The 55,229-nt window shown below is 39.6% G+C and overlaps 3 protein-coding genes and 1 long non-coding RNA gene across 5 annotated transcripts; 2 read left to right on the top strand and 2 right to left on the bottom strand.

The window, feature by feature from the left end:
* Window positions 1-4,930: 4,930 nt before the first annotated feature.
* LOC117814475 (zinc finger MYM-type protein 1-like) lies at window positions 4,931-7,101 on the top strand (the record flags this gene model as incomplete). The annotated part of the gene is made up of 1 exon (XM_034685830.1): window positions 4,931-7,101. A coding segment is annotated over exon 1 (2,130 nt), but the record flags the coding sequence as incomplete, so codon positions are not given.
* A 32-nt stretch (window positions 7,102-7,133) lies between these two features.
* Window positions 7,134-29,885, top strand: LOC117823219. Its single transcript, XR_004633341.1, has 5 exons — window positions 7,134-7,397; window positions 20,699-20,793; window positions 21,341-21,479; window positions 26,307-26,435; window positions 28,765-29,885. It is a non-coding gene; the product is annotated as an uncharacterized LOC117823219 (long non-coding RNA).
* Window positions 20,557-22,077, bottom strand: il19l (interleukin 19 like). The gene is made up of 5 exons (XM_034698312.1): window positions 21,910-22,077; window positions 21,626-21,688; window positions 21,306-21,458; window positions 21,148-21,210; window positions 20,557-20,767 (listed from the first exon to the last, which is right to left on the bottom strand). The coding sequence occupies exons 1-5, from the start codon at window positions 22,063-22,065 to the stop codon at window positions 20,672-20,674; spliced, it is 531 nt and encodes a 176-aa protein (XP_034554203.1). The 5' UTR covers window positions 22,066-22,077; the 3' UTR covers window positions 20,557-20,671.
* Window positions 25,779-51,917, bottom strand: prelp (proline/arginine-rich end leucine-rich repeat protein). 2 transcript variants are annotated; one of them, XM_034698293.1, is made up of 7 exons: window positions 51,842-51,917; window positions 31,065-31,500; window positions 30,592-30,777; window positions 29,075-29,232; window positions 28,743-28,939; window positions 26,557-26,632; window positions 25,779-26,418 (listed from the first exon to the last, which is right to left on the bottom strand). In XM_034698293.1, the coding sequence occupies exons 1-7, from the start codon at window positions 51,901-51,903 to the stop codon at window positions 26,328-26,330; spliced, it is 1,206 nt and encodes a 401-aa protein (XP_034554184.1). In that variant the 5' UTR covers window positions 51,904-51,917; the 3' UTR covers window positions 25,779-26,327. The 2 variants fall into 2 exon arrangements, with proteins under 2 accessions (XP_034554184.1, XP_034554191.1); XM_034698300.1 differs by lacking the exon at window positions 51,842-51,917 and adding an exon at window positions 36,484-36,572.
* Window positions 51,918-55,229: the final 3,312 nt, after the last annotated feature.

Here is a 55,229-nt window from a genome sequence, read left to right on the forward strand (position 1 = left end):
ATGAAGAATCTTGGAGTTTTATCTTTGTCTGGTCATTTAGACTATTGCTTGATCAGGGCAGGGCAAATGTGACCAGTACCCTTGTTGACTTGTCACTTACTTAACCTCATAAATCTGATTTACTGTACATCTGTGCTAGATCTTTTACAGAAACTGAGACATTTGACTTGTGAATGTAAATGTGAACTTGAATGATTAATACAAATAATCAGACTTTCATAGAAACCTTATCATTTCTACAGCGCTCTAGGCAACACTAGTTGAATGTTTCACTGTAACCTGAAACTAAAGTAGCCCTGTCCTTTTGCTGGCCAAGCATCTTTCAGCGAGAGATGAAACTTCAAACTTTCCTTTGTACAAACTGTACAGTGTGACCCGGACATTGTCAGTTATGCAAGATCAAAAGATCTTGAGCTTCCCAGTGACTGATGATTGTATGCTTCAAAAAAAGTACAGCCCTTCTAAACTGTTTTTGCTCATGTTTGGGCGCAAGTGCGTAAGTAAGTACCTGCACGCATATTGCAGTTCACATATGTGCCGTGATGGTGTTAACCGCATTTATGTAAGCAGTGCTCTTTGTGACAGCTCATACTTTCCCATGCTGTTCAAACATCTGGGTGCTGGATTAGTGAAAGTTGAAAAATGATCAGATTCTTGATGCCATTTACATAATGAATCATAGTTTCATCGATTTTTGGGTTGTTTGACATCAGTGTGGACCTACTTCTGCTCAAATGTGAAGCTAACCAAAACCGATGTGTGAAGAAATGGAAAGATGAGTTTTATTCCTGTATGGGTAATATAGTGACTGCAAACCTACATCTTTAATAACACAACTGATGAAAATGATAGTCATGACTACACCTTTGACTGATGTCAACAGGTGTCGTCAGCAAAACCTGAACCATGTTGGATCTGCAGAGACCCCTCTGTAGATATCAGCATAAAAAGCCCATTTTTAATTGTAGGAATTCTAGGTGCTCCAAGGATAATGCACTTGACATGCTAAAAGGCTGGCATCCACCTGTCAAGTTCAAAAGAAGGTGCCATGTCCTAAATTATTGTGATGGCTCCACAATCTCAAGCTGTATAAGCACCACGTCTAGCTAAGTCGGGTGAGTAAAAGATGTCTGTAGCAGCAGAGAAGTAGCTAAGAATGCATCATGCAAGAGAGAAAGACAGCAAGTAGATTTAAGGCATAATTTGTGGTCCATTATTACATGCATACTGTTAAATTATGATCATATGTTGAATATGTTGTCTCTCTAGTTAAGTTCAATCTAATTTGAACTCTAATGTGTCTCAATTATCACTGAAAGTGTCCTTAGAGTATGAATATCCAGCCCATAGCTACACACTTTATACATGCAGAGCATTGAATTTAACGCATTCCAGTTTAGTTAAATACAATGAATTTTATTTTATCCTCCTAATACAAACAGGTAATAGCATTTCCCAAATGAGCATCGCAGTATTCGCTTTGATGCTGATGATACCTTCTTGTATTTCAGAATCTGTGAAAAAAAAAGACCTTCTTCCATTTACAATCTGCTGCTGAAGACTCACAGCTCTATGCCTCTGATTTAAAGCATGGCCATATAAAAATAGTGTCTTTGATTATAAAAATGTATCATCACAGAAACTAAAAAGGTATTTGGTAAGATTTCCATTAATCCATCAAAACTCATTGTGAAGCATTGCCTTAAGATAGAAACATAATGAATTCTTACACATACAGGACTATTTACACAACCTTTGCAAGACCTCACAGCCTAAGTTGCAAAGAAATTAAAACTCAAGTGTCAGGAGTTCTAAACTGGTGATGAAGCAGTCTCCATTCAGTGTTAATGTCTTCTTGTAACCCATCAAACCTAACCAAACCCTTAACTAGAAGAGGATTTCCATGAAGAGCTTATAGCACACAGGCAGAATAGACCTTATGTCAGATATCCAAGCAAAGTTTCACATGCAGTTCAAAAAGGAACCGGGTGATAACTTATCTTCAGAGAACGCTTCGCATGCGTGTATGGCACCGGAACACTGAGAAGATAGGTCACTCTGTTTAGTCAGAAGGTAGTGTTTCCTTACAAAATGAAAGTTCAGCATAGCTGTTGTAACATCCTAAGTTGAGTTTAATATGAACAAAGGTGACAGTAGATAACAGACTATCTTTACTTTACTAAGTCCCTCATTGAGCTTCCCACAAAGTGGTACACTACACCACACTATAGAACTTTTCTTTACAAGGCCACAAAGTGTTTTACTGAAGAACAGCAATAAAAAAAATAACAGAAATATACTGAAATATTCTCAACAGTAAATGTGTGAGTAGGATCAACTGTCTATAACTGCTTGAAACCGTGAGGTACTCAATGTTATGACCCCAAAAGTGGCAAGAGGATGAAGAAGAGTAACACATAAATTAAAGCCAGCTGCTGCAGTAAGGCTGGGAGCACCTGTTGGGAGCACAGAGAGAAAAAGAAACACCTCAAAACTATGGCATGTAACACTCATATCAATGAGGAAATTATTGGCTCTTTAGCATCCCCTGCTGTCCAATGTATAAGTTGTTTTTTTTTTACAGTCAGCTGTAATTTAAAGCTTGTGTGATGAGTTTTTAGCTGGCATTCATGCAGATGCCTCTATGTGATAAGCAGACGTTAAAATAAAAACACATTTATAATTTAGGGTCAACCTGTAAATGCAGTTATTAGTTCTGAATCCATCTTCTTCCAAGCATTGATCTTGGAGGATTGTTCTGCTTTATAGGTCTTTGAAGGGGGCAATAATACTGGCATCCCATTGTAATCCCAGCCTCTGTTGATGCTGACAGAAGTGCTGATGTGGTTGAGGAAGAGTTGCTGCACATTCTCCCAATGTTGAATCCCAACTCTGGTTCACCTGACAGAGGCACAAAGACATAAGGGTGCAGTTAGAATCATGATCACAGTGATGACTAATGCCATGTATTGTCGGTACAAAATAACCACCTATTAAAACTGTATTCTAATTCTCAACTCAACTCAACTTTAATTATAAAGCACCTTTCATACATAAAAACATGCAGCACAAAGTGCTTCACAGAATAACAGAGACAGAAAACAACAGCAATGGTAGAATTATAAAAGGCAGGATTATAAATAAAATACATAAAAATAAAAGAAAATCAATACAGTAAAATTAATCAAATAAGTAAGAGTGGAAAGAAAGGTTAAAAATAAGGTAGAGTTAACAAGATAAGAATACAAGAAATAAATAGATAAATAAATACTTAATTTTTATAAATAAGATAAATAAATGTTAAAACAAAGATTTAAATAATATTGATTCAAATAATAATAAACATAATAAAAAGTAATGCAGTCCAGGGCTAAAATAAACCACTCCAAATTAAAAGCTAGATTTAAAAGGTAAGTCTTAAGTGAGCTCGCCGTTTTAATGTCCAGAGGCAGAGAGTTCCACAGCTTAGGGGCGTAAAAACAGAAAGCTCTCATTTAAAAGTCAACATCAAAGGAACATTTAAAAGTCCTTTTCATGTAATGAAAATGTGTAATGCAAAGCCCTCAAGTATCAGCAAGAACACTGGCAGGCACACGTCAGAGTGAATAATCTTAAAAAGCACATGCTATGTTTCAGCCAGAGAGTGATACTTGAAGGCTCTGTTCACCCACGTATCAAGAGCTTATGGTTTAAGTTGATTCCTACAGGAAATGTAGTTTCTACGTAAGAGGAACTGTAGAAACACGCAATAGGCCTTCTCTTCTCCTTTTGCCAGAACTTGATGATGCCTTACCGAACACTGCTGAGGTCTGCATACAACTGACTAATGCAATACTGTGTTCTGTCCTGTGAGTCACCACTGTCAGCTTCCCTTTCTTTTTCCTCATGTTATAACGTAAAGGAAATGTTATGATGTTTTTTTGGAGGCCTAACTATCAGGACATTTTCATGGTTTGGGTGTGATAGATGCATGGCCGTGGGAAGTAGTGGTGCTGAGGGTGCTGCAGCACCCACTGTTGGAAAAGGCATCACACAATTGTTTCTGGATGCATAAATAAGTTGAAACAAATACATTAATCAACACAATAAATCAGTTTTTATTCATTGTATTATTTTCTGAAAATGTAATGCCTGAGGAAGATTTGAGAAATAATTATAGCAATTTTAAATAATTATTCATTTTAAAATAACCCGATGCCTGGGCCCTGTGTATGTGTGTGTCTGCTTAAAGACTAAATGTATTTGGATGAGTTCTTTTTCAATGTGCTTTACTGCCTTTTGGGCCTGTTTTACCAGGTTTGGCTTGCATGCACTTTGCTGTACAACGGTGTGTGGAAGTTGCAATTTGTGAATTTATAATGAAAAGTTCTCTTGAAAGCTTGTATTCAAACCAGATAGATAAAAATAAAATGTATGTGCGCTACAGCCTGTAAAAAGAAAAAATAATTGCACCCCTTTCTACAGCACCCCCAACTTAAAGCCACTTCCCCGGCTCTGGATAGATGTTATCCTAAGTTTTCACATAATGGCAGCTCATATAGATACCTCTAAAGCATGACCACTTGTGTTTTTGTACAGTTGTGCTCATAAGTTTACATACCCTGGCAGGCCCGTCGCTATGGGCGGGCCATAGGGGGCCAGGCCCGCCCCCCGAAATGCTTGTGCCCCCCCACTTGAGGCACAGATCTCTTAAAAAAAAAAAAAAAAAAAATTATTCTATATCATCATAGTAGCTAATTTTGTGTTGAGAAACAGTAATGTTGCTTCTTTATCATTAAAACAATAAAAATGTAAATAAAAAATTGTGTGATTTTGTTTGATTGATCGGAATCCACACTACAGCCTATCACGGCGTTACTGAAAACGTGACGTAGCCTACGTGACGTAGCCGCTAAACATTTACCGCGCATTTTTGAAATTGAAGCTTGAGTTTTCGCCGGCTTACTATTTCATCTCTGGTTAATCATCAAAATGGATATTCGTAAGTGGTTGAAAAGCCCACCTGATGTTGTCGTTGGAGAAGGAGACCCTGGACGACAGTATGAGCCTCAGCCCGTTGCTAGTAGCTCCGTGGAGCCCGACCCTGGGCCTGGCAGGACCTGCAGCGGCCACGGAACGGAGGCTAACAAGTCAGGTGCAACCGCGACTGGGGCCATATTTGGGCCACAACTGCCTGTTGGATCAGTGGGTGTGAGTGACCTCGGCACGGACAAACCCAAACAGGTTGTGTTGAAGAAATATCCAGTCAAAATGTTTGGTTCAAAAAAACGATCATTTTCCTCTAGCTGGTATTTGAACAGGGACTGGCTTGAGTACTCGGTGGAGAAGGACACCGCATTTTGTTATGCCTGCAGGAAATTCAAATCTGTATCATCGGACGCGACCTTCTCCATTAAGGGATTTAATGATTGGAAACATGCAATTGAAACAGGCAAGGGCTTAAATAAGCATGCAGCTTCAAAAGAACATTTAGCCTGTGAGGCAATGTGGAGAGATTCAGAGAAACGTAGAGAGACAGGGAAAGAGATTTCCACTCTCTTAAATTCAGAGCAACTGGCTCGCAACAGATACTACATGTCAGCTGTAATTGATATGCTGGAGTTTTTAGTGGTGAATCAATTGCCGTTACGTGGAGATAATGCTGGTTTTGCCAGTGTGCTGGACGATGATAGCTCCATGGGGCTGTTCTTGTCTCTCTTCGAGTACACCATGCGCAAAGATCCAGAACTGACGAGGATTATAAAAACAATCCCACAGAATGCACGCTATACCAGTCCACAGATACAAAACGAGATTATCGAAATGATGAGCAAACTTGTGACAGAGGAGATAGTGAGACAAATCGGCGATAGCTGGTATTCAATTAAAGTGGATAGCACACGGGATCCTTTAGGCCAAGAAAATATATCTGTAGTTGTGCGTTTTGTTGACGAAAGCTATGGTGTGTGTGAGCGCCTCTTGGTAATGGCCACATCTGAGAAAGGTAATGCAGAGGCTTTGACAGGTGTCATCATTGATGAGCTCACCAGCGCCGGACTCAGCACGGACAAAATCCTGAGTCAGGTTTATGATGGCGCATCACTCATGTCTGGCAGGCATGGTGGTGTGCAGAAATTGCTCCAAAACAAGCTGAATCGTAAAATACCATATATTCACTGCTTTAATCACCAACTTCATCTGGTTGTGATTCATGCCATGTCCAGTGAAGCAGCTGTCGAGGATTTTTTTGGAGTATGCAACATGCTGTACAACTTCATCAGGAAGCCAACCGTGGCTATTCTTTACAAAGGCGAGACCCTAAAACGTCTCTTGGACCAGAGATGGACTGGCCACTTGGCAACGGTCAAAGTTGTGGTGAAGAGTTTTCATGACATAGCCACATTACTGACCGCGGTGGAAAACACGCGAGGCCTTGGAGCGGAGGTGCGCGTCGAGGCTACGGGGCTGCTTCGTGCCATTACGCAGCGCAGTTTTCTTTTCATTGCGCACCTTACTATGAAACTATTGTCACTTTTCGAGCCGCCTAACAGACTACTACAAGCCGAAAATATGGACTTGTTCACTGCGGTGACACTTGTGAACAGCGCTTCTGACTGCGTGAAGAAACTGCGCACAGAAAACGGGTTTTCTGCACTGTGGGATCTCTGCGCTCCTCCAGCCACGGCCACCGAGGCTGTGCCGGTGACCGACCCCATTGCAAGCAAGAGAAGACGCACAATTAACAAGAACCTCCACGGATTTGCAGTTGAGGAAACAGTTGGTCAGTCACAAAGTGACATAGACGAGAACACTGAGTTCAAGAGACTATTTTACAGTGTTATAGATGCTGTGCAGGGAGAGATGGATGCGCGTTTTGGAGAGCGCAGTAGCGAGCTCATTGGCGCACTGGCTGCTTTGAACCCAGAGGCCGAGGATCATTTCCTGGACCGATCAAAGATAACCCCTCTCCTGGTTTTAGCTGGAACTAATGTGTCTGAATCTGAATATACTGTGGCTCGTGAGTTCCTGGTGAAGGAAATGACTGACACCGTGGTTCCCCCCGAAGATGGAAAATGGACAATAGCCAACATCCTCAGCACATTCAACGGTGCACTCCAGGCTATGCCGACTGTTTTCATAGCCTACACCCTTGCCCTGACTTTAGGAGCTTCCACAGCAATGTGTGAAAACTCATTTTCCACGCTGAAAAGCGTCTTCTCGGAGCATCGGCGCAGTATGCTGCACAGACGCAAGGCCCAGCTGATTCAGCTTGCTTTTGAAAAGGACCTCACTCACAAGTTTAAGTCCGAGTGGAAGGACACATTGATGAGGAGGTTCAGCTCGGAGAAACGCCGCCTCCCGCTGTACTGACAGGAGGGACTGGAGAGAGGACAGCGCCGCCTCCTCTCAAAGTACCGGTAGGTTCAAAGTCTCTGTGCGTGTGTATGTGCGTGTGTGTGTGTGTGTGTGTGTGTGTGTGTGTGTGTGTGTGTGTGTGTGTGTGTGTGTGTGTGTGTGTGTGTGTGTCTAGTGGCAATGCATATCCCTCTGTTGACTGCTTTAAAATGCAATGTTTGAGAGATGCTTCTGGTGTTACATCTAATATGTTGTATAGTCAAGTGTTTTATGGATATTCATAACATTGCTTCTATGTACTGTATTGCTTTAAATGATGAGGACTGATGTCGTAGGCTATACCTGCATGGTCATATTGCTGTTGGTTATGTTTAACCTGATGATTACGTGCTGCGCGAATAGAGTATAGGATTATTAAAAATATACGTTCTGTAGGCTAATAATAATTGTGCCCTCCCATGCATTTCATATGCCCCCCTTAAGACTGAGGTCTGGCGACGGGTCTGTACCCTGGCAGAATGTATGGTTTCTTAGGTAGTTTCTGTTGTCTTTATGATATGAAAAAAGTAAACACAATTGTTTGATAAAAATTTTGCTTCACCCAACCACTAACCATTAGTGAAAAAAAAGTTTTTCTCTTATCATTCATATTCTCTGAACAATGGCCAAAAAAATCCCAAATTCTGCCAGGGTATGTAAACTTATGAGCACAACTGTATATCTGATGAGAAACTGACCCGTACATGTGTAAGAGAAGCAACAATTCAACACAACAACCAGAACACAATTCAAATGGCCTTATATAACCTTTGAAATGATCAACTGTATATATATAATGATTATTTTCTAATACTGTTCATTCCTATCTTTTGTTAAAAAAATAAATAAAATAAATTTAAATTGCTTTCAGTTGCTAAATCAACAAAGTGAGTGAGGTGAGTCTGAGTTGCTTAATGACAAAACTGCTCACAAAGTTCGTATTGATTCAGGAAGACTTCTGCATATTTTTGAGCCCACAAGAAAAACCACCAATCCTAAAAAAAGATGCCACTTACAGTAAGGCTTCGGTGTGCAGGCAGCATGGAAGAGAGACAACAGAACCAGGACAATCAGGAGAAGAGACGCTTGAGGAGCCATAGCAGCCAAAATGATCTGAAGGCAGAGAAGAGTAGAGTGCTGGCCCCCGGGAGTGAAGATGCTGCTGGTTCAGTGGATGTGAGAGACTCAATGACCCCTGAGAGGAGAGATGTTCTTGGTTGGATCTGAATGAAGAGTTGGATAAAAGAAAGTACACATGTGGTGTCCTTATTTATACAGCCAAATTAGAACACATACCTGAGGGAGGAGACTGGAAGAGAGATGGTTAAACATCGTGGGCTGCCCCTTCAGTGAAATAGTCATTGTTAGAGGTTATCCTCTCTCACTCTTGAGGGAAAATTTGATTTTATTTTCTATCTTAACGTTTTTATTAGTTTATATTGTGCATATGTTTATATCAACCAATGATAGCAACAACAAAACAACATGCTTTTGAATAGTCTTTCTTCTATTAATGTGTTGGGAGAAGCGAACTCCCTCTGTTGGCGGGGCGGAGCCGTGTCTGCGGCCAGCGCTGTTGGATCTGTGCCGAGAAGGAACTTCAGGATGCTGTTTATGGCGTGAGTCACTCTAACAGGGAGGGGAGGAAAGGACCGAGCTGTTTACATATGGAGATAATATTGTGTCTTTAATATGCAATCAAAAATAATGGATTTGAGAACAAAAAACAATTTTGCAAACAAAATTATGATTTGAAAAATATGAAATAATGCTATGAATAAAGGAAATATATTTGTGATTAAAAATGTATCTTTATAAATCCACTCTTTTTTTGTTACAAACAAAATTATTATTCTCACGAACCACAGATTTGTTTGCGTTTCCAGTTTTTGCGTTTGCGTTTCCAGTTTTTGCGTTTGCGTTTCCAGTTTTTGCATTTGCGTTTCTACATAACTGTCATGGGCGGGACCTCCCCTGAGAGATGCAAGAAGCCTCCTGATTGGTCAGTCTCACTCAGAGAGACGGTGTGACAACTTCCGCCCCAACAAGCTGTTGCCGCGAAGGGAGACATATCAACATCGAGAAACAGGTACGTTTTGCGTAACATACCTGTCTATTTTCTGTCTTATTGGTGCTATTAAGGTTACACTTGTCGTTCGTTCTTCCAGTGTTTTTTTCCCCTAACCGTTTTAGACGGCGGTATCAGACATTAACACCTAACACGCTGTGTGCTCGTCATAAGTGACTGACTTTATTACCGCCCGGCTTTAGTGACAGTTATCCCAATTTCATAGTTATCGGCCTGTTTATAAATAAATAAACGAACTTTTTCATTAGATATACTATCAGAACAAATCAGGAGGCGTGTGTGTGGATTGTTGAGGGGTCATTCCTCCTTTAAGTTAAGTAAAAAGAAACTAAAAGCATAAAAGGGGCCATATTTTCACTGATCTTCAACCCTTAGGGTTTGATCCTGTTTTATTTATCACTGTCGCTGGTACCAGAAAGCAGCATCAGGAAGCAGTTTACTGAGGTAACTGTTATTATGAGCCGGGCGGTAATAAAGTCAGTCACTTATGACGAGCACACAGCGTGTTAGGTGTTAATGTCTGATACCGCCGTCTAAAACGGTTAGGGGAAAAAAACACTGGAAGAACGAACGACAAGTGTAACCTTAATAGCACCAATAAGACAGAAAATAGACAGATATGTTACGCAAAACGTACCTGTTTCTCGATCCAGCTGTGTTGTATTTACTTACAGACAGGCGCTGTGTTCTGCTTCAGACACAAGATTCGCCACACATTTACAAACATATTAACAGAAGTTCTTGGGTCTCATCTCACATCTACTGCAGCAACAATGGTCGGATCAGTGAGCAGTGCATCACAGCTACCCACGAAAGTCATTAAATATGTAAAAATAAAGTATTTTCAAACTTAAACAGAGTTGGATTCGTTCCCACGAGAGCAATATGTGATTATGTCAAGAGACCGCTACATAAGCTCGTGAGCCACGAAGCTCACTTTGATTCAGTGATTCTGACAGGTATCCATCAACTACGTCATCATCCAGGTCACAGCCAGGGAACATGTTAGTCTGTGTTCACCTGAAACAACTGGTTTCCTTGAGTTCATATCAGGAAATACTGGACCATGTTTAGCGAAAGTTTCCTCCAAACTACGGCCTCATTAACCTCTGAACTGCAGCACACTACTACACCTCACTCTGTGACAGGTAAATACTTTATAACGGTGACCATCTAACCCACAGAACTCGGTTAAAGTACACCTTTAGACGGTTTACGTGGAGCCGTGGGAACACAGTGCAGGAGGAGTTTTCAAGTCGTGTCTCAGTTAGAGTTTACTACAGGAAGAATAACTCCGGTGAAGGAATCATAGGATCACAGACATCTACAAAAATATATGCAAAGACGAACAAAAACACAGACTCGATCTTACGCGAACAAAATTCACGAGGCCAAAAGTCTCATTCCACAAACACAACCACTATGCCACGAACTCTACTGAGATAATATAGTTCTGTCACTGAAATATTATACACGCTCACGTGGGGTAACATTTTGGTCTGTGCTCGTCTAAAACAACAGATTACTCTGTGTCTGTGTGAGGAAATACCTCAATATATTTAGTAAGGTGTTTGTAGGTAGAGATGCTTTATTAGCTGCTGCCTTACAGCACACTTCAGACCTACACATATTCACAAAGGCAAAAAGTGACGAACATCAGGTAAAGTGTTACCTGGCGTGGAGTTCAATAATGTTTTAAACAGTGATTATAAAATACATTGCGGAGCAACACTGTCCTTTGTCTTTTCTTAGCTGTATTTTTGTAGATGGCTGTGATCTTTTGATTCCTTCACCCGAGTTATTCTTCCTGTAGTAGACTCTAACTGAGACACGACTTGAAAACTCCTCCTGCACTGTGTTCCCACGGCTCCACGTAAACCGTCTAAAGGTGTACTTTAACCGAGTTCTGTGGGTTAGATGGTCACCGTTATAAAGTATTTACCTGTCACAGAGTGAGGTGTAGTAGTGTGCTGCAGTTCAGAGGTTAATAAGGCCGTAGTTTGGAGGAAACTTTCGCTAAACATGGTCCAGTATTTCCTGATATGAACTCAAGGAAACCAGTTGTTTCAGGTGAACACAGACTAACATGTTCCCTGGCTGTGACCTGGATGATGAAGTAGTTGATGGATACCTGTCAGAATCACTGAATCAAAGTGAGCTTCGTGGCTCACGAGCTTAGGTAGCGGTCTCTTGACTTAATCACATTTTGCTCTCGTGGGAACGAATCCAACTCCGTTTAAGTTTGAAAATACTTTATTTTTTACATATTTAATGACTTTCGTGGGTAGCTGTGATGCACTGCTCACTGATCCGACCATTGTTGCTGCAGTAGATGTGAGATGAGACCCGAGAACTTCTGTTAATATGTTTGTAAATGTGTGGCGAATCTTGTGTCTGAAGCAGAACACAGCGCCTGTCTGTAAGTAAATACAACACAGCTGGATCACGGAAACCAGTTAGCGTAGAAACGGTAGAAACCAGTAGGGCGATAACAGCGGCAACAACTTGTTGGGGCGGAAGTTGTCACTCCGTCTCTCTGAGTGAGACTGACCAATCAGGAGGCTTCTTGCATCTCTCAGGGGAGGTCCCGCCCATGACAGTTATGTAGAAACGCAAATGCAAAAACTGGAAACGCAAACGCAAAAACTGGAAACGCAAACGCAAAAACTGGAAACGCAAACAAATCTGTGGTTAGTGAGAATAATAATTTTGTTTGTAACAAAAAAAGAGTGGATTTATAAAGATACATTTTTAATCACAAATATATTTCCTTTATTCATAGCATTATTTCATATTTTTCAAATCATAATTTTGTTTGCAAAATTGTTTTTTGTTCTCAAATCCATTATTTTTGATTGCATATTAAAGACACAATATTCTCTCCATATTTACATAAGGCCGCGCACGTTCTTCACTAGAAGCTCATATGCTTTATTGTGAAAGTTGCACGTTATTTGAAGACTTACTTGGAAAAGAGTTCTCCACGCTCTGGTCTGTCTGGAAATGTCTTGGATCTTAGTTAGACATGGACCGGCAGAACCGGTTGATGTACACAGGACTGCAGGTGGCAGTGGTGAAGGCCGACAAGGAGACCAGGACGGACAGGAGGAGAGACGGAGGAGTCATTAGCTGGTGTAATCTGCAGAGTAAAGTTACAGGTCTTTTGGAGTAAACGTGCTGCTCGTTCAGTGGATGAAGAGTCTCTCTGAATTCAAGATGAATCCTTGGTTGGAGCTTGTTGAAAAGCTGAGTAGAGATCAGTGCACATATTTGAGCTCATGTAGTGTCCTTATTTATAGCCAAATTAAATAGGCTGGTAGAGATAGAAATCATCATTTCTTACTCCTAAGGAAAACAATTGGAGGGGATTTTTTTGTTCCAATGTCATGCATTGGTCATGGGTTCCACCCATGACACAGGCTGGGCGAGTTGAAACAGTTTTAAAACGGCACCTCCTGTATGTGAAAGGGCACCAACAAACAAAGCTGTAATAAATGAAGGTCTGACTGGTTGCATTTTGAAAACCCTTTTTCATTTTTTTGTTCTTGACATTCTGAAATCATAAGCTAGATGCCGACAGGGCTGTCAAAAATAAGGGCTGTTGACCTGAGCAGTATAGGTAGCATTGAAATGTTGAGCATCGATCACTCAACATGCATTTTGCTGAGTATTTATGATGTAAAACTAAATTTTGGAAAAGGAAAACAAAATTATTCTATTTAAACTTTCTGCATGAAGCTCACATTCAAATTAGATTTAATAATAACTTTATTTATAGGGCACTTTAAAAAAAACAGGTTACAATGTGCTTTACATGGGCAGCAAAATAAAACAAGCAGGCAATACAATCACACGGCAAGATCAAGATATATCAATCAATCAATCAATCAAGCTTTATTTATATAGCACCTTTCATACAAATAAAATGCAACCCAAAGTGCTTTACAGCGATTGAAAACAAGAAAGAAGCAGAAATGAAACAATGGCAAGACATATTAGGGGAAGATAATAATAACGATAATAATAAAACTAATAAAAATACAAATTAAAAATAAGAACAACATAAAATAAAATAAAATAGAGACCAATGCACACCTGTGTAATTAAAATAAGTTAAAGCATCAAAATTAAGAAATAAAAATAGTTAAGATAAATAGATTTAAAAGGTAAGGATAAGAGTTGAAAAATAAAACTAAGGCTGAAAAATATCAATAAAACTGAGTAGATAAATAAAATTAAATAAATGAATGAATAAATACATAAAAATAGAATAAGATAACAGTTAAAATTACTAAAATAATAAAGCAACATTTAAATCAATATTATAGTAAAAGGTAGGTAATAAAATTGTTAAACCCTACATAAAAGCCAGACTGAATAAATACGTTTTTAGTTTACGTTTAAAAGTCTCAATATCTCCATCAGCTCCTCTCAGATCCTCCGGCAGGCTGTTCCATAGTTTGGGAGCGTAGTGGCTGAAAGCAGCGTCACCAAATGTTTTAGTTCTGCTCTTAGGAACAGCTAAAAGAGAGGAGCCTGAGGATCTGAGAGACCTACCTGGTTTATATACTAAAAGCATCTCTGAGATGTAGTCTGGTGCAAGGCCATGCAGTGCCTTAAAAACTAGTAAAATAATTTTAAAACCAATACGAAAAGCAACAGGCAGCCAATGTAAAGATTTTAAAATAGGCGTAATGTGTGCTCTCCTTCTGGTCCTCGTTAAAACTCTAGCTGCTGCATTTTGTATTAACTGCAGTTTGTTAATTGTGTTCTTTGGAAGACCAGAAAGGAGAGCATTGCAGTAGTCCAGCCTGCTGGTTATAAAAGCGTGCATTAGTCTCTCTGTGTTGCTCAGAGAGAGAAACGGCCTCACTCTAGAAATGTTCTTTAAATGATAAAAGGCTGTTTTGGTGATAAAACGAACATGTGGTTTAAAATTAAAATCAGAATCAAATAAAACACCTAGGTTTCTTGCTTCTTGGCTTGGATTAAGTCCATGAACATTTAGTGTGGAGGCCAGTTTCTCTCTCTGAGCCTTTGAGCCGATGACAAGTATGTCCGTTTTTTCCTGGTTGAGCTGTAAAAAGTTATGTGACATCCAGGTTTTAATATCTAAAATGCAGTTAAAAAGTGAGTCAATCGGCCCAGTGTCATCAGGAGACACGGCCACATAGAGCTGAGTGTCATCAGCGTAGCTGTGGAAATCTATGCCATGTCTCCTGATGACACTGCCCAGGGGAAGCATGTACAAGTTAAAAAGTAACGGTCCTAAAATTGATCCTTGCGGTACCCCACAGGTAACCTCATGATGTTCGGAGTTTTGATTGTTGATTGTTACATAAAAATTTCTGTTTGAGAGGTAGGATGTGAACCATTTAAAAACACTACCGGACAGGCCAACACACTCACTTAATCTGTTTAAAAGAATTTGGTGGTCAACAGTATCGAAAGCAGCTCTGAGGTCAAGTAGCACCAGGACTGTAGGTTTGTTGTTGTCAAGGTTTTTTCTGATGTCATCTACTACTTTTAGTAAGGCGGTCTCTGTGCTGTGATGTGTTCTAAAACCTGACTGAAACATTTCAAATTTGGTATTTGAGTTTAAAAAGGTATTTAACTGGATGAAAAACAAGTTTCTCTAAAATCTTACTTAAAAATGGGAGATTTGAAATTGGTCTAAAATTACTAGGTGATAAAATGTCTAAGTTCCCTTTCTTTAAAAGAGGTTTCACTACAGCAGTTTTAAAATCATTTGGGAAGACACCCAGCTGTAGAGAATAATTTAGTATGGTGAGTATGTCTTCCGATACAGCATTAAAAACAGTTTTAAAAAGGGAGGTAGGAATGGGATCAAGGGAACATGTGGAGGGTTTCAGTTCTGTTACCACCCTCCTCAGTGTGTCAGCATCAACCAGGTCAAAACAGCCGTACTTGTCATCACAGGGTGCATTTGGTACAGGTAAAAGTGCAGTGTGCATGTTTTGTTGGCAGATACCAGACCTAATTTATAGGCTAAAATACATTTTAAAAGACACTTCCTTTAAAAAAACTCTGAAGAAAGGCAATTATTTTAATATACATGTTATAAACCTAAGTAAAAATGTATTAAAGTTCAAGTATTATCATGATCTGTGCTACTCTCTCTAGTAGGTGCTGTTGGTAGGAATCTTAATCGTTCTGTGTCATAGAGTTTGCATATGCATGGGCCAAAAAAATGATAGGGAGAAACCACATAAAGTGGTTTTGTACTCAGGGTTGGCACCGTAAGGGGTGTTTTCCCTTCAGTACTTTTTTTCAGTTGTTATGGAATGTCCACTTGTCTGGTCCAAACTCATTGATATCAGGCAACACTGGTATTTAAAACCAATTACATTAAGAATTGTCCCAAGTGATTATCAGTGCATAGTCTGAAGTAGAGTTTACTATTCTTACACCCCACCTAAAGGCGGCACTGTGGGGTGAAACAACAATCCAAAACATGAATCCGTATAAACACAAAACACCTTTCAACACTTAACAGAAAGGGATTTAATCAAACAATTCAATGTTCATATTCTGTCAAGCTACATTTTTAATGTTAACGTTAGAAATCTACAAAAATGTAACATTTTTAAAATTACTGTATAAAAAGAAGTTAAAGTAGATGTGATTATTGGAGGTAACCCTACAGGTTGGGGGTAACCCCTAATGTTTTCCACACCTGGCCACCCCTTAACAGTCAATGCCCCAGTTCGGCCACCCAGGTCAAAACTGTCTGGCTCCACCACTGGTTACGCCCCACCTAAAGGCAGCCCTGTGGGGCTAACAATAATCAAAAACATGAATCTATATTTAAACACAAAACACCTTTTAACACTTTAAGGCCCATGGAACCCAAATTAACAAAAACCTTCTACCTATGATATTTCAGACCATTTGTAAATACTAAAAACTATGTATAAATATTAGAACTCAACTTTGTTCCATTTTCAATTATGTTCAATTACGTTTTTTAACATGTTTTCACCTATGGATGAAATGTTCAAACCAAGTCAGAAACCTTGGTGTAGTCTTAGACTCAGACCTTAATTTCAGCAGCCACACCCAGAGGAAAATAAATTTAGAGAGGAGATCTCAAAAGTGTTTCATTTATGTCTCCTAGACAACAATGAGATCTGTTTGAAAGCAAAATGAGACTATAGCTTATGTCTCCTGTTTCTCATTCTTGCCTCCAGAAAAAAAGTTGCAAAAAGTCTCAGCTTAGTCTCCCTTTCAGTTCAAAAGGAGATCTGGTCCAAATCTGAAATGATTCTCAGGTATTTCTCAAGTGTTGTGACTCCTTTTGAGCTCAGGTGGAGAAATCAGGGAGCTCTCTCAATTATCTCAATCTAACCTCATCCATTTGTTTTTGTCAGACTCAGTTTTTGTGTCTCAAGTTGAGCTCAGATGGAGCAAAGAAAGAGCCTGAGCTCATCTTTTCATGAACATTTATAGTGCCCTGCAAAATTAACATTTCAATGTAATTGTCCACAAACTTACAATTCTCATTAAAACATTTGAACCACTTCAAGATCAGCTATTTAGATGTGAAATGATCTCTTCTTTGACTTCACAATATGGTCCTTCCTTTACAAGTCTGTTTGGAACAAAACAACTTCACAAAGATTTAGTGGATTTGAGAGAAATTGCAAAAGATAGAGATTTCATACAACAGGTATGACAGACCATTTATTTAAAATATGGGCCGCAAAAGGGCTGACCAGATTTATCCAGATTATTACAATTAAAGGAGTGGATTCTTTTGGGGTGCTGGTAGCCTAGCGGTCTAAGCGCCCCACATACAGAGGGTACAGTCCTCATTGCAGGGGTCACCGGTTCGATTCCCAGCCAGTTGACCATTTCCTGCATGTCTTCCCCCGCTCTCTACTCCCCACATTTCCTGTCTCTCTTCAGCTGTCCTGTCAAATAAAGGCAAAAAGGCCAAAAATATAATTAAGAAAATTAGCCATTAATGAGATCTCTCATTTAAGTCTCAAATCAGACTCATGTCATGGTCTCAACTATTTCTCCTAGTGAATTTTAGGAGAAACTAATGAGAACAATTTGAAACTTGAATGAGGCTGAAGTGAGAATCTCAATTTTGTCTCCAGAGACTTAGAAGAGAAAGCCTTGAGCAGGAACATTTTCCTCTGGGCATTAAGACAATTACAAAGTCCGCCTACTATCACCTTAAGAATATATCAAGGATTAAAGGACTTATGTCTCAGCAGGATGCAGAAAAACTCCTCCATGCATTTATCTTTAGCAGACTAGACTACTGTAACGGTGTCTTTACAGGACTCCCTAAAAAGTCCATCAGACGGCTGCGGCTCATACAGAATGCTGCTGCTCGAGTCCGAACAAGGACCAGAAAAGTAGACCACATCACTCCAGTTCTTAGATCCCTACACTGGCTTCCTGTCGGTCAGAGAATAGACTTTAAAATCCTGCTGATGGTTTATAAAGCACTGAATGGTTTAGGCCCAAAATACATTGCTGATCTGCTGCTTCTTTATGAACCAAGGGAGCCGGATACGGCCCTGGTGGTGAAGCTTTCAGCAGTGTGTCTGCCCCCTGGTGGCTGGCTACAGTATAGGTAAAAAAATCCATCTCCCCCATTCATTTGAATGAATCAGCCTGAAAATCACAGGACTTATCTGTTGTGGGGAAAGAAGTCAGTATTATGAATTTGGAAGATGTGTGAGCCTCCTTTCCTATGGAACAGACTGGGAACAGTATCTGACATTAATATTCCAAGCTGTCAGGATGTACTTTACCTGCTATAATGGAGCTGGATTTAAAGCTGCTGTGAGGTACTTTTGTTTTGTATCGTATCTGGCGCCCCCTTGTGGACAAAGTGAAGCCTCTTATCTCTTGTCCTAAACATTCAAAAGTAGTGTTTTCAATAAAAACCTCATCCTGTTGTCTTTTAACAGTCAACTTTATCAGGCAATGTGATTATTTTCCATGAAAACAGTCAAATAAAGGCTGTTTCTGAAGCGAGATGTCCATCATCTGGTCTGAAACCTACCCCCCAGGGCGGTTTCAGGCATTAAAAATGACAACAGAGAAGATATCAGTGTTGCTGCTGAATGTCTTGTTTGCTATTGAAGGTCATAAAGAGACGAGAGCTGAGCTCCTGCACTTCAGCCTCCGCTGCTCCAGGCGTCCCATGGCCCTGATGCCCCGGAGACTACAAAGTGATAGAATTAATAAATGATATATAAATCCTGATTCTGAAGTATTTTGTAACTCAGCACTCAGAGACCATTTGAAATGAATACATTTTTAGATTCTGGAGTTTTTATGTCTTTAGATTTGGAGTCCCACAGCTCAAACATGCAGGCTGTGAACTCTCTCTTGACCTTTCAATCAAAGAGTCAGCGGACACTCCCACACAGTCCTGAGAAATACTCTGACCTGTAAAATAAGCTGTTTTTGAACAGAGATTTTTGATAGTTATGGATGTTTATTTTCAGCCAGATATTGGTTGAAGCTTGATTAGACAATTCATTTTAATATTCTAGTGCATTTACGTTTCAGCTGGGATCTCATCCTGCCTTGCTGACATTTCTAAATGGATAAGGGAATGTCACCCACAGCTCAACCTGTCCAAGACTGAGCTTATTATCATTCCAGCCAGTCCCACTGTCGACACACAGATCAATATCCAGTTTGGATCTCAAAACCTCATGCCCACTAAGTCTGCCCGAAATCTGGGTGTCATGATCGATGACCAGCTAACCTTTAGGGTTCATGTTGCCTCGATTGCTCGGTCCTGCTGTTTTGCCCTCTATAACATCAAGAGGATCAGACCCTTCCTGACAGAACACGTAACGCAGCTTCTGGTTCAGGCTCTTGTAATGTCACGCATTGACTACTGCAACTCTCTACTGGCAGGCCTCCCTGCATGCACAGTTAAACCTCTGCAAATGATCCAGAACGCAGCAGCACGTCTGGTCTTCAACCAGCCTAAGACAGCTCATGTCACTCCCCTGCTCATTTCGCTACACTGGCTTCCAGTTGCAGCTCGCATCAGATACAAAACTCTAATCATGACTTACAAAGCAGCAACCAAAACCGCTCCAGTTTACCTGGAAACCCTCATTCAGGTCTACTGCCCTTCTCGCCCGCTACGCTCAGCCTCTGAAAAGCGCCTAGTGCTTCCAGCACACAAGGCCTCAAAATCACTAGCTGGACTCTTCTCTTCTGTTGCCCCTAAATGGTGGAATGAATTGTCCAACTCCTCTCGACTTTCAAAAGACAGCTAAAGACCCAGCTCTTTAGGAAGCACTATGCACGTAGCTAGACTGTTCTCCACTGTTGTCCCCAGTGGCAGATCATGTCTTCCAGCTACAGTTGACTCACACTGTCCTGCTCTACTCTGGGAATCTGTGTTCAGGTCTGGAGTGACCCAGCACTTGGTACTTTGGTCATTATTGTGGTGATGTTAATTGTTGATGAGGATAATGGAAGGTCTTAAATGGTTTGGTTGCTTCATTGTAGATGTTCCTTATTTAAATTCCTTACTTCATTTTGTGCATTGCCTTTACACTGCTTGGCAGTACCTGCATCCAAATTGACCTGAATCACTTTGTTACTCGTACTGATCTTGTTTCCTCTTGTCTAGATCTTTGCTTGTGTTGTTCTTGTTCTTGTATGCATGTCGCTTTGGATAAAAGCGTCTGCTAAATGTTTTGGGAAACTCTGATATGAATCAAAGACAATGATCAAATATTTTCCCAAGACAGCACAAACATTTATTGAGACATTAGATGTCACAACTTTTTAAAAAGAAAACACTGAAAGTTAGTAGGTAAATGTCTTTTTAAATTATTTATTCATATCAAAATAAAAACAAAATTAAAACAGTCAATTTGATCTCTTTAGTCTGAATAACATTTTTGCAGTAGAAGCACACAGACATGTCCTAAAAGTCAACCATTTATGATAAATATTATTATTAATGTATTGTGTCATATGAAATATAAATAAAGTATAAAAATACATACAGTCCACTGGTAAGAGGATAACATGTTTAAGTTATTTCAAGTTTTTAAAAAAATGGAAATGTACAGAGGAACAGAGGTGAAGTTCACACATTTCTAAACTTCACTCTGCAACAAGTATTTTCAGGTCAAGGGTTACATTTACAACAGTGACCTTTGTAAAGCCATCGTGTCATCGTATTCTTCATTCTGATCTTGTGTTGCTTTTCAGAGCCTCCAGCCACTCCAGCACCGTGTCCAGTTCTCCCACGGCCTTTTGTGCTGCCTGGTTTATCTCCAGCTGCTCAAAGAAGAGAAGAAAGAGCAGTGAGAAACAACAAGCAACACTGTACACAAACAACTCATTCTGTAAAGCATTCAGTGTTTTCTTTATCAGTTTTTCTTGTATGCCCACCTCTCAGGATACTCAGTCAAAAAAGTGGCATTTAGATAATTGTATAAGATAAGGTAAAAAAAATAAGGTGGAATACATTATGAAATTCAGATCTTTTTTTAAAGATATCTGTGCAGGAAACCAAAATTACTTAAGATAAAAAGAATCAAAATATAATATTGAGCTTTAAACCACATATAGTGAATACTGAGAAAAAATGTGAACACATGATATAAAGAGATACAAAGAGAAGGCAGTGTTTATGAGGAGTTCTAAACTCAACATACCTTATCAAACTCAGCATGCAGGGAGTCGATTGTCCTCTGTGTCTCTTCTGCGCAGTGGCAATGCTAAACACATAAGAAAATATCATTATTTGTACATGTTATTGATGTTTTCAATCAAATCAGATTCAGTTATGACATGTATTCAGCAGCTAACTTACACATTTATGTATGTCTCTCCTGATGCTGACAAAAGCGTTGGCCAAAGCACTGGAGGAGCGCTGCTGTTGTGGCTGAGAGGAGGCGTAGTTGCTGAACACTCTTTCAACATAGAAACGCAGCACAAGACGCAGGAAACAGCATGTCTGCCCCTCCTGATACAGAAAAAAATAAAGGTCAGACTACTGCAGCACTCAAACACACATTTGATCAAGTTATGGTTTTGGCTTAGGGCTGAGAAATATTCAATATTTGAATCTGAAAACAAGGACAGAAATAAAGTATCCAGATCTACATGCTGAAAAGCATTATCAAGACTCACCTGAACACCCTTAATTAGTTTTTTATCCAGAAGTTTCACTCCAATCTCAGTGTCTGCAGCGATCTGTGATGCAAAATCAGACAGAAAAAAAAGTCTCTATTAAGTTTTCATCCAACTTACAATTCTCATAATGTTTCCTCCAAACATTTTCTAATAGTTTATCTTTAAAGTGTGTTTTTTTGTGTCAGCATGTGTAGTTCTGGTTGAGGCAGCTACATTTTGAGCTTGATTTGTGTGATTAATTTAGAGTTCAGTTCTTAAGTTTACACCACAGTTAAACTCACCGCATTGGATCGTATGGCAGAGTAGTACTTGCGCAGCTCGTGTGTGTGAGCACTGACAGAGCAGCTGTTCAGATGCAGTGTCCCACTTTCAACGAGTCCACTCAAACAGTTGAGGAGGACGAAAAGGCAGAGCGAGAAGCCGAACACCATCTTCATCACTGTGGTTGTCTGGTGAGAGAGCTAACAGACACATTTTGACGGTCAAGGAAATGTCTTTACAAGTACAGATATAAATAATTGAAGCTGATATATATATATTTTATCAATTATTAAGTCTAAAAGAAATACAAAAATATGCAAAATATTGGGTTGCTCAGGTCCCATCACCTGTCTGAAGACTCACCTGTGTGTTTGTAAATCTGATGAGGAGTCCTTGGAGAGATGTGCCTTTGAGTGTCCATGGTGCCTCCTCTTATAGTGGATCGATGGGGATTTTACCAGGCATGGCTCACTACATACAGACACATACACACACATGCACATTACATGCACACAGATTGGTTTACAGGAGAAGGAAGTTGTATTTGAACCACAGGAACTTCCAGTGGATGCTTCAATACCTGATTGGAAGAAAGGAAAAGGAATGATAGAGGACTTCCTCTTTTGTGACGACTGATTTGGTCATTGAAGAGAAACGCCTTCGCTGTCACTAATGTAAGCTATAATTATTTAATGAGCTGTTCATGAGAGCGGTGTCGTCATTACTCTGAAGCATTGAATTATTCTTCCTTGTTGAGATGTAGTAATTGGACTAATGAGCCTGGAATGTGTTGAGCTTTAGTTTTTTGTTAAAGATGGGTTTTCACGCTTGTTTTTTTTTTTGCTTGTTTATAGACCTGTAACCTAAATAATCTCAGTCTGCTCCTAAATATTGTATAAATGTTCATTCACAGTATACAGTAGGCCTATACACTGCAATTCTTCCGTCACACACTTTTGCCTCCAGGAGTTTTCTCTCGCCTGCAGGCATTCTACTGCTGTCAGTCAACTTCTTTTTGGAAACACCAACAGAACCTGCTCGAGCTGCTCTAGTGATTTTTGATGACTGCTGAAAATCCGCAGGGGAAAGAATAATGAACAAGGAAGTCAAATCAAACTAGAATAACTTGTTCAATTGGAAAAAAGGAAAAAAAAACAGTTAATTACAGAAGTGTCAACAGGGAAGTGCAAAATTCTACATTTCCTGTTTCGAAGACCTGTCTGTAAACTGCTTAAAATAGCTGTGAGTGTTTACCAGCCAAATAAACTTTAGTACTTGTTTCTGAACACTAGAGGTCCTTACAATGCTCTCCGAGCAAATCAGGCCCTGTGGAATTACCTCATCAGCTGGGGAATATATCAGATATACAGGCTCAAAATAATGTCTGTTCATAATATCCCACTCTTTTACTATTTTAATACAAAATTCTGCCAAAAGTTTCTAAATCTGAGTCTTAGTAGCTGTTTCTGAGGTGTTGAAAGTTTTTACTGTAGAGCTGAACTTGACATGTTCACAAACTTAAGGCAGTATTATAAATCCCACAAACTACCAAATTCAATAAGACTATGTCCACAGTATGACCAAATACAAAAACAAATCTTGTTTAAATGACCCCACTGATGACACTCAAAGTGTCTGTGCAGGACACTTATGAACACCATCGTGATAAAACTGATGGTTTCCTGTGAAGTTATTGCCCAGAGGAAAATGTAACTGCTCAAAGCTTTCTCTTCTAAGTCTCTGGAGACAAAACTGAGATTCTCACTTCAGCCTCATTCAAGTTTCAAATTGTTCTCATTAGTTTCTCCTAAAATTCACTAGGAGAAATAGTTGAGACCATGACATGAGTCTTATTTGAGACTTAAATGAGAGATCTCATTAATGGCTCATTTTCTTCTTTTTTTAAAAATATATTTTTGGCCTTTATTTGACAGGACAGCTGAAGAGAGACAGGACATGTGGGGTGTAGAGAGGAAATGGTTGACCGGCCAGGAATCGAACCGGCAAACCCTGCGACGAGGACTGTAGCCTCTGTATGTGAGCCGCTTAGACCACTAGGCCACCAGCGCTTCTGCCAATCAATCTCTTGAATTGTAATAATCTGGATAAATCTGGTCGGCCCTTTTGCGTCCCATATTTTAAATAAATGGTCGGTCATACCTGTTGTATGAAATCTCTATCTTTTGTAATTTCTCTCAAATCCACTAAATCTTTGTGAAGTTGTTTTGTTCCAAACAGACTTGTAAAGGAAGGACCAGACTGTGAAGTCAAAGAAGAGATCATTTCACATCTAAATAGCTGATCTTGAAGTGGTTCAAATGTTTTAATGAGAATTGTAACTTTGTGGACAATTACATTTAAATCTTAATTTTGCAGGGCACTATAAATGTTCATGAAAAGATGAGCTCAGGCTCTTTCTTTGCTCCATCTGAGCTCAACTTGAGACACAAAAACTGAGTCTGACAAAAACAAATGGATGAGGTTAGATTGAGACAATTGAGAGAGCTCCCTGATTTCTCCACCTGAGCTCAAAAGGAGTCACAACACTTGAGAAATACCCGAGAATCATTTCAGATTTTGACCAGATCTCCTTTTGAACTGAAAGGGAGACTAAGCTGAGACTTTTTACAACTTTTTTTTCTGGAGGCAAGAATGAGAAACAGGAGACATAAGCTATAGTCTCATTTTGCTTTCAAACAGATCTCATTGTTGTCTAGGAGACAGAAATGAAACACTTTTGAGATCTCCTCTCTAAATTTATTTTCCTATGGGTGAAGTCATTTATCAGCAGTGTTGGAAATTGAGTTATAATGTAATTTTTCCTGAGTTATTCAAACATAAGGATCCCCTGATTTGACAAACATATCTGCTTTTAGCATTACCCTTTGCACAATTGCCTGCTCATTAAAATAAGCTGATAATATACTCACAGTTCAGCAAACAACTATTTTCACTGATACTTGTCAGAGTAAAGAATAATGTAAAGCCAGCGTACATAAATTTAAAATGATGTTTCAAAATTAGCCAAATTATGTTTATTTTCTGACACTTGCTCACTGTCACTGCAAAGGAGCTGCAGTAGCTATATGTGAACTAGATAAGACCTTTATCAGCAGCTGCAGAATACAAAGCAATCTCATCCTGTGTAATTTTGTAATTGATTCAAACAACAATATACATTCATTTCATGTGTGAAAGCATTTGCTTGGGCTGTTGCATTATAACAAAGAAAGAGACTTACTTCAACCCTCCTGTTATGTTGCGGGTCAAATTGCCCCTTTTTAAAGTGTATTTTAGGTCATTTATGCCTTCCAAACCAGCTAAATGCAGCATAACAATCTGGGCAGCATGTGACAGAAGAGGTGTCTTGTTAATTTATCAACATAAAAAAAAAAAATTCAAAATTTAAACTAAGATAAACAAAAATCTGTTATAAAAACTATTGTATTTATATTTAGGGCTTTCAAATGTACATTTCAAAAAGTTTTAACATTAATTTTCATGAAAAATGAGTGAGCTATCCTCATTGAACCATGATCTGAAAATGAAAAAACACCAATGGACTAAATCTTGATTTAAATGGTTAGTAATGGAGTTAAAAATTAGATTAAAAAAAAATGTGTATTGGTATTCTTTGGGGTTCTGACACTTTTGGATAATTGAATATACCCCGGGTCAAATTGACCCAGGAACATTATTGCTGTTCCAGAGAAACAAACATTAAAAGGAGGGTTAAACAAAGCTCAGGAACATTACTGACGGTCATGAACTGCACAGAATATTTCAGAAATAATCTCACGCTAATCCCAGTTTATTTATCTATTTAGTATATCATTTCTATTGTGAACAGAATCAAACATAAAACATGATCAAATGATCAGAGAAAAAGTTTAATTTTTCTGTTATTTGTACAAAGCTTCTTTATACAGAAGAATAATATACAGAAGACTGAGAGTCAAAAGAAATAAATGACATTTTTACATGGAGTACCTTGAAAATCACAGGCACATTGGACTGTTTCAACTATATGGTAGGTCTGTTTTGAACTGGTTCTGCTGACATCCATCTGTTTTACCCTTTTGCATTGTTATTTGATAAACCAACATGACTGATAAACTGTAATAAAACCCCCAAAACAAATAAAAAAGCCACCCCCCAAAAAAACAGTATTCCCCCCCTTTCAAGATAGTGAGTTATCTCTCAGGATATCCTAAAATCATTTTGCAACAATGATATGTAAAAAGCTTGAACTATCAAAGCTTTACAGTTATTTCATTTGTGTGCACTTCATCATTCAATCACACATCTCCACTGTGAGCACATTTTGCTTAGACTAACAGTTTGTTTATACTGACTGTGTGTGTGTGTGTGTGTGTGTGTGGGTGTGTGTGGTGTTTGTGTATGCGCATATCCCCAGGCCTCTTGGCACAGTCTCCCCCTAAATGACGATAGAGTGAAGTTGTCTGAAGCACATGATGACATCCACTGGAATGGGAGGGCTCAGGTGATTCCCGTCCAGACGCAGATACCTGAGGCATCAGAACAGGTTCTTCAATAACACAATAATTACTGCCCGTATTATCTTGTTCCTGTTTACTTCTTGTCAAAGAGTGTCACTGTGCCAGTTTGTATTGTTGAGAGCCAAGTCGTAACATCGTTTGACGTACCTTAGACTGGGCACCAGATTGTGATCGTTCATGACTGCATCAATACTATTTGGGCAGATCAGGGTGCCATTAATGCCTGTTAGGAAAACACACAATCATGAATATGTAGTCCTCAAAATGTTGTTTTTCCGTCAACAAGCAGGACACGTGCAAACTGAAAAGAGTGTTTACTTCATATTTAACATCATTATATTAATCTTGATTTGATTAGTACTTGGGAGATGTAGAAAACTGAAGAGTGAACAAAAGGTCAGACAGTAGTTCACATGAAGATAGTTATATATTATCAAATTATTGTGGAAACACCTCACATTAGAAATTGCCTCTGTTTGGTGATTTCTTTTATTGACTTTGTGTGCTTAAATCTGAGCTCTGTAGTCTTTTCTAGAAACTAGTTCAGCTTTGTCTCAACATGCAGCAGACAAACTGTGTACAGCACTGCCTGAAAAACTGCTTTCTCTTTGAATGTGAAATTTAACATAAACAGCTGACGGGTGCTACTTTTTTCTAGGCTGCATGAACATAGCACAGAAGTGACAGAGTAGACCAGCGGGGTCCAAACTTTTTTCAAAGAGGGCAACTTTTGATGTTGTCAGACTACCTCAGGGCCAGCGGCTCCTACAGAGACTTAGGAATCATAAAAGTTATATATGAAATCTCCATTTGCTAACAATTATTTTAATTTTTTTCTCAATAAATCAGTAACTAGGTAGTCCTCAGTTCTCCACAAGCCATGTATACATTAGCAAACTTTATCTTCTGGAGGAAAATGGTCGGGCAGTGTGAGAAAAATATTGTATCATTATTTTTCTATGGCAGGATCACGATCTGGATTACATCACACTTCTTTTTCATGTTGTTTTTAAGACTTTTCTGACCAGCAGACAACATTTTAAGAACAAAATAATTATTTTCCTGAGTTCTGTTTTAAGTTTAGTTTTATGCACCAAATTTTTCCCTTTTCTGCACAATTTCATAATTTTGATCTTGTCTTGTGTCCTCTTTTGTGTCTTCTGAACTTTTAGTGTTCATCAAGAACATTTTCACATCATGATAAAAACATTAATTTGAAAACCTGTCAACTTTAAGCGTTCTTGTGTTTCTTCTTTATTGCTGTCTTGCAGAATTCCCAGAGCTTTGCCTTTATACAAGTAGTCCATATGAAGCTTTTTGAGACGTTTCTGGATTGACTTTAGTTTTGTGTGTGCGCTTTAAAGAAACTACAAATGTACAGATGATTCAGAATGGGATTCATTCCTGTGCTATAAATAACACATTTTAATATGGAAGCTTGGGGCCATAAATAAATGGACCTTGGGCCGCATTTGCCCCCCAGGCTGCACTTTGGACACCCCTGGCGTAGACAAAGGAGACACCAGACTATACAATCATCTGAGATATAATTTTGTCAGTAGATGCTAGAGTTTGTTGTTTTATTTTAATTGTGGTTGTCTCCATTTCATTACTCAGTACACAAGACTAGACAAAGTTTCACCAGACAAAGTTATTGTTTGCTCTGTCATTACGATCTAACAATCCTCCAGCTGAAGTTAGAGCAAAAATAGTTTGAAAAACAACAAAGATTCAACCATTTCAAAACATGAAAGTTGCACGAGTCATTCTTTGGGCACCAGGGTGCAGAAAAACCTATTTGAGTTTCCCAAAACATTCCATCGTCATCATCATACTAAAGGCCAGTGTGTCTACAAGCACTTTTCCTTTCTTACATTTGTCAAGCAGGGTATGGCATCAGTGGTACTGTAGTCATGTATCAGGCCAGCTGATACTCATAAGTATATTATTCACTCTCTGTTTTTTGTTTTAAGTAATGAGGTATTATCTGGGCCATGATGATACCAGATGTTAAGCATCTGGTATCAAGTTGGTTTGTGCAGCAGCTTAAAAAGCTTCCCAGAGCAGTGGAGTTGGATTATAATTCTCTCAAGGTCACTCGGTGTGAGAGACTTCTTTAACATTCATTAAATAAAGACTGATTTTAGGGTTAAGTTAGATTAGAACACATAAATAAACTTGATTATCAGTTAATGAAATAATCAGAAGAATTGACTGCTCAATGTACTCAAAAGGTCTTTAAAAAGGATCATTTTTTCCCCATGTTTTATTGAATCTGCAGACACATTTCTACTCCCTGTGACAAATCCTTAAATGTGGTGCTGAATGCTTACTCTCAATGCTGTTGTGGTCAAGGTGCAGGTGCTCCAGGTGACTGCTGATGCGAGGAACAGAAGCGAGCTGGTTGTGGGACAGCTGCAGATCCAGTAGGGTGGATACGTTGAACACATTCTTAGGAAGTCCTTTATCACTCAGCTGGTTGCGGTTCAGCCTCACAAATGCTAGATGAGTGAACTCTTTGAAGTAGTCTCTATCATGAGGACAATAGAGGAGAGAGACAACTGTAAAAAAAAAACGACATCCTACCTACCCTACAAGTGTTTGTCAATAGATGCATTAGTGGCTATTAGTTTTGTGACACCGTGAGTGTTCTCTGTATACTTGCTTTGGGATGTCGTCTATATTGTTCTTGTCCAGGAAAAGCTGTATGAGGCCGTTAGGTACACCAGCAGGCATCTTTTTCAGAGCGTTGTGAGCCAGATTTAGCTGCATGAGACTCTTCAAGTCCTTAAATGTGTTTTGTCCCACATCACTGTCACTCAGCTGAAAGACAAGTCACCAGTGGTAAAGTGTTGAGAAGTTACTGTGTCTGGCTACTTTCATGATCAACTTTTCTCCCCTCTAAGCTGCAGGTTGTATATGACAAAATCAAAAGCTTGCATCATTAGCTAAATTGTCCAACAGCCTTTTATAGTCTGTAAACTCAACCATATTCCATAAACCACATCAAACAGCGCTGTGTTTGGTCCGAAAACTGAAAGTATAGTCCTCAAATGCGTACTCCCTGCTTGTTGTTTTTTTCTCTGACTCATACACAAGTAGAAAAGTTGTTTTACAAATATCTTATTTTCTTGGCAGATCTTAAAATGATCTGATCTGTGACCCAGAACTGTGAAACGTCCAAGCTAGTATAGTTTGATGAGCTGTTTTAACCCTTATATTATGTTAAGGGTCAATTTGACCCTTTTCAGTTTTTGTGTTGACCAAAGTACTGGTTATCCTTTCTTTTTCTTCATGAAACTTTGTGACTTTTCCTCATCTAGGGTCATGAACTGGTGTGTAAAATCTGGACACTTTGATGTGTAGTGGAATGTCTGTGCAGAGTTTGTATACAAAGATGATGTTAAGGGTAATTTTGACCCAGATGCTTTACTGTGCGTAAATTAGCTGTTCAGATCAAATAAACATGTCTCTTAGATGTACTTTTTTTTGAGTGCCTTTGAATAGCCATTCAGACCCAGAGACCCAGGTGTGTGTAGAGGGGGAACTTTCTCTCCCTTGTCCTTTTCACTGTTCTCATGTCACCTCTTTGACAAACACACCAAAAATGAGCTCCAGAAGGATTACAGCTGAAGAAGCTTTATCACAGATTTTGAACTGGGATAGTGATAAAGAGGAAGAGATTTCAGAGACAGAGTATCTTTCAGAGACTGAGGACAATGTTATTGATGATCCAGATTGTCAATTTTCCTACGATGAGGAGGAGTCAGAGGACGAGTCTGCCGTTGTCTCTCCATCAGATGAAAACCAAGGAATGCAGCAATCATCATCATCAAAATTTGTTTTCACTGAGAAAGCAACAGTTGCTTCATATTGCCCAAAGAGAAACAAGAATGTTCTTGTAATGAGCACAATGCACAAAGATGCATCTCTGAGCACAAGAGAAGACATGAAGCCACTAAAAAAACATGAACTAAATAGTTCTTTAGTATAGTGTTGGAATTAATAATTTATTGTATGTCTCTTTTCTAAATGTTTATATAATATAAATTAGAGTTGTCATTGGTTTAACCTGTTTTTTTAACTTTTTGAGTGGATTTTCACAGTACGGGTCAAAATGACCCGCAACATAATGAATGTAATTTTTTTTCAACATAATACAAGGGTTAAAAAGAGCTTCACCTGGTTGTGGTAGAGGTCAAGTAGAGTCAGGTTCCCCATCTTGCTGAAGGCACCGCTAGGGATCTTCGAAATACGGTTCCTACCGAGGCGGAGCTGCTCAAGGCTTGCTGGGAGACCTGAAGGTACCTCTTTCAGCTCGTTACGCTGTACATAGAGGTACAGAAGTGCTGGGACCTTCTCAAACACCTGCACAAGAGATAGAGAAGCCACATTTTTATGGAGTTATCAGTATTCGCCTTTAATTCAGACTAAAATGCATTATGGGAGTAAACCAATTAATGTGATAAGAGGTAAATTAAAGTTACCAGAAAATGTTATGTTGGTCAAAGTGAGCAAACTGTAACTTGTTTCCATTTTTATTGCAGTGATATTGAATAGGCAGATACTCCAGTTGGGAAAATGCAGTATTGGAGCATCTTTTAAAGTTTGATGGTATTTTCAAACCATGGATGTTATCAAAGAAGCCCTCTGACCTGTTTGTTGATTCGATGGATTCGGTTATTTGCCAAGTTGACCCAGCGGACATCAGTGGCGTTTAGGAATGGCTCTGCAGTCACCTCTGAGATATAGTTGTTCTGCAGATACAGGTAGTGGGTTCTGGGTGGGATGACAGGGATCACACGGATGTTCCGGTTCTCACAGTTGAGAGAATTCGGATAACTTGGGGAACACGAACACTCTCGGGGGCAGTCGGGATACATGGAGGGTGGGCCCAGGATGACTGGGGGGAAGTCTGTGGGCTCCTTGGGCTCAGGTTGTGATGGTCCAGGAGGCTGGGGGACAAAAGGCTTCCTAGTGGTGCCTGGGCGCCTGGTGGGCTTCTTTGATCGAGGTCTCTGGGTGAACACTGCCCCCATAAGGAGGAACAGAGCCAGTGCAGAGAAGAGTCCAACGACGGCCTTCATGGTCCTACAACAAAGCCAGAACAAAGGTACATGTTAAAGCTCCCATGAGGAACCTTTTCTTTGTGTCAGTTCTGGTACCCCTTGTGTACAAAGGGATTTTGTCGGCCTATGCATAGTAAGTGTGTACATTAACCATTTAAAAAAACGCCTGTCATCCACCTCCACCCCCACCCTGCCAGTGGTTTAAGACAGTAATTATAACTAGAAATAGCAAGTCCTCTTGTTGATGGTCTTTTTTGGCTTGCTACGGTCATAAAGAGACATCAATGTAAATCTTTTCTCAGTTTCATGATCAGTGAAACATTCCTTACAAAAGCTTTAGATAAAATGGTTCATACAGAGAAGAAGTGTTTTAGCTATGAACTTCCTTTTAGAAAAAAAAGCATGAGCTGGCATGTGAAGTAAAACCTTCCAAACAAGGTTTCTTTTAGATCATAATCATTGATGCACTGCAAAGCTGTTACCAATACTGTCAACAAGCTACTGCCTGAACTTTTGCTGCACCTTTGCTTCAGCTTAAAATCTGATCACCTTAAGCAAAAACGAATAACAAACGAACACCAAGAGAGCAGCCTTGTTACCAAAACTATCACATAACCTTTTCAGATTCTTTCAGGGTGTTGCAACTGTGCATGATTTAGAAAAACCCAATAGACACTTTGCAATAACCTATTGTCATACTGTCAGATGTATGGATAAGATATCAGTGTTTAAACAAGAAGAAGATGGGTGCTTGTGACTCGGTTGTTTAAGTGAAAGAGAGTGAGCACTGGAGTGGGCAGTGGAGGAGGGGCAGCTACTGATACAGGAAATTAGTACTTATGAGGGAGAGGAAAGCAAATGGTTTTGGGATAAAGGCTCCATTGTTAACACTGGTCCAGAGGGAAAGTTGTTAAGGGAAAACTGCAGGTCTTTAAGGTTAAAGCTCCTTCACCCATGAAAAGACTCAAAGGAAACAGAGCTAAGTCCCACTGAGACACTGATGGAGGCAATATGTGTCTGTCAAAGCATCGTGAACACATAAATGTCACATAGAGGGTTGATTATGTTTTACTGGTCTCTAAACTTTTAGAGAACAATTTATTTCTGATATGAAGTAGTTTAATGATAAGCCAGTTTGTCTCTCAAGAGCTGCTTTGATTGAAGAAATTTAATATTTTTTTAAATGTTTACACATATCAACTCATCCAAGAGTTCTCAATATCAACCAGTGAAGCAGAGGTGGGTTCATTAAAGGCGTCTTCAATAACTGATAGCTTTCTTTAAAAAAAAAAAAAGAAATAGAGGATGCAGATGTTTAACCTGGCACCACAGGCGTTTATGTTTCAGTGGAGATTAATTCATTCCTCGTGCCTTGATCCTGAAGTTTTGGATTTTTGCGTGTATTCGTTTCTCAGCACAGTACACTGCCATCATAAGCCTGATGTAAGTAATCACCACACAGCTGTCAAAACACTGTACACAAGGCTCCAGCACAGATGCACCATTATTTTCAAATCACTTTGCTTCAGTAAGGCATGTCTGCCACCAATTGATAAACATCACCTATGAACCAGGAGGCAGAACCAGGGCAAAGTGCCAGCATCTTCCTGCCTGGAAAAACATATCAACATTGTTCTCTGACGCTATGCCGGGCAGTGCCTTTCCTTTTCCCTCTCAGCTCTCCGAACCTCCAAGCCTCTCCCAAACCAGCTCTGCATGCTGCTGTTGCCTAAACCAGCAGTCTGGCAAACAACTGAACACTCAAAGAAGGCTGACTCATTGGTTTGTTATTTGTGACCTGGATTAGTAAGTCTCATAAGTTTGAGATCATAACCACTTACTATTGTTTAGAGATCCCAGTAGCACATGTCAGAATGACAAAACCTTCAAAATACATTGACCAGATTCACATGACAGATCACTATTTTCATTTATTACAGAATAGGTTTGGCTTAAGTTTAAAAATGAATTAGCCTTTCATGTGATTTCTCTTTTAAAGACACCACACATGACCCACTGACAGTGGTGGACAGTAACAAAGTGCATTTACTTGAGTACAGTACTTAAAGCTGCTGTGAGGAACTTTTGGATTTATATCAATTTTGGCGCCCCATTGTGGACAAAGTGATACCTCTTATCTCTTGTTCTGTACATGCAAAATTAGTGTTTTCAACAAAAACCTCACCCTGCTGTCTTTTAACAGACGGATTTATCACTCAATGTGATTGTTTGCCATGAAAACAGCCGAAAAATTGTGTTTTTAAAGCCAAATGTCAATCATGTGGTCTGACACCTACCCCCTCTGAGTGGTTTAAGGCATTAGAAATGACAACAGAGAAGGTAGCAGTTTTGCTGTTTATGGTTTTGTTTGCTTTTGAAGGTCATAAAGAGGCAAAAGTGTTGGTTTCAGTCTGTTTCTCAGGTGGTGAAAAACTCCTCACAGTGCCTTTAAGTACATTTTTTGAGTACCTGTACTTTACTTGAGTATTATTTTTTGGGGGAACTTATTACTTTTACTCCACTACATTCAGAAGACAATTATTGTACTTTTTACTCCACTACATTTCTATCAGTGCTCTAGTTCCTCACTATTTTAGCTTTGAAGTCAGCTCATGAATTTCCTTCTCTTTTCTGAAATCTGATCCTTAAGACAGTAAAATGTGTTTGTGTAGTTCTGTTTGTCTCAGTGGTTTAGTCATACCTGTATATTGTGCGTCTCCACGGTTGAACATGGAGCAAACACAGAGCAAATTTTAACTCAGATCAGGCAGTTCATGTAGAGGTGTTAATGCTGGCTATAGTTCTCCACCTGAGCACCCATGTCCATATCTTCAGCCTGTGTTAGAGGTTTTTCAAATGATGAATGATACTTATAGTTTGAAATGTTCTCCCTGTTTCCCACTCTGCTCAAACAAACAAAAATTCACTGTCCAACCTGAGAAAGTGTGTTGAGCTACTTAACATTTGTTTCATTCCAGATGAACATTTCAAACTAAGTTGTCTGTGCTTGTAGTAACTTAGTTGCTGTTTTTATTCCATGGTATAGTTTTTAGAGATTTCAAGTAATGTTTTCTAGATAAACATGATGTACTTCTATGAATTCTTGACTGCACTTATGTATTGTGAAAATACAATGTTTTAAGAAGTACTTTGAATACTTTTTTTAAGTAAGTACTCCAGTACTTTAACTCAAGTAATAATCTGACAGAGTAACTTTCACTTGTATTGGAGTAATATTTGACCTTGAGGATCTATACTTTGACTTAAGTAATGAAGCTGTGTACTTTGTCCGCCACTGTCCATTGAGTATATGTCCTACAGCTTATGGTGATATTACAGATGTTGCAACGTCAAAATGAAAATCTAATCAGCTAATGAAAATCATACAAAGTCGAGAAATGCTCTGGAACAACTTTTTAACGGTGTCATAAAAATCATTTAAAGTTTCCCAATGTTTCTTAAACCAATAAAAAGTGTATTTTTGTTATTCTTGTTTTGACCACAAGAGGCTGAAGTGCACAAAGACTCAGTGTTTGAGGATAAACTGAAAGCATTCACTATTTTATTTTACATAAGTTTGTAATTTTCCCATAATCTCTAATAGGAGATACACACCATCTTCACTTTTATTTTACAGTTTTGCAGAGAAACTTATTTCATCCTTGTTCTTAGGACATTAATACAACCGAAAACAATCAGAGTTTAAAGTTACTGTAATCTTTTTTCTAACTTGTCTCTTATAGCATCCTTGAAATAGTCCTATATAGGATGTTGAAATTACTGGGAAAACATGCAATGGAAATATTAATGAAGCATCTGCCCTCCTTTTGTAACACTCATCACCAGCAGATATGCTGTATTAGTATATTGCCAACATATTTCCTCATGTGGGTGTGGCAGTCTCTGCAGTGCCAGTGCAAGGACTGGATCTATATTGATGATCTACATCTGGGCTACATGGATGTAATATACAGTTGTGCTCATAAGTTTGCATACCCTGGGAGAATTTATGGTTTCTTGGGTAGTTTCTGTTGTCTTCATGATATAAAAAGAGTAAACACAGTTGTTTGATACAAATTTTGCTTCACTCAACCACTAACCATGAGTGAAAAAAAAGTTTTTCTCTTATCATTCATATTCTCTGAAAAATGGCCCAAAAAATCATAAATTCTGCCAGGGTATGTAAACTTATGAGCACAACTGTAGATGGTGGGAGCAAGGGGAAAACAAGTGATTTGATTATAAAAAAATAAAATATTATTATTATTATTAACTGTTTCTAGAGATCAGAAAAAAAAAATTGCATTTCAGAGGTAATCTGTCTGTCTTTAGTTCAAGCGAGATCAGTTGTTTTTCTGTAACACTCTGCAAACTCTTCAAAGACTCCTGGCTTTCCTCTCTTGACAGTAAATCCCCACAACCTGTTACTTTGAACGATTTGTATGCCTGAGAGTATTCCTTTTTAAATTTACTGTCATCTTTGGTCAGACCTAATTCAAGAACATGACCCATCAGATTTTTAAATGACAAAATGGTTAAAATTACAACATTAATGCCAGTAAGAGGAATTAAAGCACATGACTTCAGATTCCATCTGATGAGCTGCTAAAATAAAGATTCTTTTCAACAGCTCAAGACAACATCAAAGAGATACATAAACGGGATTGGGATTTCTTCATATTATAACCTCACTGCTGCTGGGAAAAAAAAATCTGGGGTCTCGGTGCATGCACGGGAATGGTCCAAGTTTACTGCAGCTCCCTGCAGGACAGAGTACCACTCTTCATGGCACAGTGTTTCTATAGAAACACACCAGCATGCTCTGAGGTGCCTGAGCCAGGATCACCACTCAGTTTGTGCAAACACACATTTATCAGCTTTTTCTGCTTCTCTTTTTCACACACCAAAACACCTAATCCTAACCCTGCCTGCATTTTAATCGTATCATTAAAAACTCATCCAAAGCAGCCCCCCCTCCCTGGAAACAACACAGAATGTCTCTTACCTGCCTCTGGTACCTGCCCTCTTTTGTCAAGTCACAAGTTCTCTGTCTTTCCTTCTCTTTACCTCTCTAACTCTTTTCCCTCCCCTTCCTCTCTTCCCCTGTTTCTCTCCGTCCCTAGCCCTCCCCTCTCTCTCTTCCTCCCTCTCCCTCTCTCTCTCTCTCTCTCTCTCTCTCTCTCTCTCTCTCTCTCTCTGGGTGGACAAATCTGCCTGTTGGGTTTGTTCCCTGGCTTTTTTCCCTCTGAAGGTCACAGTGGTTCTTTTCTCCCCCTCTGCTTGCCTGCTCAGGCCAAGCGAGGTTTAATCTTAATTCCCTTTGGAGGATCGTGGGCTCTTTCATGTGTCTGAACTGTGTCACAGTTTGTTATCATTTTGTTCCACTGCAGGATCTCATGGGGATGTTTCTCTTAAACAATACAGGAAGGGTGCATAGGCATGTTTGCATATTTGTGTGTGTGAAAAACATTTTTCTCAGTATGAGAAGTTTGAGAAATGCTTGGGATTGGCCTTCTCTGGTGAAGAAAACCCGTCTGAAATTGTATCTCCCCTTTGTCTCCCACCCACCAAGCTATTGTTTAGATGAGTGCACTCCTATCCAGTCATGTGCTTTTCATTAGCGGCATCTCCCCAGCTTTTCTGTCACTAACATGTCCAGGAGGAAATGTACTCCCCTACAGCATCAGTAAAAACCGTCTGATTACTGAGGTCCAGCTGGGGTATGCAGGGGTTGTTGTAGAGGGTTTTCAGGAAGTGGGGCTCTGTGATACTGTGATTAACAGAGTGTAGGACCTGTCGTGTGCACGCATGTGTGTGTGTTTATGTGTCACCAAGGGATAGAACTTGGACATGTGTTTGTTTCCCTGCATTCCAGCAGAGTGAGCTGCAGCCGGAGCATAATGAGGTGAACATATGTTGGGACCAGTCTCTAACACAGATGTACATACGTGTGCCTGCTTTTCCCACTGTCTCGCTCACTTACTTTTGCTTTTCATAAATTCTCTCCACTTCGCTGCTGTCCCCACGTTTGGGATGTTGGGCTCAGCTGGGCCAAACATCTGGTCCAAACTGTTCCCAACAAGGAAAGAAATTTGATGAATAGGACCCACAGAGTGAGGGAGGGAGATGGGTGTATGTAACACACACGTCACTTTTTGGGTGGCTGCTTTTCCTCTCTCATCCATTCTGCTACCATTTCAAAGAGAGGCCAAGGATGATATTAGTGACTCCACCAATCTACTAAAGTGACCTCATTTCCTGTAGGAGTTTTCATTTTGTACTTCTTGCAGGGGTGACATCATTGGAAATATCTGCTTATTATTTGGTTGGATGTGTTGTGTATCATGTCTGTACTGTGATATCATAAAATTGTTTTAGAAAAGTGGGGTACATCACGGATTGTTGGTGTGAGGCGTTACTGATGTCTATACCATGTGATGGAAAAATAATCATTAACAGGAGTACAAACAAAAGGGGAGGCCCTTCAGCCAATCAGACGTCATTTTAATAAGAGACAGAGAAACACCAGGAATTATATGTCTTGCTTTTGGATATAGAACATATAATTATCATGATACAAAAGTAGGCTTTTACTTCATTACTTGGCTCATCATTTGTTCAAGGAATTAAACAATTAAACTTGTGTTTTCTAGACTCTGGCTCATCCAAAATGCTGCAGTCAGATTGCCAGCTGTGACTAAATAATTTAATGATCTCTGTTTACAGATCCTTCGTAACAATGGATAACTTTTAGGCCCATGACTGGGTTTGGTGTTAGAAGTGTTCTGGTTTCTGTAAGTAGTGAAAATATATTATCATCTACTAGTTTTTAAGTGAGCTTTGGTTGTGCTGCAGGAAGTCTTTGTGAAAATCCAAGGACTTTGTATATGTCTTCGAACAGAGATATGCCTGCAAGTGCAGCTTGCAATCCCCACATGGACATCCAAGTCATTATTGCTTCTCAGGTTATCACTAACTGCTACCTACCCTGGAATTCCCAAACAGTTGCTGCTTCTTCCAGAGGTTATATCATTGACAGATGATAGCTGATTGGTTACGAGCTTGATGAAAGACACATTTCCCCAGTAATAAAAAAAAACATCCATTTGCTGTCCAACCAGAACTGACTTCAAAGTATTTATGGTACTTTTTGTTGATCCCCTAAATGGTGTGGCACCTCAGTATCTTTCTGAGAGATACTGTTCTCTCTGTTCTCTGAAAAAAATGCCTCCTGATCTGAGATCTGTTGAAACTGTAGACTCGTGTTACAGCAGTCTTAAAACATTTATTTTCTCTATGGGCTTTAGCAGTAAGTTTGTCTGTGTGTGCATGTATGAACTTACAGTCCCCTCTAAAAGTATTGGAACAGTGAGGCCAATTCCCTTATTTTTGATGTAGACTGGAAACATTTGGGTTTGACACCAAAAGATGAACACGAGACAAGAGATCAACAATTCAGCTTTTATTTCCAGGTATTCACATCTGGATCTGACACACAACTTAGAAGATAGCATTATTTGTAAAGGAACACCACATTTTTAGGTGAGCAAAACTATTGCTATACTATAGATTAATGATTTAATGAACAAAAGTACAGAGGCCACACTAGAAGATGCAAACCACTCATTAGCAAAAAGAATAAGAAGGCCAGACTGGATTTTGCCAAAAAGTACAAAGATACGCCTCAAAAATTCTGGGACAAAGATGAACCTTTACCAAAGTGATGGAAAGGCTAAAGTTTGGAGAAAGGAAGGATCTGCTCATGATCCCAAACATACAAGACAATCTGTGAAACATGGTGGAGGCAATGTCATGGCTTGGGCTTGCATGGCTTCTTCTAGGATGGGATCATTAATCTTCATTGATGATGTAACACATGATGGCAGCAGCAAAATGAACTTGGTAGTCTACAGAAACATTTTGTCTGCCAATTTAAAGAAAGATGCAACCAAACTGATAGGGAGATCCTTCTTCATGCAGCAAGATAATGACCCCAAACACACTGCAAAAACAACAAAGGGGGCAAGAAGTTGAAGCTTTTAGACTGGCCAAGTCAATCTCCAGACTTAAACCCTATAGAGCAGGGGTCCCCAAACTTTTTCCTGTGAGGGCCACATAACTTTTCCCTTCTCTGATGGGGGCCGGGGTCAGTTTGTAACAGAAAAAGTGTGACGATCGCAGGGGTGCCTAAACGTAAAACATTTATTGTTTTCCAGAAAGCCACACATAACCAAATATTAATAACCCTTTCCGGGATCTTCACAGAAAAAAAAGTCAGGAAATAAAAAATAACACTATTAATGAAATAAATAATAACCAAATAACCCTCTCTGGGATCTTCACAGAAAAAAGTCGGGAAATAAATAACACTATTTGTGAAATAAATAATAACCAAAAAACTGTCTCTGGTAGGCTATTGTTCAGGGGGCCGGGCCAGATGTGGAGGCGGGCCGTATCCGGCCCGCGGGCGTAGTTTGGGGACCACTGCTATAGAGCATGCATTTCACCTGCTAAAGAGGAGACGGAAGGGAGTACCCCCCCAAAACAAACAACAACTGAAAGAGGCTGCGTTAAAAGCCTGGAAAAGCATCCAGTCCCTCCAGGAAGTTGCGATTTCGCGATCGCAACTATCAACGCAAATTCAACCAATCAGCGCGATTTTTTCGCGGCCTTGCAATTTTATACAATCACCGCAACTTTGACCAATTACTTTAATCTCAGCCCCTGTACATCATCGGTTTCATCATCAACTTACTTCCTTATAACATAAACATAACTCACTTGATCTGCACTTTTCAACAGCAAAACACACACGGAGAACAGGTGAAAAGAGGGGACAGCAGGCAGGACAAGTGACCATGACAACGTTGTTATTTATAGATACTAGAGTTATTATCTGAAGGGCTCAGTGTTTGCTTGGTCACCTACCTGCAGCAGGTGTGCTTTATGAACCAGCTCTCCTCACCTCCATGCATCTGTCTCATCTTCATTGATGATTTTTACCCCCGGTGTGCGTTAGTGACAAAGACACAACCGGGGACGTCTTTTTAATATTTGACGTTTTTGCCGCTATTACCGTAAAAAGCTACAGCTTGATTTATTCCAGTTTGGTGAAACATCAGACACCTTTAGTAAGTTTTGATCAACTCCTCATCATCAAAGATGCAGATTCATTTCAGAGTGCCGTGAACTGACTGTGCCTCTGTCGCTGCGAGGTGCATTTAGGGACCGTCGTAAATGTGAAATACAGCCCTTTCATGGCATTTTTCTGTGAATCAAGTGAATCAAAATACAGTCACCGTGGTCACATCAAGAATGTTTTCTAAAAACTACTGTAATTTAGCATATTTACTTGCCCCTGAGATGTTATTGGGGAAAATAAATAAAAAATCGCAACTTTCACCACAATTTTTTCAAAAAGCTGTCGCAAATTCAGGCATTTTGGGCCGCAACAATCACAAAAAAATCCCGCGAAATCCTGGAGGGACTGAGCATCACAAAAGAAGAATGCAAACGTTTGGTGATGTCAATGGATCACAGGCTTGATGCAGTTATTGCAAGCAAAGGATTTGCAACAAAATATGAATTCTTATTCACTTTAATGTATTTTAAGTGTATCTGTTCCAATAGTTTTGCTCACCTAAAAATGTGGTATACAAATAATGCTATCTTCTAAGTTGTGTATCAGATCCAGATGTAAATACCTGGAAATAAAAGCTGAAATGTTGATCTCTTGTCTCATGCTCATCTTTTGGTGTCAAACCCAAATGTTTCCATTCTACAGAAAAAATAAGGGAATTGGCCTCACTGTTCCAATACCTTTGCATGTTTGCCTTTGTTTGTGCATGCCATTGTTCTGTGGGTGTGCAAAGAAGGATGCATTCATATCCCATTAATGCATGTGTTCATCTCAGGAGTCTTGAGCTCCCCTGCCTCTCAGATTCCTGCGGATCCTTGTTTCAGATCGTCTGCTCCCTTGGACTTGCTTGACCGCAGCAATTACAATTGATATCATCTGTCCCACTTATATTAGCAAGTTCTTTGAACTACTATTAAACATATTTAATTTCACCCTGTTTAATTATATGTCTGTTTGTCTCTCTGTCTTTCTTCTTCTCCCTCACTTCACCTCGGCCCATCCATGCAGATGGCTGTTCACTAATAAGTCTGATTCAGCTCAAGGACTCTGCAGTTGCTTGCTCATGGTGAATTAATGTTAGGTATCTTTGTAAGGCATATAAAGTTGAAGTTTGTGTTAAATCTGCTGTACAAATAAAACTGGATTGTATTTTTCACTTTGAAACTTTTTTGTACCTTCCACTTAATATCGCTCTAACGAAAAGGAAACACACCAACCTAAATCTTTATAGGCCTACCGCTTGCATGATAGCACTTTTTCTGTCAGTAAACCTTTAAGACACAGATTAATTCAATTTATTGTCTCTTAAACAGTGACTTCAAGCTTTAACAGGAAACCAGCCCCCATGACGCCTTTAAAGACAGTGTTTATTGCTCTAGGTTTTGCATGTTGAGTTTGTGCCCATCAAGTTATAAGCCTTCTATGATTCTGCCTCCACTGAGCATGCCATCCCAGGAATGCAACTTTTTGTATTGTGTTTCAAATTGTTTGAGCTTAAGAAGCTAACATTGAGGATTAAACTGTGTGGTTTGGTTTTTGCTTGTTAAATCTAGGTCAGATGGCCTGTGGAATGTAACTGTTTGGTCTGCAGCCCTTAGATACTGATCGTCTGGACAGACATGGTTGGATTTTCTGTTTTTTAGGGCTGAATTCAACCTGTAGATTCAAGAACAGGCTTTTGAAGGGCTGAGAACCTGCTTGAATTTCAGGAAATCTTTAAGAAGCAGTCCTCATTGCTAATAAATACTGAAGCAGCTGTTTTCCAAACAGATGGAGAGAGCGAGACAGGCTCAGGCTCCAGCCCAAAATGACTTGGTTTGTATAATAAGCTGAGAATTTTCCAAGAACAGACCGTTCTGTCATCCACAATCATTTGGGTGATTAAACTGTTTGATTTAAAGGAAACAAGCATGGACTTCAGTAAGAAATGTTCCCAGAGGAAACACAGCCGGGGGAAAACTGATCTCTCCTCAACATTTACAGCCTTCTATCTGATGCATTGCACTGCTGAAACAACATGATACAGCATCATCTACACTCAGTGTATACTGTATGTTCTCAAGCTCTGCAGGCCACACCCAGTTCATCTTATCCAAAGTAAACTAAAAACCCCAGCTTTGGGTGCCCATCCTTGCAAATGTACAACACTTCCTTATACCAAATTGACAAAACCCATAGGAAAATAAATTTAGAGAGGAGATCTCAAAAGTGTTTCATTTATATCTCCTAGACAACAATGAGATCTGTTTGAAAGCAAAATGAGACTATAGCTTATGTCTCCTGTTTCTCATTCTTTCCTCCAGAAAAAAAGTTGTAAAAAGTCTCAGCTTAGTCTCCCTTTCAGTTCAAAAGGAGATCTGGTCAAAATCTGAAATGATTCTCAGGTATTTCTCAGGTGTTGTGACTCCTTTTGAGCTCAGGTGGAGAAATCAGGGAGCTCTCTCAATTGTCTCAATCTAACCTCATCCATTTGTTTTTGTCAGACTCAGTTTTTGTGTCTCAAGTTGAGCTCAGATGGAGCAAAGAAAGAGCCTGAGCTCATCTTTCCATGAACATTTATAGTGCCCTGCAAAATTAAGATTGCAATGTAAGTGTCCAAAAACTTACAATTCTCATTAAAACATTTGAACCACTTCAAGATCAGATATTTAGATGTGAAATGATCTCTTCTTTGACTTCACAATATGGTCCTTCACTGGTGTGTGAGAGAGAGCCACGCCCTAACAGACACGAACAGGACAAGGAAAAAAACAACAACAACACACACCAGGGAGGGGGAACAACTGAAACACTAGGGCCCAATCTCAATGTCCTCCCTAAACCCTAAGCCCTTCTTGACTTAATTCACGTAACCTGTAAAGTGATTGAGGGCAGGAGGCTGTAAGGGTTCAAAACTGTAGAACTAGGAATGGGACAGCACTTAGCAACTTCTCCGGCAACCTGCATGATGTCATCGCCTTAGCGGCATTAGGATTTTTAAATGCGCAATTTTTACTTTCCTCAAATTCAAGGCGCTTAAGGGACAGACTGACTGATTGATATTTAGATGTCAAATGATCTCTTCTTTGACTTCACAATATGGTCCTTCCTTTACAAGTCTGTTTGGAACAAAACAACTTCACAAAGATTTAGGGGATTTGAGAGAAATTGCAAAAGATAGAGATTTCATATCTCCAGGTATGACAGACCATTTATTTAAAATATGGGCCGCAAAAGGGCTGACCAGATTTATCCAGATTATTACAATTAAAGGGGTGGATTCTTTTGGGGGTGCTGGTGGCCTAGCAGTCTAAGCGACCCACATACAGAGGCTACAGTCCTCATCGCAGGGGTCGCTGGTTCGATTCCCAGCCAGTTGATCATTTCCTGTATGTCCTCCCCCGCTCACTACTCCCCACATTTCCTGTCTCTCTTCAGCTGTCCTGTCAAAAAGGCCAAAAATATATTTTAAAAAAAAAGAAGAAAATTAGCACTTAATGAGATCTCTCATTTAAGTCTCAAATAAGACTCATGTCATGGTCTTAACTATTTCTCCTAATGAATTTTAGGAGAAACTAATGAGAACAATTTGAAACTTGAATGAGGCTGAAGTGAGAATCTCAATTTTGTCTCCTGAGACTTAGAAGAGAAAGCCTTGAGCAGGAACATTTTCCTCTGGGAATAGGCCAATCAAAGGGTCCCACATTGATATAAATGAGCCCCCCTTAATGGGAATATTGGAAATATTAATTAATAGAAGTAAAATTACTCAACTAAGTTATATGCCAGTGTTGACAGCTTCATACTGGACATGAGTAAATTTGTTTGATTGTCTAGACCTCCTCCCTGCCCACACTTTATTGCTTTTTAAACATGTCACCAGACTTTCTTCTTAGCTTTCTTTATAATGATTATGGCCGCAAGAGAACGCTGCCTTTCATTAACATGTGACTGGGCGATCTGTAGTTTGTAAAAATTCCATGGACAATGCTACCTTGGCTGACAAGGCCAACCAATATTCAACAGCCCAGACAATCTTTCTTTGGAGAACCATGCTGCAAATTCAGAGACAATATGAATTTATAAAGACTTTGAAAAGTTGATGCTTCCTTACTCTCTCCCATCCACAATGAACTTGGTGTCGTACAAATACATATTCTTTAAAATATCAGTCCCATAAACACTTCACACCATGCAGTGTGTTTCTAGAGGATTGAAAGGGCAAACAAACCTGACTGTAGGTTCTTTTCACATCTTTATAACCTCATGAAGATTCCCTTCATTCTTTCACTCTTGGCTACACCATCCGTTCGGAAACTCTGCATACCAACACAACAAGCGTTCATTATCAGAGACAGGTAGCTGGAAGGCCCACTGTTTGTCTGTGAAGTCAGGTGAAAAATATTTCTGTAATCAGTTACTTTCAAAATTAGTTTCTGTCAATCAAATAAATAGCAGTACCTCATAAATCTGACAAATCAAGCACACACTGAACAACGTGGCTCCCAAGACAGCTATTTGGAATCACATGTTAATGAATGACCTCATACTACTCTTACAACTAACTGAAAAGTACTTTCTCCAAAAGGTTTATTGGAAAGCAAGTCACCATCAGGTCGCCACCTGGATATCGGACAAAACAGGCCTTCATCTGCCCTGCATTACATCAAACACAATCCATTCCATGCTCAAGTTTGGAGTTTGACTGACCTGACATTCCTTGTTACATTTGCTACTCTATGATTGGATGATTGCTGTTTGTAAAAGATTTACTAATCAAATAGGAATTTCATAGGATTAATAAACTCATTAACCCTGTTTCCTATCCTTTTACTCTAGAAAAAGCACAATTTAGTCTCTTCATATGTTCAACAAGTTTAACATAACCTAATGTTTCCCACTGAATACTAATTTAGAGGTTCAAACATTAACCAAAATGGCTTTTAAAGATAAAAAGGAAGCACAAGCTCACATTCCCACATGTTTCATGTTTTGATAAATGGTAGATTTTCAAGGATTCATACATGTGTCCATATTGTGTCTGGCAAACTGCATATGTTTCACATTTGAGACTTTGCACTGGTATTCAGTCAAATACCTCTTGTGTGCTATGGACTGCATTAGTAGTAAAACTCATATATCATACTTAACCCCTGTTCAGTATATCACATACAGAATTCAGTGTGGACCTTGAACTCCATATCTTCACCTTTAACTTTCTGATGCAATCACCGACCCCCCTTGTCACCCCCTACCTCTTGCAATGTTTAGTCAGCAAGTCAATGAAAGTGTTGGCTGAGTAAGGAGAATAGGAAAACCACAACCACCCTCTTTACTCTTGGTTAAATTGTGCTATCAACTGCCTAAATATGGTCCTGAGGAAATAATCCAGCTGAGCAGAGACCGTGGGAAGACTTACTTTGGGGTTTCAGGGTGGATAACACGCACAGAAAATTCTCTCTTTCTCTCCACTCTTAGATGTCACACTTATTGTAAATAAGGATGTCAAGCCAGATTTAGTATTTGCATCAAAAATGTGTCTATTGCTCATTTTCTTGGCTAAATCTGATTGTCGGAAGAACAAAAGATATTTTAAGATTATGTGTACTATGCTGTATATCTGAGGCTTATTGCTGTAAGCTCTTGGCCATCACTATTTCCAGAAATGTATTCAAAAATTAATTGCTTCCATAGATTTTTCAATGATAAGTTTCTCAGCACCCTGAGTTATGTGTCTCGTCTTAAGTAGAGGCTTTCTCTGGACGTTAAAGCTAATATATCACAGCAGAATTAGCATGCGTGTGTGTTTGTGTGTCTAATGACAGGGCGGGAGGTCTTAGTCTGGCCTGTAAACAGGCTTTTAAATGAAAATAACAGCTTCCTCTGTCATCTAGCCAATAACCACAACCAATACCATACAGGCCTGTGTTGGATTACGAAATGGTTTCTGTGCCTGTAGCGCACAGACTCTCCACAGCTGAGAGATCAAAACCTCTGAAAAAAATTGGGAGTGTGGACATGTAGTCAGGGAACATGACAAAATATGCTCAAACAATGCAACAAAGTCAAAAATCAAATCCTTATCGTATATGGTTGCATTTGTGTAACTCAGCCATAAGCGGAGCGACCCAGGGCAGAGGGTGCGTCCGCCCCAGTGCCCACGTTCAGCAGGGGGCCCCATATACTGAGCTACTTTTTTAACAGGACTGGAACAGCCTATGTCTGTCCCTGTCCACAGTCAATGCTGTAATTAAAAAACATTCACACACACACTTCTATTTTCAATTTAAAGCAACCTCCCATTGTCGTTCAGTTAATAATCCCCAGAAATCCATATACAGTTCTGGCTCTGTTCCTGTTCACCCTCTACACTGCAGACTTCACCCACAACACAGCGAGCTGCTACCTGCAAAAGTTCTCTGACGACTCCGCCATTGTTGGCCTGACAGAGAGTACAGAGAGCTGACGCAGGATTTTTGCAGTCTGGTGCCAGAGAAACCACCTCCAGCTCAACGCAGGAAAGACTAAAGCGCTGGTGGTGGATTTCAGAAGACGCAAGTCCCCTCCTCCCACACCAGTGAACATCCAGGGAACGGACATTGAGATTGTGAAATCTTACAAGTACCTGGGTGTTCACCTGAACAATAAACTGGACTGGTCAGACAACTCAAATGCGCTGTACAAGAAGGGACAACACCCTGAATATCAACGTGTGGAGCAGGCTCATAATCTCTGCGGACATACAGTCATAAAAGTGAAGGCTCAGACTTCAACAAGGGATCGGAACAGAAACATGTTTTACACCCTTAGTGTCCAGTTTTCTGTCTACTCGTTGTTATTGAGAAAAATAAGCATGTGAACATGGTCAAGTGTCAGCCGGGAGCACAACCGGGTCATAATCAGTCCGCTGGTGGATAAAAAAAACACTTGTGAAGACCTGTCACTCAGCCACAGCCCCAAGCTGAGCGTCTCCGCTGTGTGCAACACCTGTAGTCATCTGATTCACATCGAAACATGCTTTAAAAGTAAAACATCTCCCTGATAGTAACGAAATAGAAGACCACATGTTGTTTGTTCCATGTGATATAAAATAAAAAGAAAAATGTGTTCTAGTAAATTTTTAACAATTGATAAATCAATAGTTGATATTTTGTTGATCAGGGTTAGGGTTAGGGTTATGATTAGGGTTATGATTAGGGTTAGGGTTAGGGTTAGGATTAGGGTTAGGGTTAGGGTTAGGATTAGGGTTAGGGTTAGGGTTAGGGTTATGATTAGGGTTAGGGTTAGGATTAGGGTTAGGGTTAGGGTTAGGGTTATGATTAGGGTTAGGGTTAGGATTAGGGTTAGGGTTAGGGTTATGATTAGGGTTAGGATCAGGGTTAGGATTAGGGTTAGGGTTAGGGTTAGGGTTAGGATTAGGGTTAGGGTTATGATTAGGGTTAGGGTTAGGGTTATGATTAGGGTTAGGGTTAGGATTAGGGTTAGGGTTAGGGTTAGGGTTAGGATTAGGGTTAGGGTTAGGGTTAGGGTTAGGATTGGGGTTAAGGTTAGGGTTAGGGTTATGATTAGGGTTAGGGTTAGGGTTAGGATTAGGGTTAGGGTTAGGGTTAGGGTTAGGATTGGGGTTAAGGTTAGGGTTAGGGTTATGATTAGGGTTAGGTTTAGGGTTAGGGTTAGGGTTAGGATTAGGAGTTGGGGTTAGGGTTAGGATTAGGGTTAGGGTTAGGGATAGGATTAGGTTTAGGGTTAGGGTTAGGATTAGGGTTAGGGTTAGGGTTAGGGTTAGGATTAGGGTTATGATTAGGGTTAGGGTTAGGGTTATGATTAGGGTTAGGGTTAGGGTTAGGATTAGGGTTAAGGTTAGGGTTATGGTTAGGGTTAGGGTTATGATTAGGGTTAGGGTTAGGGTTATGATTAGGGTTAGGGTTAGGGTTAGGGTTATGATTAGGGTTAGGGTTAGGATTAGGGTTAGGGTTAGGGTTAGGGTTAGGATTAGGGTTAGGGTTAGGGTTATGATTAGGGTTAGGGTTAGGGTTAGGATTAGGGTTAAGGTTAGGGTTATGATTAGGGTTAGGGTTAGGATTAGAGTTAGGGTTAGGGTTAGGGTTAGGGTTAGGGTTAGGATTAGGGTTAGGGTTAGGGTTAGGATTAGGGTTAGGGTTAGGGTTATGATTAGGGTTAGGGTTAGGGTTATGATTAGGGTTAGGGTTAGGGTTAGGGTTAGGGTTATGATTAGGGTTAGGGTTATGATTAGGGTTAGGGTTATGATTAGGGTTAGGGTTATGATTAGGGTTAGGGTTAGGGTAAGGGTTGTGATTAGATTTAGGGTAATGATTAGGGTTAGGGTTATGATTAGGGTTAAGGTTAGAAACCTGTTGCCTTTTATGGACTGTCTTGGATCAATAAGTTAGAATTTATGTTTTTTATTGATAATTAGGGGAGAAAATATATCAGCTGTTTTACAGTTGTGAATTTGACTATCAGAAGGGCCCCTTGAGGTTGCTCCGTCCCCTTTGCGCTGAGAGTCTAGCTCTGCCACTGACCTCAGCATACCCTTAAATGTCATTGTTTTATACACCCAAAGACTAGCACGCCAAATGACCCAAACCAAAAGCACCAATGATGGTGGGTGAGGTGTGAGGGTGTATTCGTTTCTATGATCTCTGTAACAATGTGACTTTAGAGCCTGACTCACTCAAATGTAAAGCTGCAGAATTGTATTGTTGGTTTGAACATCAGGCTCTGTGGCGTTGTCATTTTATATTTATGCTAATTATGATAATCACTCAGTGGACACACACACACACACACACACACACACACACACACACACACACACACACACACACACACACACACACACACACACACACACACACACTGTCTTACTTTTGTATATCTAAAGTAAACTTACTATAGGGAAAATTGCTTTAATTCAGGGTTAATCTTTTAGCTCTTTTTCCATCCCTGCCTGCCTCCAAAAACACAGAAACCAGCCGATGCTTGCAGGTTGGTAACGCAAGGTCGAAAGAATTTACTCAAAGTGCCAACATGCTACCTTGAGGATTGTTAATCACAACAATGCTGATCACATTTGCCAAGAGCCTTGCTATTTTATTGTTACAAAGGCACATTAATAAGCTCCTCCACATTTTGTCTATTTTCTCTAATATTAAAGTCATCTTACTTTTGCTACTTAAGTAAAGTTTGTTGGAATCACTGGTGAAACAATAAAGTCATATCAGGTACTGGCAAGAAATCATTCAAGAAGATTCTCTGAACCAACCAATACATTTTGCTTTGAATTGAGTTTTTTGGCCACCAGGGGGCAGCACAAATAAATTGTGAGCACAACAATGACATATTACTGGCTCATGCTGAAGAACAATGATTCCTTTGGTGACATATTTCAAACCATTTGCTTAATGTAAGTCCATTATTCATGCTTTTGAGTGAGAATTAAAATACATTTATCACAACATATGTTAAATAATGTAACTTGACAGGAGATCTGTGGCGTAAGGACTTTCTGGGGTCCAGACAATGGTGGTGGTGGCAGCTGATGATTTGCTATCTCCAGATTAATGATGGATGAAGACTGGTGATTCTGTGAAGACCAGTTGGAGATGGGGATGTTGAGATGCGCACTAATCAACAGTGTGAAGGAACAAGAGGCAGAGAAAGAATCAGAATTAAAAAGAGAGCAGAGAAGCGATTGGCTGAAAATCAGTGTGTGCCTCTTTGCTATTGGACAAGACACTATGAATGCTACAGTTGATTAACCAATGACAGCCCTAATGCCAAAGGTGGATTTCAACCAGGAGTTCTGGGGCTTTTAGCCCCCAGAACTAATTTTCCCAGAACTAAAAGGTTCCTCTGCCCCCATTGTTGTCTGTGTTTCGACTACGGGCTGAAGTCCCGGGTAGATTACATAAAACAGATGGAAGAAATAAAAACAAATGAAAGAAAGAAAAAATCAAGTGAATCCCAGATGTGTGTGATGTTATTGTGGATGGTTGGTGGAATAAAAACACTGCAGTTAACCTACCTATCAGACATGTTCAGCATTGCAGGCCCTACCCCCCAAAGTCCCGGGCCTTTTTGGAAAGTACTACCCCCCAAGCAGGGGCTTTTCAGGGGGGGAGATGAACTACCCCTGAACTAAATTTAGATCCTGGTTCCTCCAGTCAAAAAGCACGTAGTTCAGGGGTGAAGTCCCTAGTTGAAAAACACCTTTAGGCATGTATTGTGAATGCAAAGATAGTCTTCCTAGCTGAACATTCCTGAAGCTGTATATCTGAACTGGCCTATCAGAGCTTTGTTATTTTAAACAGGCGCCGACTGCAGCTGGAAACAAGGTCGATTAGGGTGATCAGAGTGAACCAAAACAAAGAGGTTGCTGGCTGTAAAACCAAAACAATGAGCTGAAAGAATTAATAACACTACAAGGAAGTTTAAGACTGCAGCAGGTCATCACTCACATTAGGTTAGTGACCCCTTTCTCTTCAAACACAGTCTTTATAATAAAATCAATTGATGATTGTTACAAAAAAAATATTGATAAGTAAAGCTTTGATAATACTGACAGACACTTGAAAAGTAAACAGTAAACAGGTCCCAGACGCATTAATCTCTATCTAACATGCACACATATACACGTAAGGTACATTATTTTTTCTTGCACAACAAAATACATCGAATTGAAAAATAAACTAAACTCATCTGGAATGTGGACAGTGCTTGCACAGGCCATCTACAGCAGTTGTTCTCAAAGTGGGGTCCTGGGACCCCTGGGGGTCCGCAAACCATAGCATGGGGGTCCGTGAAATAATTTCAATACATTTCTAATAAATTATAAAATTGTGCTGTGTCATTACAAAACAGCATATACACCATTGTTATGATACCATTTAGTGACTTGAAGGGATATGCAAGTCTTGCTACTGTTAAGTTTCTTGAAAAGTATAAATGCTGTCATGATGAGTCCACAAGGAATGAAATGACTCTCTGTTTTAATTTATAAAAGTGGTATTTACATGATTTAAATTAAAGTGTTGTCTGTTTATCACTATGTTACAGGTCTGAAGTATTTACATTGATAAGTTTTACAATACAAACAGTTCCAAGAGCATCTAAGAGTGCAAATGGTAGTGTAGTGACTATCCAATGTCCAATCTGAGGTTATTGTTGCGTTATTTCTTGCCGTTTATTGCTCCAAAAAAATAAACAGGTAAAGACAACTTACTTTGAAGGTGATATGCGTGATGAAAAATAACATTGTGGTCTAAGAGGAGCGGTAAAAACCATGTGCTCTTCCCGTTCCCAAGATCACTACTTCACCTGTGCCCCTTTTGTAGCATTTACCTGCCCCTTTACCTGAAGTGCCCCTTGTGGTGATTGTGCAAGTAACAAAACAAAAAACAAAAACAACATAGGTAAAAATGGCTCATACAGGTAGTAAGCATGTGCTTAATCTGTGTTACAATTATGAGGGGGTCCTTGGACAGTTTTCTCATCTGTGAGGGGTCCCTGGCTCCAAAAAGTTTGAGAACCCCTGATCTACAGCATTTGATACAGTTTAATAAATCGTTTTGATGTTTGGACCTGTTAGTGTATAACTGGGGTCTACAGTGTTGTGCTTAGACAGAGCAGAGGCAGGGAGATGTGATATGTGAGGGGTCCTGAGCTCCTCACTCTTCTTTTGCCTTTATGGCACTGCGGGGAGCTTCTCTTCAGACTGTTTTGACTGCAGGTTTTCCAAGACTGAGTTTAGTTCAGAGGAGACGAGTGGATGTGGAGCTTTAATGATTCCACCAGTCTGAGTTTTGATATTTTTTTAATGGCTGCAAAAATAACTGTAACTCTATGGTAGACATGACATCTAAACCACCATGAATCACTGTCTTTGTTACTTTTTTATTTTTCATGAAAGAGAAATTTAAAGATTAAACCAGGACTCTGCAAAAAGATATACATTGGAGAACCTTTTCTGGACAAGAAAGCGAGCTCTTCCAGATCAAATGTTCTTTTTTTACCAGAAGTAATTTTTCCATGTCCAAGCATTTTTAAGTTTGTTTGAATCAACTTACCTTAGAAACTTCATGAGTCATGAAGGGATGGCTGAAAAAAACCCAAATAAGCTGTTTGCTTATTGGTGCAATATCTGCCTTAATACCAAACTGAAAGTCCCATTTGCTAGGTTCATACCTGTGTGAAGTGCCAGGCAGCCTTCAGGTGCTCACATGTACCATCTGGCTCAAATGTTCCTCCTCATGCCAGATAGCAATTCCTGTCTGGTTGGTTGGGAAACACTTGTGAGAGTCCAATAAAACAGATTATGTATCATATTTCAAAAGATCTCCATTTGATCTGTAATGAGGAATGCAGCAGGTCTGGTTTAAATGTGTGACGACAACTGATTTACAGGACTGACCAAAAGTGCAGCAAAACTAGAAAAATTGTCAAGGGGAAATAGAGTTTGTGGTGAGAAGTACGCTTAGGTCTCCCTCATTAAAGGTAGGTTTTAGGGCTTGTGTCCATTAACGTTACAACCTCAGTTACAGAGCATCTCTGAGTGGAATTAATTGTTGCTAGGCTACAAAAGTTATCTCACTGCAATTTAGTGGTGACCATTACCCTCTCTGCTATTGTTGACAAAGTTAACATCCAAAGTCTGTCCCTATCTTGATTTTTGCTGGTCAGGAAGGGAGAAGTGACAAGCCTGGTGGTGATCCAAAAGTTGAACTATTTCATTTGAAGGACAGCAGCAAGAAAAAGCTGACACTGACCACATTTTTAATCTAAAATGCTTGGTTCTGCATTGGTTTTCTGAAAACCATAAGCACAAAAATCTGCGTTACTGAAGCTTAAAGTAAATAGAAACAAGAAAAGTGTCAGAGCAGCTAGAGATGAGCACAACACTCTGTTGCTGACCTTTCTAAAAGTCAAGGAAAAGGTTTTTATTTACTTTTATTCACTGTGGCTCAGTGAGTAGATTCGGTAGTCTCTCAATCAGACGACTGATGGTTGGATCTCAGCTCCTGCAGTCACATGCCAACGTGTCCTTAGGCAAGACACTGAAACCCAAATTGCTCCTGCTGATGGTCAGCGGTGTGTGAATGTGTATGAATGAGATTAGCTCATTAGTCTCTGCCATCAGTGAGTGAATCTTGTGTGAATGGCTTAAGTGTAAAAGCACTTTGAGTGGTCAGAAAGAGTAGAAAAGTGCTATACAAGGACAGTCCAAGCTAGCTACAAGCTAACCTAGCTCAACCTTAATTTTTAAAGGAAAAGTACACAATGTTTTAAACATTTTTACAAAGTGTGATGAAGCTCCCGGGATTCTAGTGTTGTGTTTACAGCCTCACAGCAGCCAGGGCATGGAGCAAGTGAGCTTTCCATCATGACTCAGTACTTTACCCAGTAGACTGTCTGTGCGTAGTCACTTAAGCAGGCAAACCAAAATATTTGGGGAATACTCATCCCTCAAAGAAACCTTTGTGAATGAGTCCTGCCTCCAGTAAATGTGACATAACACGAGTCTGATCAGACCAGCAAAAACACTCATAACCTCTAAAAGACATGGTGTCATCTGGAAAACACGGCAGTGACTTCAGTACCAAACACTGAACACACAAACACACACACACACACACACACACACACACACACACACACACACACACACACACACACACACACACACACACACACACACACACACACACACACACACACACATTTTTTTAGACTTTACTGCCTTCTGTCATAAAATACTGGATACGTCTGTCCTCTCTTGTAAGCAGTGATCCATGTTTAGGATTAATATCATGAAAAGGACTGATAAACCCTAATCTATCATTGATGGCTTTAATCTGGAATGATTGAAACTATCATTATTACTACTTCACAGCTTTTAATGCAATAACAAAAAAACATGAGTTGTCACAGTTATGAGATCTAAGGTGTTGTCATTGTGTGAAAAACAACACATGCTCATACCAGTATTTCATTTGAGTAAATAGGAATATAATGACATTCATTGTTAAGTTTATGGGACTTCCTCTATGATGGTGTCATTTCGGAGAAATGTAGACTCTCCATTCAGTTTGCCCGCCAAAAAAAAAAAATAAATTCTGTACTTGAGGAGAGTCATTTTGTAATCTTTTATCCCCAGAGGCTGTCTCTGGGGTGTGTCAGATCAGTTCCATCATCAGCCAGAGAGAGCTCCTACATAAAACATGATAACTGAGATGACATCATGACAAAAGGTACAAATTGCTTAGTTTCTACACATCAGCATTTTTTGTGTATAAATATGGACAACACACCATCTCTCCCCATCATGAAACAGTGAAGCCAAAATACTGTCATGATAGGTGCTCACATTTGGTTCTAGTGGTGTGCATGTGGAGAAGTGATCTAGTTGATAGAGCTGCAGAACTGACATCCCACCTCTCTGCATCATCAAAACCACATATATAACTAACCAATGAAACTACAAAGATCCCTCAGGTTGGTGCAATCTAGAGCATAGTAGATTCTCATGTTGACTTAAAGGTGACATATCATGCAAAATCGACTTTTTAATGGTTCTCTACCTGAAATATGTGTCCCTGGCATGTCTACAAACC

This window comes from Notolabrus celidotus, chromosome 1, assembly GCF_009762535.1.
Source record: "Notolabrus celidotus isolate fNotCel1 chromosome 1, fNotCel1.pri, whole genome shotgun sequence".
In the NCBI taxonomy this organism is placed as follows: Eukaryota; Metazoa; Chordata; class Actinopteri; order Labriformes; family Labridae; genus Notolabrus; species Notolabrus celidotus.

Bases quoted from the DNA above. Each gene is read 5' to 3' on its own strand.
- prelp (XM_034698293.1), bottom strand. From the start codon at position 51,903: ATGGTTTTTACCGCTCCTCTTAGACCACAATGTTATTTTTCATCACGC. The intron at 26,633-28,742 runs GTAAGCATTCAG...TTTTCCTAACAG, and splicing joins TGACCACAACAGCATTGAGA to GCATTAATGGCACCCTGATC. The intron at 26,419-26,556 runs GTACGTCAAACG...CTGATGCCTCAG, and splicing joins AATCTGGTGCCCAGTCTAAG to GTATCTGCGTCTGGACGGGA.
- il19l (XM_034698312.1), bottom strand. From the start codon at position 22,065: ATGAAGATGGTGTTCGGCTTCTCGCTCTGCCTTTTCGTCCTCCTCAAC. The intron at 21,211-21,305 runs GTAAGTTAGCTG...TTATGTGTTTAG, and splicing joins GGAGAGACATACATAAATGT to CATTGCCACTGCGCAGAAGA. The intron at 20,768-21,147 runs GTATGTTGAGTT...TTCTTTGAGCAG, and splicing joins TGCATGCTGAGTTTGATAAG to CTGGAGATAAACCAGGCAGC.